This window comes from Microcaecilia unicolor, chromosome 11, assembly GCF_901765095.1.
Source record: "Microcaecilia unicolor chromosome 11, aMicUni1.1, whole genome shotgun sequence".
Lineage (NCBI taxonomy): Eukaryota > Metazoa > Chordata > Amphibia > Gymnophiona > Siphonopidae > Microcaecilia > Microcaecilia unicolor.
In genome coordinates, this window is record NC_044041.1 from 168,166,297 (window position 1) to 168,237,159 (window position 70,863).

General features: G+C 47.7%; 3 protein-coding genes across 4 annotated transcripts; 2 read left to right on the forward strand and 1 right to left on the reverse strand.

Moving 5' to 3' along the window:
• The first annotated feature begins 10,565 nt into the window (after positions 1 to 10,565).
• On the forward strand, positions 10,566 to 28,889 carry BLVRB (biliverdin reductase B). The gene is made up of 5 exons (XM_030219391.1): positions 10,566 to 10,752; positions 12,557 to 12,718; positions 15,824 to 15,913; positions 19,265 to 19,396; positions 28,502 to 28,889. The coding sequence occupies exons 1-5, from the start codon at positions 10,671 to 10,673 to the stop codon at positions 28,657 to 28,659; spliced, it is 624 nt and encodes a 207-aa protein (XP_030075251.1). The 5' UTR covers positions 10,566 to 10,670; the 3' UTR covers positions 28,660 to 28,889.
• Positions 28,890 to 38,100: 9,211 nt separating this feature from the next.
• On the forward strand, positions 38,101 to 46,617 carry LOC115481004 (SERTA domain-containing protein 2-like). The gene is made up of 3 exons (XM_030219989.1): positions 38,101 to 38,223; positions 40,032 to 40,163; positions 41,845 to 46,617. The coding sequence occupies exons 1-3, from the start codon at positions 38,101 to 38,103 to the stop codon at positions 42,928 to 42,930; spliced, it is 1,341 nt and encodes a 446-aa protein (XP_030075849.1). The 3' UTR covers positions 42,931 to 46,617.
• A 5,561-nt stretch (positions 46,618 to 52,178) lies between these two features.
• On the reverse strand, positions 52,179 to 58,175 carry MALT1 (MALT1 paracaspase). Of its 2 annotated transcripts, none has more exons than XM_030219009.1 (2): positions 58,123 to 58,175; positions 52,179 to 55,167 (listed from the first exon to the last, which is right to left on the reverse strand). In XM_030219009.1, the coding sequence occupies exon 2, from the start codon at positions 55,048 to 55,050 to the stop codon at positions 52,597 to 52,599; it is 2,454 nt and encodes an 817-aa protein (XP_030074869.1). In that variant the 5' UTR covers positions 55,051 to 55,167; positions 58,123 to 58,175; the 3' UTR covers positions 52,179 to 52,596. The 2 variants fall into 2 exon arrangements, with proteins under 2 accessions (XP_030074869.1, XP_030074870.1); XM_030219010.1 differs by lacking the exon at positions 58,123 to 58,175 and adding an exon at positions 57,944 to 58,005.
• Positions 58,176 to 70,863: the final 12,688 nt, after the last annotated feature.

The window sequence follows — 70,863 nt, forward strand, 5'->3', positions numbered from 1 at the left end:
CATCACAGTTCAGTCACTAAGCAGCATTTTCTACCTTCTATCCTCTTTACCTTCAGGAGAGTTCAATATTTTAGGGACTCCTTCTACCCAAGGGTTTTCCCCTGCATCAGCTTCCCAGTGAATTCAATACTTTTGGGACTTCCTCTCACCCAAGGAATCTCAGCCTGCTTCAGTACTTTAGGGACCTCCCTGCCCAAGGATTTTCAGTCTGTAACTACCAGTACTTTAGGGACCTCCTTGCCCAGGGGTTTTCAGCCTGCAACTGCTTCTCTCCTTCTGCTTCTCTCTCCTGAACTGAACTAATGAAACTCCTTCCCACCTGCCTAATCAATCCCTGGCTTCTGCCTTCACAACCAATCATTCTCCACTCATTAGCTTCTCTACACACCCATACCAGCTGAGTTGAGCATGAGCCTAATGAGGAGCTCCTGCACACAGGGTTTCCTAGCTCTCTTTCCCCCTAGGGGCAGCCAATCTGCACCCTGTCAGCTTATTCCCTTGTCTTCCCCTATTGCAGCTAGGAGTCCAGTCTGGGTTTTCCATCTCACCCCCTGGCTCCTTGCCTGCAATGCCTTCTGGGACTTGTAGTTCAGCCTGAAGCTGCCTTAACCCAACTATCCTGGATGTGACTTTATCACAATACCTACACTACCATGGGCCACTTTCTACCATGGCTTAGTAAGAGGGCCCCTTTTTGAGCTCATTTACATCCATAAATCCACATTTTGGGCTCCTTGTACAAAGCTGCGCTGGCGAGTCCCACTCGGCAAATTCAATTCCTACGGGCTTCATTGCATTTACTGCACAGGAATCTTTAGCGTGGCTTTGTAAAAGGAGCCCTTTATGTGCAAAAATAATTTATAAAATTATCCTCAAAAAGCATAAAACAAATATAAAAACAAATAGCTTTCTCAAAGAGCCAATGCTTGCATAATTTACAGTGTCTTTATATCCATGGGAAGAGCATTCCATGCCGATAAACCCACAGAAGAGAGGGTCCTCTTCTGAGCAGCTGCCAACCTACAGAACTTGATGTGATGAATGCAAGACTGAAAGTGCAACACGTTGCATCATTTAAGGACATACATAGGCAGGCGATTTTTTAAGTAAAGAAATGTTGCTATAAGGAGCATTTTACTATCTTTCTTGTACCAGGATTAATTATATTACACACATATTCAGTTTATTGTAGTGCTGTAATCAGGATCTCAGTAACATTATTGTCTTGTGTGTGTACAGGATGTTCTTTAGGAGGGAAAGGAAGAGAGGAGCTGATAGTTACATTCAGGAATACTGGGTATTTCTCTGTCCCTGGAGGGCTGACAATCTTTTTGTACCTGAGGAAATGGAGGATTAAGTGACTTTCCCAAGATCACAAGGAGCAGCACTGGGATTTGAACCAGCCACCTCTGGCTGTTAAGGCTCGTGCTCTAACCATTAGGATACTCCTCCACTCTAAGTCCATTGGATTTAGTTATCAAAATATCAGGGTGGAAACTGAGGGGTCCTTTTACGAAGCTGTGGCAAAAGGGGGCCTGCGCTGGTGTTGGTGCATGGTTTTGATGTGTTCCGAGGCCCCCTTTTACCACAGCAGGTAAAAAGGCAGGTTTCCCTTTTCTTAAAGAAATGGCCGTGCGGCGAGTGAACCACTTGCCACGTGGCCATTTTGGGGGGGGAGCATCTACCACCACCCATTGAGGTGGCAGTAAAGGCTCCCGCACTACCCTGGTTGTAACCGGGCAGCGCGTGGCACTGCCCAACTACTGCCGGGTACACACCGGCACTACAGCTCCCACGCTAACCCGGTGGTAACTGGGCAGCACGTGGCACTGCCTGATTACTGCCGGGTACACACTGGCGCTACAAAAATTGAAATATTTTTGCAGCACCACAAATGGCACGCCCTTGGGGAGGAAACTACCACCGTGCTGCTGCAGTAGCCCAGCAGTACTTCCTTTTTAGGGAGCGGTAAGCCTGCATTGGGCTTCCTGCCACTTCATAAAAGGGCCCCTTAATGAGCCCATGCCCAAGTCTTAAGTAGCTACCAATGTTTGTGCTATTGTGGTCCATATGGAAGGAGGAAGGAGAATGGTGGTAAATGGAGCACAAACTTATGAAGACAGAGTGGCTCCTTGGACACTTAAGGCTTGGTACTGGGACTGGTTCTTTTCAAGATCTTTGGGGCCTTTTTATTAAAGGGCATTAAGTCCTAATGCAGTCAGCATGCACAAAACAGCTTACAGCCAAATGTGTTAAAGTAGTGGTTGCCAAACCTGGAGGCCCTTTTACTAAGCTGTGGAAAAAGAGGGCCTGCGCTAGCGTCAGCACGTGGTTTTTTTTTTTAGGAAAAGCAATGGCCGCGCGATAAGTGAAACTTACCGTGTGGCCATTTTGGGAGTAGCCATTACTGCCACCCATTGAGATGCCCCGGCGCTACAAAAACAGAAGATATTTTTGTAGCGCCGGCAATGGCGTGCTCTAGGGGTGGGAACTACCACCGGGCTCCTGTGGTAGTCTGGCAGTAGTCCTGGATTGGCACGTGGCAACATCCTGGAGGCACCCTAGCCAGACAGGTTTTCAGTATATCCATAATTAATTTTCATGAGAGAGAGAGATTTGAATGCACTGGAGGCAGTATATTCAAATCTTTCTCCTGAATATTCATTGTGGGTATCCTGAAAACCTGACTGGCTGGGGTGCCTCCAGGACCAGGTTTGGGAACCACTGTGTCAAAGTGTTTTGCAGTAATTTGCCTGTTTGCATGTGCTAAGGGCCGGATTCTATATAAGGTGCTTGCTGCCAATTTACGCACGCTATTCAATTGAGTAATGAGCCAATTAGTGATGATAATTGGCTGATAACCAATTATCACTAATTGGCAATAATTGGAATTTACACATGCTTCTTTTTAGGCGTATTCTATAAAGAGGCGCACATAAATTCTAATGTGGTTAGCTGAAAAGGGGGAATGATAATGGGACGATCATAGTCATGTCAAGGGCATCAATCAAATTTACACGCGCTGTTATAGAATTCGGGGGAACGCGCTTAAAGTTAGGTACAGGTATTTACACCAAGTTTTCAGTGGAGTAAATGGCCACTTTCTAACAATAATAGAACCAGGGGACATAAGATGAAGCTAGAATGTGGTAGATTTAAAACAAATAGGAGAAAGTTTTTCTTTACTCAGCGCGTAGTTAGACTCTGGAACTCGTTTCCGGAGAACGTAGTGACAGCAGTTGGCCTTGCTGAGTTTAAAGGGGGTTTGGACAGATTCCTGAAGGAAAATTCCATTGAACATTATTAATTTAAATTTTTGTTTTGTTTTGGGGTTTTTGCCGGGTTCTTGAGGCCTGGATTGGCCACTGTCGGAGACAGGATGCTGGGCTTGATGGACCCTTGGTCTTTTCCCAGTATGGTGGTGCTTATGTTCTTATGCCTAAACGTATGCGCTATTCTATAAACTGCGTCTTACTGTAGATGCAGTTTATAGAATAGCACTATACCCAGTGGTGTGCTGGAGCCAGCTCACACCGGCTCGCAAGAGCCGCTTGTTCAATTTTGACAGCTCTTGCGTGCCGGTTGTTCGGGGCGAGCCGGCTCCATTGCACGAGGTAAGCATGGCAGGAGGGCGCCATGCTTACCTCCCCTCCCCCTCCCATCCATGTCTAGCGATGTCCTTCGCCCCCACCCTCCCCTGCTGCTCCCATCCGTCAGTTTCAATTACCTCCCTCGAAGTGCCGCCTTATTTAAAGCCCTGCTGCCCATCTCCAGCTGCCTTCCCTGCTTGCTTCTGAGGAGTTTGCGCCCTTAGTCTCGCCTTCTGATGTCATTCTGACCTCATTTCCTTTTTCCGTGACAGCGGGACTAAGGGCGCGAACTCCTCAGAAGCAAGCAGGGAAGGCGGCTGGAGACGGACAGCAGGGCCTTAAATAATGTGGTGCTTCGAGGGAGGTAATTGAAACTGATGGATGGGAGCGGGAGGGGAGGGTGGGGGCGAAGGACATCGCTAGACATGGATGGGAGCGGGAGGGCAGGGGAGGGAGGAGAATTGCTGGGCATGGATGGATAGAGGAGGGCAGGGGAGAGAAGATAGTTTTAGGACATGGATGGAGGGGAGGGCAAGAGAAATTCTGGACATGGATGGAGGGGAGGGAAGGGAAGGGAAGGGAGAGAGAAGAAATGCTAGACATGAAGGGAAGATAGAGGAAGGAGATTAGATGAGGGAAAAGGAAGTGAGGAGAGAAACTGCACATGGATGGAGAAAATAGGCAGAAGCTGGATCCACTGTACAGTCAAGTCTGTGGAGGACCAGAAATGAAGAAGAAAGGAGGAAAGAAAAGAAATAAATGGAAAGGAAGCCCTGGAAAGGAAGTCAAGGGAACAGATAGAGAGCAGCAGAATCAGATACTGGGCCAGCATGATCAGAGAAACAAAGTCACCAGACAACAAAGGTAGAAAAAAATAATTTTATTTTCATTATAGTGTTTGGAATATGTCCACTTTGAGAATCAGGTGCTGAACTTTAAAAGTTTATATTTATTTACTTATTTATGGCATTTTATCCCATATTAAACATGAATTAGATTGGAACCTGGGATCATTTAATTTTTTTTTCCTGGAGAGAGTAATGCATTGCCCCCCCCCCCCCCCCCCCGGCTATAACCAGCTCTGCTATTTTGGGGGGCGCAGAGGTGGGGGGGGCGCAGTGGTGGATGGGGGGGGGGCACCGAGGTTGACCGGGGAGAGAGCCTGTTGTTCAAAATTTACCAGCACACCACTGACTATACCCATTATTCCAATGTGCCTACATTTTATTTATTAGGATTTACTTACCGCCTTTTTTTTTATTTTTAACCAGGAGCTTTATTGAATGACTTTATCACATATACAATATAACACAAACAAAGCCAATCATTCCCAGTAGACAAAGCCAATTCTCCGAAGGTCCCTGCTGACACAGAACACCTTCTTAATACAAAGCCATTCCCAGTTACATTTTAACATTTTATAACAAAATTATCCACTTACCGCCTTTTTCAAATAATTCACCAAGGCGGTGTACAGTAAGAATACATCAAACATAAGCAGTAGAGAATTACAGCAGTAAAAATATTCAATAACAATACAAAGTATGGCAGATTATACTACTTACAATGTCAACACAATACATAATAGAACATTTGAATAGACAGTGTAGGGTATAAGCAAAGATGGAAAATAAGGTGACTAATTTAAAGAAAGTTGCACATTTTAGATGCCTTATATAGAATCCGGTCCTAATTGTGCATTTTTTTAAACAATTTCTGGAGGAAGAGTGTCATAGGAAGTGATAGGAGTGGAAGTGTTAACCGGCTAGCACATTCACATTAGCAAGCGCTAATGCTGAGTTAACAAGTGCTCCTGCAATAATTTTTTTCCCATGTGCTAATGGAAAAATTAGCTTGAGACCAGCAAAAAGAAAAAAGCCTTATTTTAGGGACGTGCTAGAAATGAGCTTAGCGCACAAAGTCCCCCGTCAGCACACGCTAAGCCCATTTCTTAGCTCATCTCAGTAAAAGGGTCCTTTATTAGTTTTAGTGCTAAGGAACTTGAGGAACAAAATATGCTTGTTTACAGATACAAAAATCAGGGGCATAGGGTGAGCCTGGAGGAGATCCCCAAGCCCCACCAGCTAAAGATACCTGAGCACCATGCTAACTATTCCATTCTTCAGCTCTTATAATGCCTGTATCTGCGTGTCAAAATCTCATGAGCTGTATGTTTTGTTGATCATCTCATGAGATAGTCAACAGAAGGTGCTGCCTGGGAGATTTTGACATGCGGATGAAGGCCTTACAAGAGTCAGGAGTGGGAAGTGAGAGACAGCTGTTCACTGATTAAAATGATGTTTTATGGTGCATTGTGCCGACATTTTAAATAGCATTCTCGGTGGTGGCCCTGCTATTAGGCCAACTGAGGCAGTGGCCTCAGGCGGCACATATTTCTCAATTCCCCTCCACAGCCTACCTTCTTTTTTTGTTTTTCAAAAGTCAGCGGCGGCAGTGATTCCCCCATATGCTGCCCTGCCACCGGCATCTCCGCTGTACTGCAGCCTGCCTCTCTGATATAACTTCCTGTTTCCTCGGAGGTGGGCCGCAGTACAGAGGAGATGCCGGCAGCAGGGCAGCATATGGGGATAGCTGCCACCTCCAACTTTTGAAAATAAGAAAAGAAGATAGGCTCGGGGGAGAGAGATGCTAGACTGCGGCTGGGGGCAGGAAGGAGTTGGCAGGGAGGGTACAATGCTGGGGGGCCGGGGTGCTATTTCATCCCTACCTCAGGTGGCAGATTGCCTTGGGCCACCGCCCCTGAGCATACTATGTCATTAACATGTACTGTTATTTGAATATTTTTTTCTGCTGAAATTGTCTACTGGAGTGGTTCCTAAACCTGGTTCTGGAAGCACCCCAGCCAGTCAGATTTGGGAACCACTGCAATAGACAATTTCAGCAGAAAAAAATATTTTAGTTTATTTTTTATTTATTCATACTTGTATCCCACAATTATCAAAAAACGAGTTTTGGTTCAATGTGGCTTACATTTAACAGTTGTTAGTGATTACATTTACAAGGTTGTATGATGCTGTGTTTTACAGTGGTTGGCAAGATAACCATTAGTGCGTATCAGGGGCGTAGCCAGACTTTGGTGGGAGGGGGGGTCCAGAGCCCGAGGTGAGGGGGCACATTTTAGGCCCCCTGGCACTGCCAACCCCCCTCCTCCCGCCGCCAGCACCACCACAAACAACTTTGACCCCCCCCCCCTGCCGACGACCCTCTTGACCCCTGTCCGCCCGTCCCAACCAAACGAAGGAAGAAGACTTCGGCTGACGGGGGTTGGGGTCCCCCGCCAGCAAAGGTAGCAGACGGCGATGGCGGGTTGGCGTCGGGAGGGGGGATTGAGAGGGTCATCGGCAGGGGGGTCCAGGACCAAATATACGGGGGCCCATGGCCCCATAGTAGCTATGCCACTGGTGCGTATAGAATAGTCATTGGGTTTCTTGAGAAGATATGTCTTAGTTCATTTCTTATATGAAAAGATGCATTACAGTTAGAGGTTGTGGGTTGTGTTGTGTATTTGTTGTTCCAGAATGATTAGTGCATATTTTGAAGATGATTGTGCTGGTTTTGAAAAATAGTCTGGTCTTGATCGGAGCCAGTGTAGCATTATGAGTAGTGGGGTTGCTCTGTCATATTTTGACTTTTTGAATATCAATCTCGCTGCTGTGTTTTGGATGGCCTGCAATGATTGTAGTAGGTTTTTTTTACAGCCTACATAGGGTGTATTACAGTAGTCTAGTTGGGACAATATTAGTGTCTGTACTATAAGACATAATGACTGTCTGGGGAAATAGTCTCTGATTCTTCTCAGTTTATTTATCTATTTATTGCATTTGTATCCCACATTTTCCCACCTCTTTGCAGGCTCAATGTGGCTTACATAGTTTTGTTATGACATTGTCATTCCAGGATATCAGATACAATTAGTAATGTGTAGAGATTAAGTAAGGGGAAGAAGAAGGAAGTGATTGGGCGGGTAAGTATAGAAGGTGGACTTTCATAACTGGATGGGTTGGTGGGGTGGATTGTTTGGGCAATAGGTTCTCTTTGTAGGCCTTGTTGAAGAAATGTGTTGAAGAAATGTGTTTCCATAGTGTTTTGAAGTTTTTTGACGTGATTGCAGCAACTTGGTCTTCAAGGGTCAGATGTTTGTCAAGGATGATTCCTAGTATTTTTATTTGTGTTTCAATTTTGTAACATTGTTGATCTATTATGAGGTTTTGGTAAGTAGTGGGATTGTGCTGGCTGGATAAAACCAGGAGTTTGGTTTTGTCTTAGTTCAGTTTGACAGTTGTGGCCCAGTTTTCCATGAGGTCAAGGTTTTGGGTGTCTTTTTGCAGAGTTTTGTATTTGAAAGCAGGCTCTGGAACGAAGGCAAGGGCTGCCAAAGGTGGCCCTTGTCACTCAAAACAAAAATGCTCAAGACTAAAGGTCTCCACATCCTATAGAGTCACCACACAAACTAAAACCCACCTGCATTAAAGTGTCTGGCAGTGGAAAGAGCTTGTGCTGTTCATGAGGCAATAATCACAGTTTGAATATTTTTTGTATGACATGTTCTAAGAAGGATAGCTCTCTTGTTGGGGAATATGAAATTTGTGATATGGAACTGGACTTTCAGGGTTTATGTAGAGGAGTGTGGTAGCCGTGTTAGTCCACTCTTAAGGTTATCAATAGAAATCAAACAAAATAAAACATGGAAAAGAAAATAAGATGATACCTTTTTTATTGGACATAACTTAATACATTTCTTGATTAGCTTTCGAAGGTTGCCCTTCTTCGTCAGATTGGAAATAAGCAAATGTGCTAGCTGACAGTGTATATAAGTGAAAACATTCAAGCCTTACTATGACAGTCTGACGGGGTGGGAGGATGGGGTGGGTAGGAGGTATGCATGGGGACATCAAAGCATATCATTGATATTCTAACAGGATGGGTGTGGATAGGTGAGGGGAGGGGTGATCAACAGAGACTTACAGCTTTATGGTTTATAATGGGTTTATGTAGAGATTCTGACCAATTCTGTAGACATCACAGACCACTCCCATACAGAAGAATTTGTTTAATAATGCTGTCAATTATCATGATAATTTAAAAGTCGGGGTGGGGGAAAGGGGTATGCTATGTGAAAATGTTACTTTGAGTTCTCCCCCTCTATACCTTGTTTGCCTCCTGGTGCCACCCCACTGGCTTGAAAATACCTTCCTACATGGGGCTGCAACACTGCATACTAGCATCCCTTCAAGCCCACCTTTACACTTTTCATTGGGGGTGTCTTCAGTGAGGTAGGCATTTCCATGCACTCTCTTCTTCTACTGAGAAATGCCTATTCCTTCAAGCATGCAGCTCTTTTCCCCATCAATCTCCTGCTTTTTGTCACAAGCTTGGGAACAGAGGCAGAGAGTAGTGAAGGAAAAAACAGAATGAAGATGGGGGCTGCCCCAGAGGTCTTTACAGGCTGCCACTGACCCCCCCCCCCCCCCCCGGCCTTGCATTAAAGAATATTGGGGTACAGGAATCAGGCCAGAGTAAGGGGGAGACTGTGCAGTGGGTAGAGGGATCAGGCAGGGGTGATAGGTAAGCTGCATGGTGAGGAGAGGGGTGGAGGGAAACTATCCAGGGCAGCAAGCCATCGAGTTGGTCATCTGTTTACCGCAGTCGTGATCTGATGCCCAAAACAGGGAAGGCAAAAGGGTAGCATGCCATTTGGGGGGGGGGGGTAGCACTTGCCACCCTGTAGAGATGCTTATGCCCCAAAATAATAGATCTGGGTTGAACTGTTAATTTAAGTATGAGAACTCTTATGCTTATTTACCTAAAGTGATAAGGAGCCAAACTAAAAGGAAGCCAGATGGGCAGGTTGGGTAGGTCAGTTCGCTCCTATCTGCTGGAATAAAACGGCAGCCGCATACATGATGCACCAAAACGTGGGGGAGGGGAGAAAGACAAGCTACTACTACTACTTAACATTTCTAGAGCGCTACTAGGGTTACGCAGCGCTGTACAAATTAACAATTAAGGACAGTCCCTGCTCGGAAGAGCTTACAATCTAAAGGACAAAATGTCAAGTTGGGGTAGTTAAGTTTTCCTGAGAAGAGGTGTAGTGATTAGGTGCCGAAGGCGACATTGAAGAGGTGGGCTTTGAGCATTGATTTGAAGATGGGTAGGGAGGGGGCACGGCGTATAGGTTCAGGGAGTTTGTTCCAGGCATGGGGTGAGGCGAGACAGAAGGGGCGGAGCCTGGAGTTGGAGGTGGTGGAGAAGGGTACTGAAAGGAGGGATTTGTCTTGAGAGCGGAGGTTACGGGTAGGGATGTAAGGGGAGATGAGGGTACAGAGGTACGGAGGGGCCGCAGATCGAGTGCATTTTGTAGGTGAGTAAGAGAAGCTTGAACTGTATGCGGTATCTGATTGGGAGCCAGTGGAGTGACTTGAGGAGAGGGGTGATATGAGTATATCGGTTAAGGCGGAAGATAAGACGTGCGGCAGAGTTCTGGATGGACTGAAGGGCGGATAGATGGCTACGTGGGAGGCCGGTCAGGAGTAGGTTGCAGTAGTCAAGGCGAGAGGTAATGAGAGAGTGGATGAGAGTTCGGGTGGTGTGCTCGGAGAGGAAGGGGCGAATTTTGCTAATGTTATAGAGGAAGAAGCGACAGGTCTTGGCTATCTGCTGGATATGCGCAGAAAAGGAGAGGGAGGAGTCGAAGATGACACCGAGGTTGCGGGCAGATGAGACGGGGACGATGAGGGTGTTATCAACTGAGATAGAGAGTGAAGGGAGAGGGGAAGTAGGCAACACAGCACACTCAAGAAAGAGGGAATCCAATAAAGTAATACGGAAAATAAACAGTTAAAAATGAATGCAGACGGTGAGCGAAGCTCTGCAGTAATCGTAGTCCATCTCCAGTCTTTTCCCACGTCCCGGCCCCCTTTTGCAGGAGGAGCTCTGCACGGAAGTGATCATCACACGTGTAAAAGTTAAAACTGGCAATAGGCAGGGAACAGTGAGAGCCTAAGGGAGCCAGACACCTAATTCTTCCCTAGACCGTCTTTCGATCTTCTATTCCAAAATATGTCTGCGCCCAAAAACATTGTTATCTTTGGGGCCACGGGAATGACAGGACTGGTGATTCTGCCGCAAGCCATCCAGGCAGGTAAGCAAACCGGAGAAGAGGAGAGTCGTGAAGGGTTAAGCAGACCGAGGGGAGTGAGGAGAGTTGTGCATGTAATGAACTTAGAGAGGCTTTTGGTACAGGCGTAAGTGTAGAGAGGGTGGTTTTACATCTCTGCAGCCCTGAAATGGAAGTGACATTTAAGTGTTGTATTTAGGAGTCATGAGGAGAGATGCATCAGTGCATGTGCAGGAGGGGGGAACAATTTGAAGGAATCGCACAGGGTCATAGGAATTAGGAACAGAAACTGCCAACATTCTAGAGAGATGCCTCCGTGTCTACAGTCTGCTCTGAATAGCAGTTGGCTCGCTTCTTCGTTCTGTTGCTCCCGTGCCCTTTCTGATCTCATGCTTTCTCTATTTTTATTTGTGTGCATTGTTATAAGAAAACGCAGTGCAGTACAAACTTTTTTCTAATCAAGAGAGAGAATTAATGAAGGCTTGTGACGTTTCTTCTACTCCAGACAGGAGAAGGCTGAGGTTCATGTGTGCCAAGTAATATTTCTGAAGCCAGAGAGGTTTAACTGACTCGTTCAAAGTGGTAGATCAAGGGAAGGGAGCTTGGATTAGAACCCGGGGCTGCGGATCACATGTCTGCAACCTGAACCTTGGTGATGGCACTGGCGCTGGGTGGGTGCTGCAGCAAGCCAAGTCAACCCAGCACTTAGACGGGGAACTGCGATTTCTGCTGAGTCACGCATGTGAAAGCAAATTTGCTGACTAATGGCGTATCGTATTCAGAACGATAAAAGGCTGAATACAACTGTCTGCTGATAACACCAGAGTCTATAGTGTAAACGAGCCTTTTGCCCAACCTCTGCTAGCTGAGATAAAGAGTTTGGGGTCTCGGTATAAAATTGGAGTTGTGAAACTGCTCAGTTAAGTGTTCCTTCACAGCTAAATTTCTATGCATTATACAAAAAAAAAAAGGTGGTGCTTGTTTTTTTGGAAACTATAAATTTAAGGAACACCGTCAGTTTGCAAAACAAGAACTTGAAAGCTCTGGATTTTAATTTTGTTAGCCTAATGCTAACTCTGCATTTTCATTTTTTTTTAAACCAACCTGGTGAAATTGAATTTGTCCCAGTTAAAATTAGTCCACAATACAGCTGCACGATTGGTTTTGAGGAAGGGGTTAAGGGAGTATGCTCCTGCCTGTTGTGTTTAGAATCAGATTTAAATTACTGTTGTTGGATTTTAAAACCTTAAAGGGAGGGATTGAGTCCAATCTATTTTGCAAGAGAGGGTGTGAGCATACTCCAATGAGAGCTTTGCCATTCTAAAAGTAGAGGAGTGTGGTGTTGCCCGGAGCCTGAGAAACCTTCATGGAAGAAGTAATTGTGGCTCAGATGTGGAATGAGTTACCTGAGGACCTTCATAACGGCTCTGATTTGTGGCGCTTTTGTCAAAGGTTGAAGATTGATAGGATGGTGATTGCAGAATTGATTAGTTTTATAGGGATTTTGTGTGGGAGGGGGGTACCGATTTTATGGAATTATTGCATTGTGTATTTGTGTGTTCACTTCTTTGGGTCTCTGGATAAAGGCAGTTTATAAATAAAATGTGTAAAGTGTCAGAGATATATAGGACGAAGCAGTTGTATTGCATCAGTCTACTGTATTTTTTTGCTGCTGCAACACAGCTTGCAGGTTTTCAAATCCCCGATTCCCAAGCACTGACAGTGGCTCTTTATGTCACCACCTAGATAATCACAAGCCCTGCATCTCCCCCACCCCCTTTGGCCATTGGCTTTCTCTCATCCCTTGAATTCCTATTGATTTTGACAGGTTATCAGGTGACTGTACTGGTGCGTAACTCTGCTGGACTCCCTCCTAACAGCAAACCAGCCAAAGTGATTGTGGGCGATGTCTTGAACAAGGCAGATGTCAATCAGGCTGTGCAGGGCCAGGACGCAGTCATTATCATCCTGGGAACCAGGAATGATTTGAGTAAGTTGTAGTAATCTTTACATAGGGGTCATTTTACTAAGCTGCCATAAGTACTAATATGCACTCATTCATCCCACGTAATTTTGTGTGATCGGCGCCAGGGGCATAGCTGCTATGGGGCCATGGACCCCCCTGCCAACGACCCTCTCAACCCCCCTCCCACCACCAGCCCGCCGTCGCCATCTAGTACCTTTGCTGGCAGGGGACCCCAACCCTGCCAGCCGGTCTTGCTTTGTTTGGTTTCTGAGTCTGTCTGACGTCCTGCACGTACACAACATGCCTTGCGGGGCTTCGTTCTGTTTCTGTGAGACAGACTCAGAAACCAAACAAAGCAAGATCGGCTGGCAGGGTTGGGGTCCCCTGCCAGCAAAGGTACTAGATGGCGATGGCGGGCTGGCGGTGGGAGGGGGATTGAGAGGGTCGTTGGCAGGGGGGTTGTACTTGCAGGACATCAGACAGACTCAGAAACCAAACAAAGCAAAAAGACTTTGGCTGGCGGGGGTTGGAGTCCCCCGCCAGCAAAGGTAGGTGACGGCAGGCGGGGGGGGTCGTTGGCGGGTGGGCCACAGTTGTTGGAGGTGGTTCTGGCGGTGGGGGGGGGGCTAAAATGTGCCCCCTCACCTCGGCTCTGGACCCCCCTAATGGCAAAGTCCAGATACGCCCCTGATGGGCGCACATTTCACAAGAGCTAAAAAAAATAGATTTTATGTTTTAGCACTGGGATTGGGTCTGGGGGCAGAGAGCAGGTGTGTTTTAATTGGTTAGCATAGTTTCATTGCCATATGCTGATTAGCATGTGAGTCCTTACTGCCTACAAAATTGGTGGCAGTAGGGCTTATGCGCTAATGGGAAAATTGGCACATAAAAATAAAAAATGGCCATTTTAGCCATGCAGTAAAAATAACCTTAGCTCACGGGAATGACCTGGCGTAAGGATGCACTAAGGCCACTTTTTACCACAGTTTGGGAAAAGGGTTTCAAAGTAATCCAAGGTCAAAAAGACAAATATTTTATATAATTCATTTATTATTACAATATAGGGGCGTATCCAGACCTCAACGGGGGGGGGGAGGGCACATTTTGGTCCACCTCCCTGTCGCTGCCGCCGCATGATGGTACCTTGGTGTGCTTAATCGCACCATGCACGCTCATTTTAATGAAACTTGAGCATGCACAAAAGTGTCATGCATGCTCAGTTTCAGTAAAACGAGCGTGCATGGCGCAACTGAGAACAGCAGGGTAGGCAATGCGGCAAGACTAGCACGGGACTTCAGCTGGTGGGGGTTCGGGACCTCGCCAGCCGGAACCCCCGCCAGCCAAACCAGGGGCCCCAGAGCCATGCCACTGTTACAATATAATTTTGTAAATATTTTATTTGTCAGATATAGCCCTCCTATTAACTAGGTAGGTTACAGTAAAACATACACAATAAAATACATAAAATAGAACAGTGCAGAAATCCATAACATCTCTTAATTCCCACTGCAGCTCCTTGTGACTCTGGGCAAGTCACTTAACCCTCTATTGCCCCTGGTACAAAATAAGTACCTGAATATATGTAAACTGCTTTGAATGTAGTTGCAAAAACCTCAGAAAGGCGGTATATCAAGTCCCATTTCCCTTTCCCTTATGACATCACAATATCAGAAGTGAGCCAAGTATCGGTCAATCAAGCCATTGTGACATCACTGATGAGGTTGGCTCTTATTGGTGGAATTCCCACTGGCTTCGCCCATTCTCCACCCCTGACATGACCCCTCCAGAAAATACATGAAAAAAAAACAGCGTCCTTAGCACGCACAAAAAAATTACTTAACGCAAAATAATTTAACATGCTTTGTGGTAAGCATTTTCATGAGCACTAAGCTTGTGTTAGGGCTTAAAGCCCTTTAGTAGACATACCCTCACTTTTCCCAAGATATAACACACATAAAGGGGCATAATCGAACGGAAACGTCTATCTCCATGGGCGTTTATCTCCGAGAACGGGTCCGTGAAGGGGCAGACCGAAGCGTATTTTAGAAAAACATGGACGTTTATCTTTTTTTGAGCTGGGTGTTTTTGTTTTTCAGCGATAATGGAAACCGAAAGCGCCCAGCTCAAAAACGAATAACTCCAAGACATTTATTCGTGGGAGGGGCCAGGATTCGTAGTGCACTGGTCCCCCTCACATGCCAGGACACCAACCGGGCACCCTAGGGGGCACTTTTACAAAAAAAAAAAAAACAAGGTAAAACAGCTCCCAGGTGCATAGCACCCTTCCCTTGGGTGTTGAGCCCCCCAAATCCCCCTCAAAACCCACTGCCCACAAGTCTACACCATTACTATAGCCCTAAGGGGTGAAGGGAGGCACCTACATGTGGGTACAATGGGTTTGGGGGGGGGGGTTGGACGACTAATAAGCATTAAGCAGCACAATTGTAACAGGTAGGGGAGGGATGGGCCTGGGTCCACCTGCCTGAAGTCCACTGCACCCCCTAATAACTGCTCCAGTGACCTGCATACTGCTGCCAGGGAGGTGGGTATGACATTTGAGGGTGAAAATAAAAAGTTGTGAAATGGCATATTTTGTGGTGGGAGGGGGTTTGTGACCACTGGGGGAGTCAGGGAAGGTCATCCCTGATTCCCTCCAGTGGTCATCTGGTCATTTAGGGCACTTTTTGGGGCCTTATTCGTGGAAAAACAGGGTCCAGGAAAAGTGCCCTAAATTCTCGCTAAAAACGCATATTTTTTTTCCATTATCGGCGAAAGGCGCCCATCTCTGATCACCCGATAACCACGCCCCAGTTCCGCCTTCGACACGCCCCCATCAACTTTGTCTGCATCCGCGACGGAGTGCAGTTGAAAACGTCCAAATTCGGCTTTCGATTATACCGCTTTATTCGTTTTTGTGAGATAAACGTCTATCTCCCGATTTGGGTCACAATATAGGCGTTTTTCTATTTCGATTATAAGCAGGATAGTGGATTGTGACTGAAACATGACCAACTCACAGATGTAGTAAGTTTATGGGTGATGCTTCAACGTGATTTAGCTGAGTAGCTCGGAACATTCTGGAAAACTCTGCTTCTCACGAAGTCTCTCCCGTTCTTGCCCCTTCTCCAGGTCCCACCACCATGATGTCAGAAGGCACAAAAAATATTATGGAAGCGATGAAGGCCCACGGCGTGAAGAAAGTGGTTGCCTGCATGTCATGTGAGTCCCTGAGGCAAACTGGAATAGTCACTGTTTCATAAGCCATGTTGGACGTTTAGAATAAAATGGCAAAGCCAATTTCAAGACCAGTGCTGAAAAAACTGCCAGTTGCTTGCAAGGAGATACAACACTTATGCCAGTAATTACCAGTGGATTTTCATCCTGGCTGATGAAAGTGCTTGTTTTTATAATAATTTAGGGCCTGATATTCAGCCATGGAGATCAGCGATTGTAAAGGCACTGACTGCAGGAGGCAGAATTTGACTGGATATTTGCCGGGCCTAATCCTGGCACTGAATATCCGGGTCCTGTCTGGCCACTGGAAGTTATCCAGGTGCTGGCCAATATTCAGCGCAAATACCCAGATAACAGCTGTTTCTGCAGCCCTACGGGCACTGATATTTGGGGTCCACCCAAATTCCGCTGGGCACTAACCAGATAGTACTACGGGAATCTCCCTAGATTTTCAGCAGCACTATCCGGTTATGTGCCGCTGAAAATTTGGGAATCAGCCGGTCAGAGGGAGATAACTGAGTAGATGGTGCTCCTACTTGGTTATCTCCCACTGAATTATCGGCCCTTAAAACTCGAGCCATGTCCTAAGCCAGCAGACTTGGAATAGGGCTCTGAACTGCTGTTGCAAGCAGTCATTAGGCAGCAGGAGTCAGTGATGTCAGCAAATCCCACAGTGTAGCAAGATAGGCTGACCTTGCTCCACTGCCAACACCAGATTGCTGCCCTCAAGAGCAGCCCAAGCAGAAAAGTAAGCCACCTTGATTCGTAAGCCCACAATTCCTCCTTTAACACTACCTTTTGGGGATTCTATACCTCTGACACATTCCCTTTGAAAAAAAAAATGTCTCCAAGTGCATCCATAATAAAATTAATTCCTTTCTGGGTCACTTTTATAGGAATAGAGAAGCCTATGGTTTTCCACAGGCCAGAATGAAGAAAAGTCTTTTTCTGGATAAAGCTCTGCATTTTCAGTCTGCCTGCTACTGCTCTTTAACTTGAATTTCTTGTTTAATTAGCAGTAGTGATGAAGAAAACCACTTTTAAAAATGTCAGTGCTGTCCTTGACCTGGTAACCACTGATGCCTCATGATATCATGAGCAGGTAGAGGCAGTCTGAACTTCAGAAGGTGGGTTCATGCTCTGCAGTGATCCTGGCTAAAGGGAAGTTATAACCAGTGGGTAAAAGTGGTGTGACAGTTTGGAGAATAGGAAGAAACAGGAAGGGCTCATTTCATCATCTGTAAAGAAAATGCACTTAGCCTGCAGTGGCACATCTATCTGCTACATGGTGGGGTGTGCACAGATTTATTTATTTATTGCATTTGTATCCTACATTATCCCACCTCTTTGCAGGCTCAATGTGGCTTACAATAAATCATGGATAATGGAAATGAGAGTTGACATTTAGTGTTACAGAAGTAATTTGGGTAGCATGGTAGTGGAAAACAAGATAGAAACATGACATAAGGCATTCTTAACATTGCTAGATATGTGTGGGGATTTCACTAGTTTTGGTCTTTGTGGTATATCTTGTTGAAGAGATGGGTCTTCAGTTGTTTGCAGAAGTTGGTCAGTTCATAGGTCACTTTTAGGTTCCGTGGCAGTGCGTTCCAGAATTGCGTGCTCATATAGGAAAAGGTTGATGCGTGCATTAGTTTATATTTTAGGCCTTTGCAGTTAGGGAAATGAAGATTAAAGAATGTGCGAGATGATCTTTTGGCATTCCTGGGTGGTAGGTCGATCAGGTCCGACATGTAGGCTGGGGCCTCGCCGTGGATGATTTTGTGTACTAGGGTGCATACTTTGAACGTGATACGTTCTTTGAGTGGTAACCAGTGTAGCTTCTCTCGTAGGGGCTTTGTGCTTTCGTATTTTGGTTTCCCAAATATGAGTCTGGCTGCTGTGTTCTGGGCTGGCTGGCGTTTTTTGAGTATTTGCTCTTTGCAGCCGGCATAGAGTGAGTTGCAGTAGTCTAAGTGACTGAGTACTAATGATTGTACCAAGTTTCGGAAAACGGTTCTAGGGAAGTATGGTTTTACTCTTTTTTTTTTTTTTTTTTTTTTTTTTTTTTTTTTTAATTTCCACATTGATTGGAACATCTTTTTGGTTATGATTTTCGCGTGATGCTCTAGTGTCAGGTGCCGGTCAATGGTGGTGACTCCTAGGATTTTCAGGGTTTCTGAAATTGGTAGATTTAGTTTTGGGGTGTTGATGGTGGTAAATTTGCTCGTATTAGGCATTGGGGTTTTTTTCTGCATTGAGTTTTAATTGAAAGGCGTCTGCCCATGAGTGCATGATCTGCAGACTTTGGTTGATTTCATTGGAAATTTCTTTTAGGTCTTGTTTGAATGGGATGTAGATCGTTACCTCACCAGCGTAAATATATGGGTTGAGGTTTTGTTTTGATAATAGTTTGGCCAAGGGTGTCATCATTAGGTTGAATATTGTCGGTGAGAGGGGGGGGATCCCTGTGGAACTCCACATTCAGGTGTCCATGTGGCTGATGTTGTTGAATTTGATGTCACTTGATATGAGCGTGTAGTTAGGAATTCTTTAAACCAGCTGAGAACATTGCCGCCGATGCCGAAGTATTCAAGGATGTGTAGTAGGATTCCATGATCGACCATGTTGAAGGCACTTGACATGTCGAATTGCAGAAGTAATACATTCTTACCGGTTGCAATCGTTTGTTTGAATTTATTCATGAGAGTAACTGGTACTGTTTTAGTGCTGTGATTAGAGCGAAATACTGACTGGGACTCTTGTAGTATTGAGAACTTGTTTAGATAGTCTGTGAGTTGTTTGGTAACCATCCCTTCTGTTATTTTGGTTATTAGGGGAATGGATGCTACTGGTCTATAGTTGGTTAACTCACTTCTCTTACCAAAATGTTCCCTTTAGATAAGATGCTGGTGTTGAGCTTAGGGGAGCTCAACTTCTGAGTCCCTAGGGCAGGGGTTCTCTGCCTGGTCCTCAGGATGCACCTATCCAGTCTGTTTTTTCCAAGATAGCCACAATGAATATGCATGAGGTAGATTTGTATACACTGCCTCCATTGTATGCAGATATCTCTCATGCATATTCATTGTGGATATCCTGAAAACCTGACTGGCTGGGTGTTTTCTGAGGACTGGTTTGAGAGCCCTTGCACTAGGGGAAACTGCATCAGTGTCTGAGTTTTCAGTAATTTTATTTGATCTCTCCTGACCTCCTTTCTTAAGCACAGCTGCGAACTTCTGACTCTTGACTCTAAAGATTTTATAATTTTTCCTAATTCTGAAAACTGATCCAGATGACCGTTGGCGTGATCCCTTTAACTTCCTGGTTCTCTTTCAGCCTTCCTGCTCTGGGACATTGCCAAAATTCCTCCCCGGCTGCTCCCTGTGACTGAGGATCATATCCGCATGCACCAGATCCTGAAAGAATCCGGGCTCGATTACATTGCTGTATTGCCACCGCACATTGCAGGTCTGTTAGATCTGGGCAGGATAGGTGGAGGAAGGGGAAAGACAGGAGGGGTGGGCCACTTGTTAAAATCTGTGATCTGAAAGAACTATTATTGACCAAATGAACAATGGGAAGAATGATTTTAGCCCTTGGTCTTCACTCTTAGTCCTCGAGGACCATCAATGGGTCAGTTTTTGGGATCTCTCTAATGAATATGGAAATAGCAGACATGCATATTCATTAGGGATGTCCTGAAAGCTTGACCTGTTGGCAGCCCTCGAGGACTGGGAGTCAAGGCCAAAGCTCTCCATTCCTCTCCTCTCCCCCACCCCATAGTGAAATGGACTGAAGCAGTGGTTCCATGACCCAGTCCTCAAGACATCTAGCCAGTCAGGTTTTCAGGATACCTAAAATGAATATGCGTGACAGATTTGCATATAGTGGAGGTGGTGCATGCAAATTTATCTCATGCATATTTGCTATGAATATCCTGGAAACCCAGCTGGCTGGTTGTGGTCCAGGGACTGGGTTGAAAACCCCTGGACCAAACTCTTTAGTACACATGGCCCTGAGTATGTGGCAAATTGGGGCCAGGAAAGGTGTCCATATACCTAAAGTACTGTGAATCTGGGTTCAGAATGTGTCATCCACTGTTGGGTGGGCCCGGGCCCAGGCCCACCTGTGGCTACGCCACTGCCCTGCAAGCCTTAAGCACGTGCAGAAGCTCAAGAACCCATGCTAGCAGTGCTGAGGGGGTTTGTTTTTTTTAACAGTTGTGAGTAGTCACCGCGGGAGGTGGTGGAAATGAAAACGGTAACGGAATTCAAACATGCGTGGGACAAACATAAAGGAATCCTGTTCAGAAGGAATGGATCCTAAGGAGCTTATCCGAGATTGGGTGGCAGAGCGGGAGGCGGGGATAGTGCTGGGCAGACTTATACGGTCTGTGCCAGAGCTGGTGGTTGGGAGGCGGGGATAGTGCTGGGCAGAGTTACACGGTCTGTGCCCTGAAAAGGACAGGCACAAATCAAGGTAAGGTATACACAAAAAGTAGCACATATGAATTTATCTTGTTGGGCAGACTGGATGGACCATGCAGGTCTTTTTCTGCCGTAATCTACTATGTTACTATGTATCCTTTACAAGTGAACACTCAGGGGGACAGAAATCGGATACTGTTACTCTGTTTCCACAGTATTTACTCCAAGTCCTTGAGGGCCACCAACAGGATAGGGTTTCAGGATACCCCTAATGAATATACATGAAGCGAATGCTACATACCTGTAGAAGGTATTCTCCTAGGACAGCAGGCTGATTGTTCTCACTGATGGGGTGACGTCCACGGCAGCCCCTCCAATCGGAAACTTCACTAGCAAAGGCCTTTGCTAGTCCTCGCGCGACCATGCGCACCACGCATGCGCGGCCGTCTTCCCGCCCGAACCGGCTCGTGTTCGTCAGTCCCATATGTAGCAAGACAAGATAAGGGAAGACACAACTCCAAAGGGGAGGCAGGCGGGTTTGTGAGAACAATCAGCCTGCTGTCCTTGGAGAATACCTTCTACAGGTATGTAGCATTCGCTTTCTCCGAGGACAAGCAGGCTGCTTGTTCTCACTGATGGGGTATCCCTAGCCCCCAGGCTCACTCAAAACAACAAACATGGTCAATTGGGCCTCGCAACGGCGAGGACATAACTGAGATTGACCTAACAATTTATCCAACTAACTGAGAGTGTAGCCTGGAACAGAATAAACCATGGGCCTAGGGGGGTGGAGTTGGATCCTAAACCCCGAACAGATTCTGAAGCACTGACTGCCCGAACCGACTGTCGGGTCGGGTATCCTGCTGCAGGCAGTAATGAGATGTCAATGTGTGGACAGATGACCACGTCGCAGCTTTGCAAATTTCTTCAATAGTGGCTGACTTCAAGTGGGCTACCGACGCTGCCATGGCTCTAACATTATGAGCCGTGACATGACCCTCAAGAGCCAGCCCAGCCTGGGCGTAAGTAAAGGAAATGCAATCTGCTAGCCAATTGGATATGGTGCGTTTCCCCACAGCCACTCCCCTCCTGTTGGGATCAAAAGAAACAAACAATTGGGCGGACTGTCTGTTGGGCTGTGTCCGCTCCAGATAGAAGGCCAATGCTCTCTTGCAGTCCAATGTGTGCAGCTGATGTTCAGCAGGGCAGGAATGAGGACGGGGAAAGAATGTTGGCAAGACAATTGACTGGTTCAGATGGAACTCCGACACAACCTTTACAAGAACTTAGGGTGAGTGCGGAGGACTACTCTGTTATGATGAAATTTGGTGTAAGGGGCCTGGGCTACCAGGGCCTGCAGCTCACTGACTCTACGAGCTGAAGTAACTGCCACCAAGAAAATGACCTTCCAGGTCAAGTACTTCAGATGGCAGGAGTTCAGTGGCTCAAAAGGAGGTTTCATCAGCTGGGTGAGAACAACATTGAGATCCCATGACACTGTAGGAGGTTTGACAGGGGGCTTTGACAAAAGCAAACCTCTCATGAAGCGAACAACTAAAGGCTGTCCTGAGATCGGTTTACCTTCCACACGGTAATGGTATGCACTGATTGCACTAAGGTGAACCCTTACAGAGTTGGTCTTGAGACCAGACTCAGACAAGTGCAGAAGGTAATCAAGCAGGGTCTGTGTAGGACAAGAGCGAGGATCTAGAGCCTTGCTGTCACACCAGACGGCAAACCTCCTCCATAGAAAGAAGTAACTCCTCTAAGTGGAATCTTTCCTGGAAGCAAGCAAGATGCGGGAGACACCCTCTGACAGACCCAAAGAGGCAAAGTCTACGCTCTCAACATCCAGGCCGTGAGAGCCAGAGACCGGAGGTTGGGATGCAGAAGCGCCCCTTCGTCCTGTGTGATGAGGGTCGGAAAACACTCCAATCTCCACGGTTCTTTGGAGGATAACTCCAGAAGAAGAGGGAACCAGATCTGACGCGGCCAAAAGGGAGCAATCAGAATCATGGTGCCTCGGTCTTGCTTGAGTTTCAACAAAGTCTTCCCGACCAGAGGTATGGGAGGATAAGCATACAGGAGACCCTCCCCCCAGTCCAGGAGGAAGGCATCCGGTGCCAGTCTGCCGTTGGCCTGAAGCCTGGAACAGAACTGAGGGACCTTGTGGTTGGCTCGAGATGCAAAGAGATCTACCAAGGGGGTGCCCCACACCTGGAAGATCTGTCGCACTACTCGGGAGTTGAGCGACCACTCGTGAGGTTGCATAATCCTGCTCAGTCTGTCGGCCAGAATGTTGTTTATGCCTGCCAGGTATGTGGCTTGGAGCACCATGCCCTGACGGCGAGCCCAAAGCCACATGCTGACGGCTTCCTGACACAGGGGGCGGGATCCGGTGCCCCCCTGCTTGTTGATGTAATACATGGCAACCTGGTTGTCTGTCTGAATTTGGATAATTTGGTGGGACAACCAATCTCTGAAAGCCTTCAGAGCGTTCCAGACCGCTCGTAACTCCAGGAGCTTGATCTGCAGATCGCGTTCCTGGAGGGACCAGCTTCCTTGGGTGTGAAGCCCATCGACATGAGCTCCCCACCCCAGGAGAGACGCATCCGTAGTCAGCACTTTTTGCGGCTGAGGAATTTGGAAAGGACGTCCCAGGGTCAAATTGGACCAAATTGTCCACCAATACAGGGATTTGAGAAAACTCGTGGACAGGTGGCTCACGTCTTCTAGATCCCCAGCAGCCTGAAACCACTGGGAAGCTAGGGTCCATTGAGCAGATTGCATGTGAAGGCAGGCCATGGGAGTCACATGAACTGTGGAGGCCATGTGGCCCAGCAATCTCAACATCTGCCGAGCTGTGATCTGCTGGGACGCTCGCACCCGCAAGACGAGGGACAACAAGTTGTTGGCTCTCGCCTCTGGGAGATAGGCACGAGCCGTCCGAGAATCCAGCAGAGCTCCTATGAATTCGAGTCTCTGCACTGGGAGAAGATGGGACTTTGGATAATTTATCACAAACCCCAGTAGCTCCAGGAGGCGAATAGTCATCTGCATGGACTGTAGAGCTCCTGCCTCGGATGTGTTCTTCACCAGCCAATCGTCGAGATAGGGGAACACGTGCACTCCCAGCCTGCGAAGTGCCGCTGCTACTACAGCCAAGCACTTCGTGAATACTCTGGGCGCAGAGGCGAGCCCAAAGGGTAGCACACAGTACTGGAAGTGACGTGTGCCCAGCTGAAATTGCAGATACTGTCTGTGAGCTGGCAGTATCGGGATGTGCGTGTAGGCGTCCTTCAAGTCCAGAGAGCATAGCCAGTCGTTTTCCTGAATCATGGGAAGAAGGGTGCCCAGGGAAAGCATCCTGAACTTTTCCTTGACCAGATATTTGTTCAGGGCCCTTAGGTCTAGGATGGGATGCATCCCCCCTGTTTTTCTTTTCCACAAGGAAGTACCTGGAATAGAATCCCAGCCCTTCTTGCCCGGATGGCACGGGCTCGACCGCATTGGCGCTGAGAAGGGCGGAGAGTTCCTCTGCAAGTACCTGCTTGTGCTGGAAGCTGTAGGATTGAGCTCCCGGTGGGCAATTTGGAGGTTTGGAAACCAACTTGAGGGTGTATCCTTGCTGGACTATTTGGAGAACCCACTGGTCGGAGGTTATGAGAGGCCACCTTTGGTGAAAAACTTTCAACCTCCCCCCCGACCGGCAGATCGCCCGGCACTGACACGTTGATGTCGGCTATGCTCTGCTGGAGCCAGTCAAAAGCTCGTCCCTTGCTTTTGCTGGGGAGCCGAGGGGCCTTGCTGAGGCGCACGCTGCTGACGAGAGCGAGCGCGCTGGGGCTTAGCCTGGGCCGCAGGCTGTCGAGAAGGAGGATTGTACCTACGCTTACCAGAAGAGTAGGGAACAGTCTTCCTTCCCCCATAAAAACATCTACCTGTGGAGGTAGAAACTGAAGGCTGCCGGCGGGAGAACTTGTTGAAAGCGGTATCCCGCTGGTGGAGCTGCTCTACCACCTGTTCGACCTTCTCTCCAAAAATATTATCCGCACGGCAAGGCGAGTCCGCAATCCGCTGCTGGATCCTATTCTCCAGGTCGGAGGCACGCAGCCATGAGAGTCTGCGCATCACCACACCTTGAGCAGCGGCCCTGGACGCAACATCAAAGGTGTCATACACCCCTCTGGCCAGGAATTTTCTGCACGCCTTCAGCTGCCTGACCACCTCCTGAAATGGCTTGGCTTGCTCAGGAGGGAGCTTGTCCACCAAGCCCGCCAACTGCCGCACATTATTCCGCATGTGTATGCTCGTGTAGAGCTGGTAAGAGTGGATTTTGGCCACGAGCATAGAAGAATGGTAGGCCTTCCTCCCAAAGGAGTCTAAGGTTCTAGAGTCCTTGCCCGGGGGCGCCGAAGCATGCTCCCTAGAACTCTTAGCCTTCTTTAGGGCCAAATCTACAACTCCAGAGTCGTGAGGCAACTGAGTGCGCATCAGCTCTGGGTCCCCATGGATCCGGTACTGGGACTCGATCTTCTTGGGAATGTGGGGATTACTTAAAGGCTTGGTCCAGTTCGCCAGCAATGTCTTTTTTAGGACATGATGCATGGGTACTGTGGACGCTTCCTTAGGTGGAGAAGGATAGTCCAGGAGCTCAAACATTTCAGCCCTGGGCTCGTCCTCCACAACCACCGGGAAGGGGATGGCCATAGACATCTCCCGGACAAAGGCCGCAAAAGACAGACTCTCGGGAGGAGAAAGCTGCCTTTCAGGGGAGGGAGTGGGATCGGAAGGAAGGCCATCAGACTCCTCGTCGGAGAAATACCTGATGTCCTCCTCCTCCTCCCACGAGGCCTCACCATCGGTATCAGACACAAGTTCATGAACCTGTGTCTGAAGCCGTGCCCGGCTCGACTCCGTGGAACCACGGCCACGGTGTGAGCGTCGAGAGGTAGACTCCCTCGCCCGCACCGGCGAAGCTCCCTCCGCCGACGTTGTCGAGGAGCCTTCCTGGGAGGCGACCGCAGTCGGTACCACAAGCGGCACTGATGTCGGAGACCTCACCCCAGGCAAGGGGCCAGCCGGCGCCTCACTCGACGGTACCGGAGGCGCAAGCACCCCCGGTACCGGAGGGGAAGGGCTCAACAGGTCTCCCAGGATCTCTGGGAGAATGGCCCGGAGACTCTCGTGCAGAGCGGCTGTGGAGAAAGACATTGAAGCCGATGCAGGTGTCGAAGTCAGAGTCTGTTCCGGGCGTGGAGGCTGTTCTAGGCTGTCCAAGGTGGAGCGCATCGACACCTCCTGAACAGAGGGTGAGCGGTCCTCCCGGTTCCGATGCCTACTGGGTGCCGACTCCCTCGGCGACCCAGAGCTCTTGGTACCGACGCGGGAAGGAGACCGGTGTCGATGCTTCTTTGACTTTTTCAAACGAAGCATGTCACCGGAGCTTCCCGGTACCGAAGAGGAGGACGTAGAATCCAGCCGTCGCTTCCTCGGGGCCAAGGCCGAAGAAGGTCGGTCTCGGGGGGGCTGTACCGCAGGAGCCCTCAGGGTAGGGGGAGACCCACCCGAAGGCTCACCGCCACCAGCAGGGGAATGGACAGCCCTCACCTGCACTCCAGTCGAAGCACCACCGTCCGACGACATCAGCACTAGTGGAGGTCCCGGTACCACTGACGCCGACGCAGCCTTCCGATGTCTCGGCCCCGACGCTGCAGAGGGTCGATGCCTCGATGCAACCGATACAGTCGCGGCCGAGGACGGAGGTTTTGACGCTGTCGACGCACTCGATACTCCCGATGCCGATGAAGAGCCCAAGAACAAAACGTTCCACTGGGCCAATCTTGCTATCTGAGTCCTTTTCTGTAAAAGGGCGCAAAGACTACAGGCCTGCGGGCGATGCCCAGCCCCCAGACACTGAAGACACGACGCGTGCCTATCAGTGAGCGAGATTACCCGGGTGCACTGGGTGCACTTCTTGAAGCCACTGGGAGACTTCGATGACATGGGCGGAAAAATCACGCTGGCGAAATCAAAACTCGTAATTGCGGTAAGGCACCAAAAAGAGGGGGAGAAAAAACTCGACCCGAGGCCTCAAAAGGGCCTACCTCGAAAACGAAAGAAAACTTAACGGGGCCAAAAACTGGAAATACGGGAAGGGGAAAAAGACCGAAAGGCCCTTCTCCAAAATCCCTTTCTTTTTTTTTTTTAAGCGAAAAGTCAAAAGACGCGCAAGGGTCAACTTAAGGGGCGCGAACGGCGCAAACACAACCGTACCGAGCGCGGACAAAAGAAGACTGACTAACACAAGCCGGTTCGGGCGGGAAGACGGCCGCGCATGCGCGGTGCACATGGGCGCGCGAGGACTAGCAAAGGCCTTTGCTAGTGAAGTTTCCGATTGGAGGGGCTGCCGTGGACGTCATCCCATCAGTGAGAACAAGCAGCCTGCTTGTCCTCAGAGAAAAGAGATTTCCATAGCTACTGCCTCCACTGTATGCAAATTTCTCTCATGCATATCCATTAGGACAGGAGTTCTTTGGTGTACATGGGGAGAGAATTTAGTCCCCACCCCATCCCCACAGTTTTGTTTCCCATCCCCGTACCCAACCTGCATTTTAAAAGATTTGTAAATTCAAACAAAATGTAAAATGTATTCTATAACTTACTGAGATTTAACACAAAACAATAGGCATTGCTTTGATAAATATGCCAGAAAAACATATTCTTCTTATTAACATGTACTCCTCTTTTAATATATATTTTTTGTGTGTTTGAGCTCAGGTGTTTAGCGTTTCAAGTTTCCAAATTGAAGTGTGCATGGAGACATAATTTGGTCCCCATCCGCATGGTATTAATGACTGTTTTGTTACCAACACCACAGATTTCTGTGGGTTCCGTGTTGTCCCCATCCCCATGCACTCCTCAATCTATCCCAATCCTCAATCTGTTTTGTGTTATGACCTTGAAGGTTCAGTTGACCTTGGAGCTGGCAGTGAAAACAACTGGTTTTATTTCCATTCACACTAGAATAGATAGTTATACCTTTGCCATCCCGGCTCTTTTTGGTAAATTAGCACTCCACTTCTCGCTGCCACCCTTCTTCATTTATTTCCCATTCAAATAGTAGAACTAGTTATAGTTTGTCAGTCTGACAGACAGACAGACAGACATAAACCTTTTTTCTTCTTATTCTTTCTCTCTAACTAAATTGTAACTTATGACTCTGTATTCAACCTGAGGCCGCAGTTCATGACCTGTCACCCGTATGACCCTCAATCTCATCTCCTTACTTGCATTTACTAAAGCTGCCAGTAATTTCATTCCAAGTGTTTTGACTCTGTCCCTTAAATTATTTTCTACCTATGTAATAATGCAAAGACCTGTCCACTCCTTCCGGCTTTTAGCGTTATGTTTCTTTATATTTATAACGCTTAAAGCATCGAACATATGACAGTGACAGTGTCCCTCTTAGGATTTCCTGGCTTCTGTGTTGCTTAGTGTGTTTGTGGATTTACCCCTTCCTGAAAGATCTAAATATCTTTCAATAACACCTAACTGTTTTTCCATCAAATCCCAGTCAGACAGGTTTTCAGGATATCCACAATGCATATGCCTGACATACATTTGCATGTACTGCTGGGGGTAAAGACAACTGCTCTTGTTTCCCTACTGCTGAGCTCAGTAGTTACTGGTGAAAGTGAAGACAGCAAGAAAGTTCAGGGGCTCCCTAGTACAGTTTCTCTCAACCCAGGCCTTGGGGCACACCCAGCTAGTCCAGGTTTTCAGGATATCCACACAATGCATTCTGAAAACCTGACTGGCTGGTAGGTCCTTGTTATTCACTCCCATTTCTCAAGGGCTGCCAATAGGTCAGGTTTTCAGATTGTTCCTAGTGAATATGCATGAAAGGTATTTACATACTTTGTACCTCCATTGTGTGCAAGCTGGCAAGGTGCTCATACAGATCCGATTTCAGGAAACATTATGACACTTTATACATGTTGCAAAAGTAAAGTAACAAAATATAATGTGATTTTAAAGAACAGGAAAGCCAAACATGAAATAGTAAGTATAACAAATGTAATAAATTGACACCAGTTGACCACCCACCCCTGACCCCTCTCTTCCTCTGCCTCCCTCACTTTAGCTGATCAGCCGCTGACCAGAGACTACAAGGTGTCCGAATCCCGTTCTGGCAATGTGATCTCCATCCATGACCTGGCACATTTTTTCCTCCACTGCCTGACCACGTCAGAATATGACCGCAGGAGTGTCACCCTCTCCCGAGACTACTCCAAAGTTTAACGCAGGAACAAGCAGCCTCTGATGTGAAAATGTTCATACACAACCTTTGACGCCTCAATTAATATATTTCCTTTTTTTTTTTTGTCTTTGCTACTTTATTGCAGAGTGTAATTGAATTTAAGAGAAGCATCTTCAAACTTTTTTAGTATAATATAACATTGTTAGGCCTTTAACAATTAGAACCACAGTTTTTAACTTTGCGAATAAAATAGTTAACAAAAAACCCCAAAGTGAACTGCATCAAGGCTGATACTTACTCTACCTGCTGGTCTTTGGCTATTTACAATAATACAAACTTCAGACTTGGGCTTTCATTCCAAATGCAAACTTATGGTTGAATGAGGTGTGAAGGCAACCTAAGGGGCCTTTTACAAAGGTGAGGTAGGGCTAACACGAGGCAAAACAGCACTACTGCCAAGCATGCCCAGGCACCCAGCGGTAGTTCTGCTTTTTCCACATACCGTTTCCCACACTAGAAAATTTTTATTTTCTAGGGCAGGGAGTAGGCATGCTCGGCGGTAATCGGGCAGCGCGGGCTCATTGCCACATGCTGCCTGAGTACTGCACAAGTAGCACATTAGCCTTTACTGTCTAAATAGGGGATGGTAAGGGCTGCATGTGCTCTTTTTGAAATTAGTGCAAGGTCACTACTGAGAAATAGAAATTTGGCTATTGTAGAGCCATGCTTAAAAGTGTCTGGAGCGTGCGGGGTTTGGCACCCTGGGCCAGAGTCTCACCTGGTCTATAGGTTTATCTGGCCTTGGATTGAAAAGCCCCCTGAGTGGGATGAAGAGGAAGAATCAGATTGGAGGTCCACACTTGGGATGGAAATTTGGACTGGAGGTCTGTCTAGATGGAGTAGGCTGGGAATCAGATTGAAAATCCACACGGGAGAAGAAATGAGAGTGGATGTCCCTGAAGAGGGGAGTTGTAGCTCCAACAGTGGCTAGGGCTGGCAAAAGCCAAAATCTATCACTGATAGGCCTCCTCCCCCCACCAGATTACTATCAGTAACAGAAGTACTAGGGGTGGGGGTGTAGCAACTGGTATAGTTGCACCAGAGCAATGAAGAGGTCCTTCCCTGCTGTTTTCAAAAGTGCCACCTCTGATATAGATTTACTGGTGATATAGATGTCATCCCATCACCCAAGGATTTTAACTTGTCCTGACACACCCCATCCTAGCCCCACCACACTTTAGCCACCCCAAACATCTGAGTCACTGACCACCTAAGTGAATTGGGATGTGAGTTCAAAAATAGGCCTGGGTAACTTGGTAGCTGTGGAGCAGTGGCTGAGAACCAAGGAAGTTGTGCGTGTCATTTTATGGAAAAGCTGGAACTCGCTGCCAGAACATTTGAGCGTATCTGAGTTTAAAACAGGTTTGGACAAGTTCCTGAAGGAAGAGATCAGACAGAGTCTGCTATTGAGATAGATATGAGGGAAGCCACTGCTTGCCCTGGAATTGGTAGCAATGTTGCTACTCCTTGGGATGCTGGAATCTTGCTACTCGTTGGGGTTCTAGAATGTTGCTAGTATTTGGTTTTCTGCCAGGTACTTGTGACATGGATTAGCCACTATTGGAAGCAGGATACTAGTCTAGATGGACCCAGTATGGCTGTTCTTATGAATTGATGAGCATATTCGCTCGGACGGAGAATGACATGAGGATAACATTTGTCCCCCACCCCATCCCCATAGGCTCTGTTCTCACCACTTATGATTTTATATTTACATCTTTTTATTAAAGTATAAAAAGGAATATTATGCTGTGCAACTGTTGTGTATAAATTACAAACAGAAAACAATAAAAATGAGCAACTATAATGAACCACCCCCACCCTCTACCCTTTGAACCCCAACAATAGCTGACTTCTACTACCCCAAGGAATCCTAATCCACCCTGTTAAAATGTCCAGGGGTACAAAATACAACCTGTTCTGTATTCCCTAGAGGGGATAAATATGCCCTATAAAGTACTGTTATGATTTTTTAATCTGTAGATGAGTAAGAAGTCATCAACAATCTCAGGATTCAGTCTAGCTCTCCTGTCTTCCACAGTCCCTCCTGCAATAGAACGAAGATGTCAAATTAGAAGATCTACTGGTAGCAGGATCCCCCATGCAAATTTTGCTAGAATGTTTGCTTGTTTTTCCGAAAAATAAAAATATTGTTGTCTGCATCAAACATAAATAACAGTCCAGTTGATTAACAGGCTTCAAAGTAGAAAGTGACACGGGGACAAAGTTTGTCCACATCCCCATGGGCTCTGTCCCCATCCCCAGGGTTACCGCGGGTCCCCATGTCATTCTCTACTCTGATTCTATATATGGTGCCCAGAATTGTGTACCCAAGATTCGCGCGTAAATTAACATGCCAATTAACCTCTAATTGTGGCATTCATTAAAATTTGTGTTCACATCTGGCTGCACATCCTATATAATCTGTACTTCAACGTTCTATGGCTGGCTGGGTTCGTAACATCCTGACGTCAGCAAGCCTCCAGCGTTCCCTTCCCTCTCACTGTCCTGCCCTCGCGTAAAGACAAAATTACGTCAGAGGAGGACGGAACAGTGAGAGGGAAGGGAACGCTAGAGGCGAGCTGACGTCAGGATGTTACGAATGCAAGTGAAGGCAACGGAACGCTGGAGGGGACGCGAGCCCAACCTGCCTGCAGGGAACACTGGATGCGACATGAGCCCAACCTGCCTGCATGGAATGCTGGAGGCTGGATTTCGATGGGATGGGAGGCGAGAGGACAATCGCGGGACACAGAAGGGAGGGCAGGGCAGAGGAGAATCGCTGGACATGGAGGCCAAAATCGTGGGACACAGAGCGGAGGGGAGAATTGCGGGACATGGATGGGAGGGCAGGGCACGGCACAGGACAATCGCTGGACCTATCCGCTGCTTTTGACACTGTCAATCACAACTTACTTCTCGCCACACTGTCCTCACTTGGGTTCCAGGGCTCTGTCCTCTCCTGGTTCTCCTCTTATCTCTCCCACCGTACCTTCAGAGTACATTCTCAGGGTTCTTCCTCCACCCCCATCCCGCTCTCTGTTGGAGTTCCTCAGGGATCTGTCCTTGGACCCCTTCTTTTCTCAATCTACATCTCCTCCCTGGGTTCCCTAATCTCCTCCCATGGGTTCCAATATCATCTTTATGCTGATGACACCCAGATTTCTCTCTCCACACCAGACATCACTGCAGAAAACCAGGCTAAAGTATCGGCCTGCTTAGCCGACATTGCGACCTAGATGTCCAACCGCCACTTGAAACTGAACATGGCCAAGACCGAGCTTATTGTCTTCCCTCCCAAACCCACTTCTCCTTTCCCTCCACACTGTATCTCTGTTGATAACACCCTCATCGTCCCCGTCTCATCTGCCTGCAACCTCGGGGTCATCTTTGACTCCTCCCTCTCCTCTGCACATATCCAGCAGATAGCCAAGACCTGTCGCTTCTTCCTCTATAACATCAGCAAAATTCGCCCCTTCCTGTCTGAGCACACCACCCGAACTCTCATCCGCTCTCTCATTACCTCTCGCCTTGACTACTGCAACCTACTCCTCACTGGCCTCCCACTTTGCCATCTATCCCCCCTTCAGTCCGTTCAAAACTCTGCTGCACGTCTTATCTTCCGCCTGAACTGGTACACTCATATCACCCCTCTCCTCAAGTCACTTCACTGGCTTCCGATCAGGTACCGCATACAGTTTAAGCTTCTCCCCCCCCCCCCCCCAAGCGGCGTGCACCCGGGAGGGGGTCTTTCGCCAGGGGGGGCGTCGCACTGTTCCGGGGGGGGGGGCGCTGCACCTGGGGGGCGGGGCGCATCGGCAATCCGCCCCGGGTGTCAGCCCCCCTAGGAACGCCACTGGTCTAGTAGCACTATAGAAATGATAAGTAGTAGTAGTTTTCCATCAGTACTTCCTCTTCAACTGAATGCATTTTTTTCACTGGCCTTCTGAGAGGACTGATAACAAGTCTAGGGAATCTAGAACAGAAAGAACCAAGTTACAGTTGGTAGGTTCCTGTGCCAGATGACTTACGTTTTTAACTAGTGCAATGGCGTGTGAACAGTAGGAGCAGCAGACACACATCCAGACACTCAGGTAAATTGCTGCCTCCTCTCGCACTGTCCCTAGTAATCACACTCCTTCTCTCCCCATCATCACCAGCACTCACACCCTCTTTTTCTCTCTCCTATCCCCCAGCTGCCACAGAGAGACATCTGACATCAGTGGTATTGCCATGGGGGTGGGGGGAGACTGGTGACCATCCACTTTGCGTTCAGGTTCACCTAGCAGCAGCACACATTGATGTTAGCATTGCTGGCTGGGGATTCCCAAGCCCTGCCAGCTGAAGAGTTCCTCTTCATAGCCCCCTGGGCAGACAGAGGCAAGGAAGTTGGCACATTCTCAGCTGCCAACACTGGTGTGTGTGTCCCCCCCCCCATATGCGTGCTCAGCTCATCAGGAATGCAAGCGCACCGCCAACCTTCCTGCCTCTCAGTCAGCCCGGTGGGGGGGGGGGGGGGCTGCAGAAGACACCTTCCGTTGTCAGGGATGGGAGATCCCCCACCAGCTAAGGTATTTGTATCACCGGGGGGGGGGGGGGGGGCGGCGGATATGAAGAAGAAATTCATGTAGGCCCCCCAAGCCTGTCTCATGCAGTGCTAATGTGAAAGCTGTTGTATTGCCTATATCCTGTCTGAGACACTGATCTCTCTGTGGCAGTAGCAGTCACATATCCTAGGCAGTTTGTCTTGTTCTCAACAGGCCTCTCCTAAACCTAGAAAAGGAACCCTAGTTTCCATTTAGCATGGAGTTTGCTGACCCAAAACAAGACCTTCTGCTCCAACGAGAAGCTCAGAAACCCCAAAATAACACATAGAAGCCAGATTCTAGCATATATCACAACACCAATAAAATAGAAATATTTGCTCATCCTTCCCCCTAAACCTACATAAGTAATGCCACACTGGGAAAAGACCAAGGGTCCAACGAGCCCAGCATCCTGTCCACGACAGCGGCCAATCCAGGCCAAGGGCACCTGGCAAGCTTCCCAAAACGTACAAGTCCATTTAGTAGTGGTTTATGGACTTCTTTAGGAAACCGTCTAACCACTTTTTAAACTCTGCTATGCTGACCGCCTTCACCACATTCTCTGGCAATGAATTCCAGAGTTTAATTATGCATTGGGTGGAGAAACATTTTCTCCGATTTGATTTAAATTTACTACACTGTAGTTTCATCGCATGCCCCCTAGTCCTAGTATTTTTGGAAAGCATGAACAGACGCTTCACATCCACCTGTTCCACTCCACTCATCTCTATATATAAAAGGCACCACCAACGTTCTAAATGAAGCCTCCGGAGAGATATCCGGTTTCCCCATGTGTCTGCCCCGCCCTCGCTCTCTCTGTAACACAAACAGTGAAGGAAAACACAGCAAAGCATGAACTCAAATCGCTCTCTCTGTAACAGTGAAGGACTCAGAGGGGGGACGGGAGAGAGGGCAGAAGCCCAGTGGCGTTCCTGGGGGGGGGGGGCGGTGGGTGTGGTCCGCCCTGGGTACACGCCGCTGGGGGGGGGTGCCACGCGCGCCTGTCCTCCGTTCGTTCCATGCTTCTTCTCTGCCCCGGAACAGGTTACTTCCTGTTCCGGGGCAGAGAAGAAGCATGGAACGAACAGAGGGCAGATGCGCGCGGCACCCCCCCAGCGGCATGCACCCGGGGGTTCCTTCATGGGGGGGTCCTTTCGCCGGGGGGGGGCGCTGCATCCGGGGGGGGGCGCGCATCGGCGATCCGCCCCGGGTGTCAGCCCCCCTAGGAACACCACTGCAGAAGCCCTCACTATCTCTGTAACACAAACACAGCAGGAAACTTAACACTGAAGGACTGGACTCCGAGGGCAGAGGGGACAGAGAGCACAGAGGAAGGGAGAGAGGGCAGAGGGCAGGGACACATACACTCCCACATGCACAAAGAAGAAAACCTTGCTAGCCCCCGTTTCATTTGCATCAGAATCAGGGCTTTTTTACTAGTTATTTTATATACCTCTATCATGTCTCCCCTCAGCTGTCTCTTCTCCAAGCTGAAAAGCCCTAGCCTCCTTAGTCTTTCTTCATAGGGAAGTCGTCCCATCCCTGCTATCATTTTAGTCGCCCTTCGCTGCACCTTTTCCAATTCTACTATATCTTTCTTCAGATGTGGCGACCAGAATTGAACACAATACTCAAGGTGCGGTCGCACCATGGAGCGATACAACAGCATTATAACATCCTCACACCTGTTTTCCATACCTTTCCTAATAATACCCAACATTCTATTCGCTTTCCTAGCCGCAGCAGCACACTGAGCAGAAGGTTTCAGTGTATTATCAACAACGACACCCAGATCCCTTTCTTGGTCTGTAACACCTAACGTGGAACCTTGCATGACGTAGCTATAATTCGGGTTCTTTTTTCCCACATGCATCACCTTGCACTTGCTCACATTAAACGTCAGCTGCCATTTAGCCGCCCAGTCTCGTAAGGTCCTTCTGTAATTTTTCACAATCCTCTCGCGAGTTAACGACTTTGAATAACTTTGTGTCATCAGCAAATTTAATTACCTCGCTAGTTACTCCCATCTCTAAATCATTTATAAATATATTAAAAAGCAGCGGTCCTAGCACAGACCCCTGAGGAACCCCAGTAACTACCCTTCTCCATTGTGAATACTGTCCATTTAATCCCACTCTCTGTTTCCTATTCTTCAACCAGTTTTTAATCCACAATAGGACATTTCCTCCTACCCCATGACCCAACAATTTCCTCTGTAGCCTTTCATGAGGTACCTTGTCAAACGCCTTTTGAAAATCCAGATACACAATATCAACCGGCTCCTCTTTGTCCACATGTTTGTACCTCTCCTCTCCCCCTTTCTCTATTTCTGTGGATGGCACTCTCATTCTCCATGTCTCATCAGCTCGTAACCTTGGGGTCATCTTTGACTCCTCTCTCTCCTTCTCTGCTCACATTCAGCAGATTGCCAAAACCTGTGGTTTCTTTCTCTATAACATCAGCAAAATCCGTCCCTTCATCTCTGAGCACTCTACCAGAACCCTTATCCACACTCTTACCACCTCCCGTCTTGATTATTGCAACCTGCTGCTCACCGGCCTCCCTCTTAGCCATCTCTCTCCTCTTCAATCAGTCCAAAACACTGCTGCGCGACTCATTTCCCGCCAAAGTCGCTATGCTCACATTAGCCCTCTCCTTAAGTCACTCCACTGGCTCCCTATCCGTTTCCGTATTCAATTCAAACTTCTCTTATTGACCTACTAGTAAAAAAGGCCCGTTTCTGACACAAATGAAACGGGCGCTAGCAAGGTTTTCCTCGGAGTGTGTATGTTTGGGAGAGTGTATGTGAGAGTGTCTGTTTGAGAGTCAGAGTGAAAGTGTGATTGTGTGAGAGAGAGCGTGAGTCTGGGTGTGAGTGTGTTTGTGAGAGAGTGTGTGTGTGAGAATGAGAGTGTGTGCAAGTGTGTATGTGAGACACAGTGTGAGTGAGAGTGTGTGTGTGTGGGCGAGAGAGAGAGTGTGTGTGAGACACAGATTCTCTGTTTGAGTGAGTGTATGAGACCAAGCGAGTGTGTGAGTGACTGTGTGGCACATAGAGAGTGAATGTGATACAGTGTGAGACAGAGTGTGTGAGAGTGAGAGTCAGAAAGACATTGTATATGAGAGAGAGAGTGTGAGCCGTGCCCTCCCAATCCATGGCCATCTGTCCCCTGCCCCCTCCATTCATCCTTTTCCAGCAATTCCCCTCTGTCCCTGAGCCCTGCCCTCCCAATCCATGGCCATCCATGTTTGTCTGTCACCTGCCCCCTCCATTCATCGCTATCCTGCATTTCCCCTCTCTGCCTGAGGCCTGCTCTGCAATCCATATCCATCCATGCCCATCTGTCCCCTCCATTCATCCCTATCCAGCAATTCCCCTCTCCCTGAGTCCTGCCCTTCCAATCCATGCCCATCCATGCTCCTCTGTCACCTGGCCCCTCCATTTTTCCCTATCCAGCATTTTCCCTCTCTGCCTGAGGCCTGCTCTGCAATCTATATCCATCCATGCCCATCTGTCCCCTCCATTCATCCCTATCCAGCAATTCCCCTCTCCCTGAGTCCTGCCCTTCCAATCCATGCCCATCCATGCTCATCTGTCACCTGGCCCCTCCATTTTTCCCTATCCAGCAATTTCCCTCTCTCCCTGAGTCCTGCCCTCCCAATCCATGCCCATCCATGCTCCTCTGTCCCCTGCCGCCTCCATTCATCCTTTTCCAGCAAGTCCCCTCTCGCCCTTCCATGTTCCCCCCCCCCCCTCGCATCCATGCTACGCTCTCTCCCATGTCCCAGCCTGGCCCGCCCTCTTCTCCCCCCCCCCCCCCCCCTTCGCATCCATGCATCTTTTTTTTTTTTATTATTCTTTTTAACTTTACCTCCGTGGCGGTTCGTGCAGCGAAGCATCAGGGAAGGAGGCGGCGCTCCCGACGTCTAGCTTTCCCTTCGCTGTGTTCCGCCTTGTTTTGAAGGCGGAACACAGCGAAGGGAAGGCTAGACGTCGGGAGCGCCGCCTCCTTCCCTGACGTTTCGCTTCCGGATTTGTTTGTTTTGTCGCGAGGGCGGGGCAGAGACGGCAGGCTGAACCCTTCAGCCTCAGCCTGGGAGTGACGTCAGATGGCTTCAAGGCTTCAGGGTTTGAAGCTTCCGGCTTCAAGTTTCCGGCTTCACAGAACGTTGGCTTCAGAACGTTCACGGTGCGTTTTATTATATTAGATAAGTGCATTCACTCTGCCGCTCCCCAGTACGTCTCCACTCTTGTCTCTCCCTACACCCCCCCTCGGGTACTCCGTTCTGTAGATAAATCTCTCTTATCTGTCCCCTTCTCCTCTACTGCTAATTCCAGACTCCATTCCTTTTATCTTGCTGCACCTCACGCCTGGAATAGACTTCCAGAGCCTATACGTCTAGCCCCGTCTTTGGCCATTTTCAAGTCCAAACTTAAAGCCCACCTCTTTACCACTGCTTTTGACTCCTAACCACTACTCACTTGCCCTGTCCTTTTATTCCCTTTCCCTTAATTGTTCTGTCTGTCTACCTGTCTCATCTAGATTGTAAGCTCTTTGAGCAGGGACTGTCTTGCTTGTGTATGGTGTACAGCGCTGAGTATGCCTTGTAGCGCTATAGAAATGATAAGTAGTAGTAGTAATGTGCAAAATATAACCACAGCAGAGCTACCAAGTTACCCATTCTAAGAGGGAGAAATTTTGGACAGTCCTGGTTTTAAACTTACATCCCAAACAGTGTAGTATTTGTAGTCCATGTTTCTATCAATTTAAATCAGTGCTGCAGGCCTATAACACACCAGAAATCCAGGACTGGCCAAAAGGTCTCCCTGTTGGAATGGGTAACTTGGCAGTTCTGTTCAATCTGTTCTTGCCTAGCTGGATGCGACCTCATATCTTCTGCCAGCAGCAATCTGAGCCAAATCCTCTGGCAGCTGCAATGCCTCCAGATCCTCTACTGGTCAGCATAGGAGCCAACTTTTCAAAATGATTGGGGGTGCTGAATTTTTTTTTTTTTTACAGGTGGTGCATTCTCCCCTCCCCTCCATCCATATCCAGCAATTCTCCTCTCTCCCCTGCCCTCTCCTCCATTCATATCCAGCAATTCTCCTCTCTCCCCTACCCTCCCCTCTCATCCATGTCCAGCGAATTCTCCTCTCTCCCCTCCCCTCCATGTCCAGAGATTTCTCCTCTCTCCCTTCCATGTCCAGTAACTCCCCCCAAACACCATCTGCCCCCTTTCAGCCCCCCTCCAAGTTCCAGGCCCCCCTCCTCCGAATGCCAGTCCCAACCCCAGCCCGACCTCTTCTCCCACAACAGTCCTCCATCCTCGCCTTCCTGCCACCCAGAATTTAAAACTCATCTTACCTCGCTCGGTCCCGCCCTCATTTCCTGTTTCCACAAAGGAGGGACCAGAGCTGAGAGAGAAGGGAAGGCTGAAGCTGAGCCCGCTCGCCTTTCACTGCTGCCGGGACCGAGCGAGGTAAGATGAGTTTTAAATTCTGGGCAGCAGGAAGGTGAGGACGGAGGACTGTTGAGGGAGAGGAGGGCAGGCAGGTTGGGCGGGTTAAAATATTGGGGGTGCTTGAGCACCCAAGGAGTCGGCGCCTAAGCCAGTGGTCAGTCCGATCTGAGCTGGATCCTGTTGCTGTGTCCTTGAATCCTCTGCTGCCTTGGCCAGGCCCAGAAATGTCGGGAAGTTTTTTGGAGAGGGGGCAGGAGGGACAGCAAAGAATATGGGGATGTGGCCAGCAATAGGATCAGGCTCAAGATCACAGCCAACAGGATCTGGAGACTCAGGTGGCTGGATAAAAGCTGGGTCCTTCAGACTATCCAGACATCACTTCTATCACCCACAGTTTTTCTCTTTCCCTCCACTTTGCCTTCCCATTCCCTATAGTCTCTCCTTCCTCAGCCTTCTCCCTTTATACCCAACCCTCTTTTTCACACCCCCCCCCCATCTATGCCCAGCATTCCTCCGTCTCCCTGTTCCCTCCTCTACATCCTCTCATACTGCATAATTCCTCCCCACCCCTGGCCCCCTCATTCCCATTCATCCCCACATCCATTCCCATTCCCCCCAGGCCCCCTCACTCCCATTCATCCTCATCCATTCCCATTCCCCCTCACTCCCATTCATCCTCTCATCCATTCCCATCCCCCCCCCCCCCATGCCCACTCAACTCCCAGTAACAACAAAGTGCCCCAGTTAAATTTTTCTTACCTTGCAAATGCAGTCACGAGCTGTCAAGGGCTGGGTCTGTGGCTTGTGCTGGTGTCAGGTGTCACAGGGGGAGGGGGAGGGGGGGGGCCTCATTCTCTCAGCAGGCTCCAGCTAGCTTGCCTCCATCCTAGCCCTCCTGTTCTGTGAGTTGCTGTGTTGGGGTGGGGGTGTGAAAGGGGAAGGGTCAGGTGCAGCACTAAGCAGCAGTCTCTGACAAAACAAGGGTCCAGGCTCTGTTACAGCACAACAGGGCAGGCTCTGAGCCCTCCCTCTCTGGGCTGGAGAGTTCAGCTCCTGGTTTCAGAGCCAGTCACAGTAGTGCCTGTGCTGGAGCCTCCTTGGGCTTTCCTTTTTTCCCTGAAGCCTCTTGTCAGGGGGGAGGGGGGCAGAGGCAACTGAGCTAGTTCAGCTCCCACAAATTAGTTCAGAGCCAGAGTTCAGTTGGAGCAGCACAGTGAGGTGTGACAAACAAACGTTAGTGTAACTGGGGTTAAAAGGGAAAATAAAAAGATTTTATTTTTATTATTTTTTTTACATTACATTAGCACTGCGCTTGCTGGAAGGAAGACTGTGCTTGGAAGGGGAGGGGAGCTGAGAGCTCCCGCCTTGGAGCCAGAGGGAGAGAAGCAGCAGAGATTCCGAAAAACAAAATCCTCAGCAGAGCTTCCTCGCTTAAAGTAAGTAATTTTTGTGAGTTTCCTGGTTGGGGTTTAGAAATGATTTTAAATGTTCAAGATGGTGTGAAAGGTAGGAGCCAGATAAAGGAACTTTACTTTGAGTTTCTTACGGGTGGGTAGGTGGGGGGGATGTGCAGCAGTGAGGTCAGTGGGTGGAGCCTGTGTGGGGTTGGGCCTACAACGCCCAGCATTCCAAGCGCTCGGCCAGGACGTGTAGACGGTCGCGGCAGAACTTGAATCGGCTGGCGGTAACAGAAGCTTCCAAGGATACAAAGTAATTTTGTGCTTTTAAGTTGAAATTGATTATTATTAGATCATCGGAATCTCCTTTAATTTATGTAGAATTTTAGATTAATTTTAGTTTTTTTCTGGGTTGTAGTCAGACTGATTCTTGATTACTGATTTATTGATTGCTGGATTTTTTTTTTTTTTTTTTTTTTTGGGGGGGGGGGTCTTGCACAGGGAGTATTTTATGATCTTAATATTCACTTTCCACCGAAATCACTTTACTGTATCATCACTGCTGTAAACGCTGTTTGAGATGTCTGAGAAAAGGATCTTCGCTTCCTCGGTAACGTCTGTATTTAAAATAATAATTTTTAAAAATGTTTAAAATGTGTTAACTTTTTAAGTATCTTTATTTCTGGAAGCAACATCAAATATCTATTCAGTTTTTTTTAAAACGGACGTACCCAGTTGCTAAGACTTCTGGTCTTGGCTAGTATTTTTCTTGAAAAACAGTGGGATAATTTTTTTAATGGCGGTCTTATTTGATTTCTTCGGAAAGTACGTAACAGATTTTTAACCTGCCTTCAGATTAATTTGAATGATGTATGCCAGTCCTTCATTTTCTCGCTGATTCTAGATTTCTGCTTGTTATATATCTGTTGTTATATTTAGATATGTAGAGGGTTGTTGGTAGTTTGTATCTCTAGTTTTACGGCAGGAAATTTCCATCTTTTTTCCCCTTCCCCCACCTTATCTGTTGTTGGCTTGACAAAGGGTCCGAGTTGCTTGATGACTACAAGAATAATCTTTTATTCCCTGCCTTTCCCTGTCCACCACATCTCAGCTCAGAAATTATATGCTAGTTCCCATTGCAGAGCTTTATAAATATCAGCATTTATGGTAATAACCTTATGTTGTTTGCAGTAATGTGTTCCTTTCTTACCCTGATGATTTTGATTGGCCAATTAGGAGGGCACTACTACAAAACTGGACTTTGCCAGTCTCCCCCCCCCCCCCCCCCCCAATCAGAATGTTCTCCTATTTAATCCCCTCCCTTATAGTGTGTATTTGATACTCAGGTAGCTTGCCAGTTATGGTTTCTCTGTAACATAAGAGCCCATTCTGTGGCTGCTGAGGCACCCCCCCCCCCCCCAATATTATACAAGCGCCTTCATTTTGTCCAGGGTATATTTGTATTGTTTGGCACCTATGCTCTGTAATCAGAAAACAGATCTTTCAGGGGTAACCACAGGGGGCAGTGGCCTAGAGGGAAAAAAGGTTTTAAAGAGAAAATAACGCACATCATCATTGATTGTTCTTTCCTTGTTGCTTGAACGCTCTTATTTTTGGGGAGGATCCTCTGTGAAACATGATTTCTAATAGATACTGATGCTGATTATGTGACCTAAGTAATGACATTCACATTTTAATGGTCTGATATGTTCAGTTTCAGGTACTGATGCAGCCGCGTGGAGTGAAACGCAAACTTTATGTTGGAGAGGATGACCCGGCATCCTCTGAGGCAGATGGCTACTCCCACCTGCGCCAGTCTCTGCTGGACCTCTCGCTGAATAAATTTCACCAGGGTCGTCGTCTAGCAGAGCCTAACCTGCGGCGGTGCGTGCTTGTCACAAACACTCTGCGTATGATTCAGGAAGACATCCAGCAAACCAGCAACCCTTCTCCCCCTTCAGATTTGCTGCTAGTGGGTGCCAGCCTTCCTGCGGCTGCCTCACCAACCCAAGCTGCTAGACTGGCATTAGAAAACCAATCTACCACTTCCCATGATGATCTGGACAATATGCTGTTCTCTCCAGAAGATGATTTTTCCTTGTCTGCCTCGATATCTAGTATCCTTAGAGAGCTGGATGTGGTCCTAGATGAAGGATCTTCTCCCAGCGCTCCTGCAGATTCATTACACCAGGATGAAAATCAAGAAACAGAAGCCAAACAGGAGTTGGCCTTTGATACTTGTGACTTGCAGAAATCTTTGCCAGACTCATCTGATAGCCAGGGATGCCTGCCAGTGAAAGAGCTCTCTCTTCAGGCAGACTTTTCCCAGAATGCTGTGCTCTCTCTTCAGGCAGACTTTTCCCATAATACTGTAGAAGACCCCACCGGCATTGTAGAATCCAAGGATATAGATCTGATAAACCAATTTCTCATTGATGTAAATGATTTGCATGGTCTTGGAGGTGACACGGAGAAAAAGGAGCTCCAGCAGGAATCTGTTTCAGCACAGCAAGCATCTGAGAGAGAGATGCCAACAACTCCTTTCCTGGGCAGCTTTGAAGTCCTGAGCTCTAGTTACCTCAGTGACTTTTCAATAGATGACCTGTTTCCAGACATCGATACATCAGTTTTTGAAAGAGATTCCTCCATGCTGGGAACAGCAACCAGCAGCTGGCCATCATCCTGTACAGCCGATGGCCCCCAGGCTTACTCATCTTCATGCAACTGGATGCCATTTGCATCCAACCAAAGTGGAAGGGATCTGAATGAACTGGACAATATCGTGGAGATTCTGGTTGGGACATGATTACCTTTGAGCTGGCAGACTCTAGAACCTCTGCTTTACAGAAGCAAAAGGGGACCAATTTCAGCAATACTGAGTGACTAATGTTTACCGAGAACTGGATCATGCGACCACTTGTTTGAGCGGTGGACTCCTAGATGACCTGTGCATCTCAGTTGGTGGCTCAACAGGATAGTGGCAATGAAGCTTTTTGAGCTCCCGTTCCACTGCAGTTCATCAGTCTGGCCATTACTCCGAGTTTGGTTTCATTCCTGCTCGGGCACTGAGCTGCCTTAAGCTCATACTAAAAGCCAGACTAGATCAAATTACTTCACTATGTGAGTCGGCATTAATGACAGAAGAAGGGGGCTGTTCTGCATTCATTCAATCTTCTGTGAAGACATATTTTAATATGTTATCTTGAATGCCTTAAATCTTTGCAACACTGGGGAAAATCTCCCTACGGTTGTCCCAAACAGTATTAATGATTTAGAAAGGTTGTGAGCTTTTCATGTGCAATTTTTGAGGTTTCCAATACTACTTGTCCTTTTTTGGACAGAATGTGGCAGTATGGATGCCTCTTTCCTGACTGAAATAAGCTACTTTTCCAGAAGCATGTTGACTTCTGGTGAGGTACTCTTACCATTATAAGAATGGTTTTTTACATAAGTTCTTGAGGTGAAGGTGAAGCTCGTACTAAAAGCCAGACTAGATCAAATTACTTCACAATGTGAGTCTTGGCATTATTGACAGAAGAAGGGGGCTGTTCTGCATTCATTCAATCTTCTGTGAAGACATATATATTTTAATATGTTATCTTGAATGCCTTAAATCTTTGCTACACAGAAAGGGAAAATCTCCCTACGGTTGTCCCAAACAGTATTAATGATTTAGAAAGGTTGTGAGCTTTTCATGTGCAATTTTTGGGGTTTCCAATACTACTTGTCCTTTTTTGGACAGAATGTGGCAGTATGGATGCCTCTTTCCTGACTGAAATAAGCTACTTTTCCAGAAGCAAGTTGACTTCTGGTGAGGTACTCTTACCATTATAAGAATGGCTTTGTACATAAGTTCTTGAGGTGAAGGGGAACATCTTAATCTATCCAAAACCTTCCTTGTACACTGACATAGCAGCTCCCCTTCACAAATTGTCTGTTCCTTCCAAAAGTTTGTTCCATTTCCTTTTTATCAAATGAGGGCATCACTGCGTAGAACAAAGTACTCTTACAATCAGATAAGAAATCACCTCATCTATTGGGTTGGGAGTTCAAATTGTATTGAAAATAATTCCCCCTTTTCTTTAGTATTAACCCCCCCCCCACACACACTCACAAACACCCTCTCTTTTAGGTGTGAATTTTTTTATTATGCCACACTGCTGGTGGTCTTCAGCTTCTAGGAAGCAAAATGAGTAGAGAAGGTGTTCATCATTCTCACATTTGTCACCATCACGTTGAAACATGTGATGTCCTTAAAGTGGGATCATGGCTGCTTCTGCCTAGCAGTGTGTATCTACAGCTTGCTGTTGTAGTAGGCAAGGATGGACATCCCCTGGTTAACAGCATGGTGCAATGGAAGTCGCTGTTTAAGGAGCAAAATCAGGCCAACACTGGGCTCAAAGTGTACAGCTGTTTTAAGTTGCAAATTCTACCTCTCTTTCTTAGAGATTGCCCTAAACTTAAATTGTTTTAAAGTGAGAAGGCATGTTTCTAAAGAACCGTAGAAGCCTATGTTAAGGGCAGCCTGCATACAGTGGAAGTTGTTTTTGCAATCTCATCCTAAAGTTATTCCCTTCTCCGGAGGACTAGCTGGTTGTGAGCTATTAAGAAGACAACATACCAGTCTGCTCTGAACTGTGTGACCAACTAGCTGACTTTGGATCACTGTGACGGTGGTGGGTGGGTGGGTGGTGGGGGCAAGAGTGCTTACTGAGCCAGTTCTGGTTTTACTCCCAGTGCATGCAAATACAGCCCTCATTTCTTTAACCAATGAGGGCAAAAGGACTCCAAGTCCCAGCATGCAGTGTATCTAAAGATTTGTCCCATCAGGAAAAGCAGGAACTACAAGTTCATACATGCAGCAGGTGAACCTAGAGTGGTTGTTACATATATCAAATGAAAAAGCTGGAGTTGGCTTGTTAGCTGTTACTCATAAAGCTCTGAAAAAAATAATTTCAGTTCTTTAATTATCATTGTTGTTTACTGTCGCTGAAAGTCAGCAGGGATAGGACAAACTGGGTGAAACCCGATCTAAGTATTTAACATTTTGAGAAATAATTTATTTCTGTAAACATTTATTATTATTATTATAATTTAAGGATTTTATGGTGCATTTTAATGGGTGATGGTATTAACCTGTGTTCCTATTATCATTAACTGTCTCACTAATGTATGGCTGTTGGTGGGATTTTTTTTCCCCTCCAGGAATAAGCCCTGGGGTCAGTTAAATAAACTGTGAAAGACTTTATAAATGACATTTCTAATATTATCCTACTTGATAATGAGTTATGTATTAAACCTTACAGTAGAAGCCCTGTGTGAACATACCAAGGGTATGGGTGGGCTCCTTTTATTATTTAAGAAATCAGTACTGAACACAACTTGAAACCTCTACTAGCCAAATAGGAAAGGAAAGTGCTCTTCACATTGCCTCGTGGCTCAGGCTTAATGCTTTGGGTTCTCATGTCCTTACCTCCTCTTACACGTGCTCACTGTTCTGCCTTTTAAAAGACTGAGGGTCAGTTGTCAGGGTCTGCAGAGATGCCACACACAACAATTTCTGTAACTTACCTGAACTGCTGACTTGAGGTTGTGAGCCTCATAGTTTCCATATTTTAAAGCTCTTGTTGGTTGGTTTCTGATAGCTATACCTTAGCATTTATCTAGGCTTCTAGCTAGGTTGTTTGCTGACAGATTTAAACAGTCTGTTTTGGGGTGCTTTCTTCAAGTTTATGCCCTTCCTCTTTCAGCCCACATTCCCCATACTTTTCTCCTCATCTGTTTCCCTCCCTCCCAGCCTACCTCTAATGGCATAAGTTGGGGGGTTTTTGGCCTGGCCTGCTACCCTAGTAGGGACTCCTTCACCCTGAGCTAGGCCTAACCAGCCCTGCCTTCATGGTGTGGAGGGCAAGTCTACCTGGAGAGAGGGCAGTTTGCCAACTCATTCTGCCTCACTGGGTTGAAGCAGTTGGCTTTCAAATGTTTCTCCCTACCCTTTTGCATGTGGACAGTCACTGGGGCTGGGCCTGTTTAGCAGTTGGTGCAACTATGGCTTCGCTTTACTTACCTCCCCACCGCTCCTGTGATGATTAGTCTACGCCAGTGGTTCTCAAACCTGTCCTGGGGGACCACCAGCCAGTCGGGTTTTCAGGATATCCCTAATGGATATGCATGAGAGAGACTTGCATGCCTGTCGCTTCCATTACTTGCAAATCTCTCCTGACAATGTGACTGGCTGGTGCTCCCCAGGAATAGAGAGTTGCACAGGAACATAAATCTAACTCATCCCCGCCACAAGTAATCTCCTCCATCCCCAGCCCTGCCGCATTGCACCCCACCACTCGGTCACCTTGACACCCATCCCCCCTGAAATCCAGATTCTATTAGCAATGAAAATACTGGTAAAAGTAACATAAATGCATTTCCTTTCATACTCTGCTAATTGTAAAAAGATGTACGTTTTTCAAAAAAGCAAACATCAATGAGCAGCACGACCCCCTTTCCTTTTCTCTCCCGTCCCCCCTTACCGCTTTTTTTTTTCATCCTCCCTCCATGCACCCACACACCATCCATCTTTTTTTAAAAAAATTTTTTACAGCCCTCTCCCACCCATTTGCGACTCCATTAATTCATTCATCCATCCAAGCCACCCACCACCCTTATGCTTGTCTCCATCTCTCCCTCTTCATTTCTGCAGGCAACTACCACGACAAACCAAAAATTCACTGTGTGTTGCCCTCCCTGCACATACCTCTATATGCCCTGGTGGTCTTTTTGGGGCAGGAAAGTTCCACATTCTGTCCTGCCCCACTGCCGCTACTTCTTTAGAATGGCTGCTGAAACTTCAAGCGGCGGCCTCAGGAAACTTCCGCGGAAGTCTTGCGAGGCTGCTGCTTGAAGTCTCAGCAGCCATTTTAACGAAGCAGCATCAGCAAATGGATCAGTGGCGGACAGGAAAGAATGGGGATCTTTGCTAGACCACAGGGTGTATAGAGGTATATGCAAGGAGGGTGTCTTGAGGCTTGGGGGGGAGGGAACCCTGATCTACACTTCCGCAGGATCCCTGCAGGACTTGGGTCCATCCCCGCAGACCTAGAGAGGATTCCCACTGTCCCCGTTCCTGTGTAGTTTGCTACCCAGGACAGGTTTGAAAACCATTGGCTACAAAAAAAGTTCTTTATTTCACTGACACTGTTTAGGACAGATGCCCCAATGTACTTTAATATGGGCCTACATTCCTATATAGCAGGGGCCTAGCCATGGGTGGGCCACAGTCCCCCACTTTGGAGTGGGGTTCCCCAGTCAGAGGCCTCAGCACAGACAAACTGGAGAAAAACTAGAAGCGATGTCAACAGCTGCACTGCTTAGCACCAACCCTTGTTAACCTCGGGCCCCACCAAAATGTCACTGCTACAGTGGAAGCTTCCAAAGCACAACAGCTTCATCAATGTCAACATCATCTTTCTATAGAATTTTATTTTGCTATCGGTTACTGTAGGATCATTGGGGGCCCTGCAGGTATTCTTAAGTCCCAGTACAGTCTGTTCAGATCCACAGAGCAGTGAGCACAGTCTAATTTTAGTTTTAATATTGATACCCACAATAGAGAACTAGGCCGTTCATCACTTTTACCACATTTTCTCAGTCCTCTAGTCCAATTTAACCCTGTGGCAATGAAATGGACTTGAGTCATTAAAATAGGATGATTACATGGACAATTTTCATGTTTCAACTCTCGAGGTCGAGAAAAAAATGGTGGTTTCTAGTATGAGCGGGATTAAGTACAAGTGTGATTACAAAACTGAATGCATGGGTAAATTAGCTTCTTTTTAAATTGCTCTAATTTTGTAATTTGGAGGGACATGTGTATGGGTTCTGGTTCTGCTTCCTCTTTCTACCTCTCCCTTTGCTTGAGTGTCAGACTTCATTGTTAAAATGTGCCTAGTTATTTTGTTCTGGGATGGGGTAGAAATCTTATTTAACTCTTTGTGTGCAATCTTTTTTTTTTTTTTAATCACTATTATAAAATTGTAACAAATTTAAAGTTGTTTAATTTCAGCAAACTATCAATTAAATATCTTTCTAATAAAGTGAACTGGGTGTGTGATAAATACAATATAACCATCAATTACCACTATCCCTAGGTGCACAAGAACACATATGTTCATCTGATTCTTTACAAGATGAAGTACTTATAACATAAATATCCATAGATGACCACAATATAAAACCAAGGACTTACAGTGGGGGAAATAAGTATTTGATCCCTTGCTGATTTTGTAAGTTTGCCCACTGACAAAGACATGAGCAGCCCATAATTGAAGGGTAGGTTATTGGTAACAGTGAGAGATAGCACATCACAAATTAAATCCAGAAAATCACATTGTGGAAAGTATATGAATTTATTTGCATTCTGCAGAGGGAAATAAGTATTTGATCCCCCACCAACCAGTAAGAGATCTGGCCCCTACAGACCAGGTAGATGCTCCAAATCAACTCGTTACCTGCATGACAGACAGCTGTCGGCAATGGTCACCTGTATGAAAGACACCTGTCCACAGACTCAGTGAATCAGTCAGACTCTAACCTCTACAAAATGGCCAAGAGCAAGGAGCTGTCTAAGGATGTCAGGGACAAGATCATACACCTGCACAAGGCTGGAATGGGCTACAAAACCATCAGTAAGACGCTGGGCGAGAAGGAGACAACTGTTGGTGCCATAGTAAGAAAATGGAAGAAGTACAAAATGACTGTCAATCGACAAAGATCTGGGGCTCCACGCAAAATCTCACCTCGTGGGGTATCCTTGATCATGAGGAAGGTTAGAAATCAGCCTACAACTACAAGGGGGGAACTTGTCAATGATCTCAAGGCAGCTGGGACCACTGTCACCACGAAAACCATTGGTAACACATTACGACATAACGGATTGCAATCCTGCAGTGCCCGCAAGGTCCCCCTGCTCCGGAAGGCACATGTGACGGCCCGTCTGAAGTTTGCCAGTGAACACCTGGATGATGCCGAGAGTGATTGGGAGAAGGTGCTGTGGTCAGATGAGACAAAAATTGAGCTCTTTGGCATGAACTCAACTCGCTGTGTTTGGAGGAAGAGAAATGCTGCCTATGACCCAAAGAACACCGTCCCCACTGTCAAACATGGAGGTGGAAATGTTATGTTTTGGGGGTGTTTCTCTGCTAAGGGCACAGGACTACTTCACCGCATCAATGGGAGAATGGATGGGGCCATGTACCGTACAATTCTGAGTGACAACCTCCTTCCCTCCGCCAGGGCCTTAAAAATGGGTCGTGGCTGGGTCTTCCAGCACGACAATGACCCAAAACATACAGCCAAGGCAACAAAGGAGTGGCTCAGGAAGAAGCACATTAGGGTCATGGAGTGGCCTAGCCAGTCACCAGACCTTAATCCCATTGAAAACTTATGGAGGGAGCTGAAGCTGCGAGTTGCCAAGCGACAGCCCAGAACTCTTAATGATTTAGAGATGATCTGCAAAGAGGAGTGGACCAAAATTCCTCCTGACATGTGTGCAAACCTCATCATCAACTACAGAAGACGTCTGACCGCTGTGCTTGCCAACAAGGGTTTTGCCACCAAGTATTAGGTCTTGTTTGCCAGAGGGATTAAATACTTATTTCCCTCTGCAGAATGCAAATAAATTCATATACTTTCCACAATGTGATTTTCCGGATTTAATTTGTGATGTGCTATCTCTCACTGTTACCAATAACCTACCCTTCAATTATGGGCTGCTCATGTCTTTGTCAGTGGGCAAACTTACAAAATCAGCAAGGGATCAAATACTTATTTCCCCCACTGTATATATGCATAAGTGTTGATATACTGGGATAAACCGAAGATCTATCAAGCCCAGTATCCTGTTTCCAACAGTGGCCAATCCAGGTCACAAGTACCTGGCAAGATCCCCAAAAAAGTACAAAATGTTTTATGCTGCTTATCCCAGAAATAAGCAATGGATTTGCCCAAGTTCATTTTAATAATGGCTTATGAACTTGTCTTTTAGGAAGCAATCCAAACCTTTTTTTAAGCCCCACTAAGCTAACTGCTTTTACCACATTCTCTGGCAACGAATTCCAGAGTTTAATTACACATTGAGTGAAGAAATATTTTCTCTGATTCGTTTTAAATGTACTACTTTGTAGCTTCATTGCGTGCCCCTTAGTCCTAGTATTTTTGGAAAGAGTAAACAAGACTTTAAACTCCAATACCGTGTTATACGTTGAGCCTCAGAGGTGGTGCTTGGCACTTTGAATTGTTTGCAGCGTCAAGCTTCATCCACCAATGCCCTCAACGGCTCTTTCAAATATTTATTTTTGCTTATAACAAAATATGTTTTAATTTTAAATAAAAAGGTACAAATTTAAACTTGAAGAATGTCAGCTCATTGTTATTCCTTTAAAGTCTTTGGTTTATATTGGGGGTCATCTATGGATATCATTGTCATGTTTGACTGCAATTCATAGATAAACTTTGCCTATAAACAAACTATTGTACTTACAACATAGGCCATTTACATTTAGAGAAGCAGAGGAGTGAGCTGATGAAAACCTTTGTAGTCTATATATACAAAGAGTTCTGCAGGTAGATGCAAAGAGATTTAAGTAGTGACCACACTTCAGGTTTTAGCCCCCAGTTGTCAGTAGAAATCAAACAAAATAAAACATGGAAAAGAAAATAAGATACCTTTTTTATTGGACATAACTTAATACATTTCTTGATTAGCTTTCGAAGGTTGCCCTTCTTCGTCAGATCGGAAATAAGCAAATGTGCTAGCTGACAGTGTATATAAGTGAAAACATCTGACAGGGTGGGAGGATGAGGGTGGGTAGGAGGTATGCATGGGGACATCAAAGCATATCATTGATATTCTAACAGGATGGGTGTGGATAGGTGAGGGGAGGGTGATCAACAGAGACATACAGCTTTATGGTTTATAATGGGCTAAGAACCCCAGATCCTTGTCCTTTCTGTTGGGTGTTAAAATATTCAATCATTCTGACTTCAAAGGTCTTACGTTCTTGTATGGTTTTAAAGTTACCTTTCAGGATTCTCACTGTGAAGTCACTGGTACAGTGTCCACAGACAGAATCCCCCTTGTAGTGACATACAATCCAGAGCTGGAAAAACTGAGGAAAATCATAAGAGATCTACAACCAATACTCCAGGAGGATGAATTACTGAAAGAGATATTCCCATCCCCACCAGTACTGGCCTTCCGACAGCCACCCAATTTAAAACACAAGCTAATCAGAAGTAAACTTCCATCACAGACTGAAAAGGAACAGAAGGGCACACATCCCTGTAATTTATCCAGTTGCAAACTATGCCAAAATATTTCACAGGACCCCAAAGTCATCCACAAAGGAAAGATATTCAACATAAAGGGATCTTTCACTTGCTCATCTTCCAATGTGATATATATCATTCAGTGTAAAAAATGTAACGAAGGATGCTATATTGGAGAAACAGGCCAGATGCTTAAGACAAGATTCAATTTACATAGACATCACATGAACAATACTGGTGCCAGCAGGGTTCCCACGCCTGTTGGTCAACATTTTACAGGACCAGGACACTGTACCAGTGACTTCACAGTGAGAATCCTGAAAGGTAACTTTAAAACCATACAAGAACGTAAGACCTTTGAAGTCAGAATGATTGAATATTTTAACACCCAACAGAAAGGACTTAACAAGGATCTGGGGTTCCTAGCCCATTATAAACCATAAAGCTGTATGTCTCTGTTGATCACCCCACCCCTCACCTTTCCACACCCATCCTGTTAGAATATCAATGATATGCTTTGATGTCCCCATGCATACTTCCTACCCACCCCCCTCCTCCCCACCCTGTCAGACTGTCATAGTAATGCTTGAATGTTTTCACTTATATACACTGTCAGCTAGCACATTTGCTTATTTCCGATCTGAGGAAGAAGGGCAACCTTCGAAAGCTAATCAAGAAATGTATTAAGTTATGTCCAATAAAAAAGGTATCATCTTATTTTCTTTTCCATGTTTTATTTTGTTTGGTTTCTATTGATAACCTTAAGAGTGGACTAACACGGCTACCACACTCCTCTACTTAAGCCCCCAGTTGGAAATGTCTCTATAACTGAAGCTCATGCAGAGAGATGGTGACTGGGAACCAATTAGCTGTAGCAGATTCTGCAAGTACAATGGTGGTTTCAGACAAAACAGTGTCCTTGTCACTTCAGCTGCAGGCTTCTGGGAGTTTGTCTTAGCAGCAAGTGTGTGGTGTCCCTTGCCACACTTGTAATAAGGAAGCTGTTTAACTGGGGCTTCAGACTTAGCTTGGAAACTTTGTGGGGTCAGTTTATCTATATGATCTGTATCTGGTACAGATTAGGAGGTCTTTAACCCTGCAACTGTTATTGGGTGCGTAAGCAGTGCTGCATCCGCTGCAGAGGAAGGGATTATTTGTTAGACACGCTGAGACTGTCTGTCATTGTGGACAGCTCCTCGCGGGGGTCATCTGTAGTTTCTACAGGGATATTAAGTGTACTTGCAAATGCCAAATTAGATTGCGTTCTCTGGTTTGAACCTAAAACATTAGAATACAAACTATACTCGCAAGAAGTTAGCTGCATGCCACCGCTGGAAGAAAGCTGATCTGGATGACGGAGGCCAATGTGAGAATTTGAATAATGGTGGCTGTGAGGGGAAAGATATTGTTCATCTACTATTCTGCTGGGGACCGGGCTACTACAGAGACTGTGAGAGGGGCTGTGGGGCATGGAACAAGTCTGTAGGCAGCTGTTTCTTCTAAATCCATGATAGATGTCCAGTTTAGCAATGAGAGGCTTCCCAACATCCACGATTTTCCTTTCCTCCACGGTGTCTTCCATTCCTTGATACTGGTAGTGCAGGCACACGGTGAAGGTTAAGCGTTCCTTTAGTTTCTGTAGTGCACTCAGGCGGGTGTATAGACAGTGCTTAGGAAGATCCTTGGACACTAAATAGCTGCCAGTCTCTTCAGGAGTACCTTTGTTTGTCTCTTTGGGATCTACATCTAGGTCCAGAGGAAAATCTGTAACAAAAGCCTCACACACAATGATGTCTGGTGGTTTCTGCACTATTCGTGTGTAGATTATCAGGACGTTGGAGAATTCGGCCGCAAAGCCTAACTTAATCTGGACCCCACAGTCAAACTCAAGACACGTGCTTTCTGGGAGCTCATGAGCTTTGGCCCATTGCAGGTTCCGTGCCAGGGACTCAGCAGAGCAGGCCGCTTGCTGGATGGGGTCAGTCAGTGCCCTTTTCTCAGACAAACTGCTGCGGATTTCTAGTGCCTGCTTGCCTTTTGTGAGATGACATTTGCCCATGTCTTCTGCCACCCCGTCGAGGAGCACTGTAATTTTTTTATCTTCTAGCAAGCGTTCCTTCAAGAACTTCATGAAAATACCATTGGATAACCCTGAGTGCTGAATTTCAAAAGCTTCTGCACCTTGGCATGTTGCATAGCCAAAAACAATGTTCGCAGTGACCCTCAGGGCATCTGGGATAAGGATGGTATCATCATATTCATTTCGTTTCCTGCACATATCCAGCAGAAATATATTGAGTCCGGTTTCTTTCTCTTGCATTAGTTTTAGAATGCTCTGTACACAGAGGCAATTTGCAGACCGGTATGGGTTTGGGGCATTGATAGGGACCATAAAACTGTTCCCATAGTTTTCATAGCCATGGCCAGCGTAGTACAGCAGGCCATACACTCCTTTGTCTAGCAGGAGTAAAAATTCATCCACTGCATTCCGCATCTCTGGTTCTGTAAGGTCCAGCAGGGAGACGACCTTGAAGTCCAGTTGTCTTAGCAAGTTTGTCAGTTCATATACATCCACCATGGGGGCCTTAAGCTGAGAATGATTCTGGTAGGTCATGTTTCCTATTAAGAGAGCCACCTTATCGGTGGCAAAAAGGCGTTCCATGGCTGGTTCAGCAGCGGTGAAGCCACTGAGCTCTTCTTCCGTGATCTCCACTGCCACTCCTAGATTTGTTCTGCACCCTATAACAACATTCGCCTCCTTGCTAATTTGATAGTCTTGGTCGTTAAATACCCGGCAGCAGTACATCCCCTGATGTTCCATGGTCACACAGGAAATTTCATATAGCTTCTTAGTCCCATCCTTTAATGGAGAACCATTTTTTAACCACTGGTAACGAGGAAGAGGCTTCCCAACAGCCCCACACTTGAGAACTAAAGTGTCCCCTACGTTCAGCTTTTGGGGCTGAGGGTGTTTGCAGATGTGCAGTTTGTTTTCAGGCACAGCAGCCAGACTACCACAATTTGCATCAACTTCACAGACATCCAGTTGTGCCCACTGACTGAACTCAAAGGAAGAGAAGTTGTTCACCCGACAGATGTAAAATCCAACATCACTGACACGCAATGGGTTGAAAACCAGCTCGGGCGAATTCCCATGCAGAACCTCTTTGTTCACTTTGAACCACTGATACTGGACAGCAGGATGGCCAGATGCCAGGCAGCACAGCTTGACCAGCTGCCCAGCACAGGCTGCCAGGGATTCAGGCTGCACAACGATCTTGAGCCCTGGCGGCTTGAGGCAGTGAATGGCTTCAGTGTGGCCCATAGCCTGTAGGAAGTCCACCAGTTCCTTGGCAGTGAGGCCCCTGTCGCCCAGGAACCTCAGTAATGTGCGGCTCGGGCTCCCTTCTGCTTCCATCACCTTCAGTGAGCACTGCTGTAGCTCCAGGGAGCTGAGCTTGAAGCGTCCGCCGATCCCCACGATCTCTGCCAGTTTCCTCCATCCCTTCTGGGTGGGCTGGTCCAGCAGCTCACCCACCCTTTTGAGAAGAGGCTCCTGCAGGTTATTCACGTTCAACAGGTGCAGCTGCAGCGGGTCCGACATCTCCGGCAGCCACTCGTCTCCTGTTCTAAAAAGGTTTTTATTTCCACCACTTCAAAGTCAAATGATGCCCAACGTGGCCACGTTTCACTTTCCTAGAGGCTGCATCAAGGGGTACACCTACAAGGCAAAACATATAACAACATCAGAATATTAAAAACTGCATTATGGGGCCCTTTTACTAAGCTGTGGTAGGCTCAAAATGAGACTACTGCCAGGCCAGTGCGCCCTCCTGGTGGTATTTTCGGATTTGGCGTGCGCCCATAACGGCTGGATGCAATATTTATTTTATTTTCTCCTGTGCGCACTGGTTCCAGTGGTAATCGGCACTTGACGCGTGCCAACTGCTCACCATGCACATAGCGCGTGAGCCTTTACCGCTATATCAATGGGTGGCGTTAGGGACTCAGGACGATTTTGGGCGTGCATTGGTTTCACTTTGACCGCAGGCCCTTTTCCCATCTCATTTAAAAAAAAAACATTTTTTTGTAGATGCAGTAAAAATTGGCCCAGTATGCGGGCACAATACATGTGCCTACATTACCGCAGGCCACTTTTTACTGCGCCTTAGTAAAAGGACCCCTACATTACATGACACTTATATCCCACACCTACCATCAAGGTTCAGTGTGGCTCACAATCAGAAAAAACTGGAACATCTCCAGGAATTATACAAAGTAATTAAAAACCACGTACATTATACAAACCAATCACTATTATGTCTTTAAAAGCTTTCTAAATAAGAATGCGTTCAATAACTTTAAAAAAAAAACCTTATCAGATTGCCTTCTAATAGTGATTGGAAAATCATTCCAATGGCTAGCTGCTGAATATGCAAATATACTAGCAAAAAATTTTTTTACAAACCAGCCTTTTTGGATCTGGATATTGTAAAGTTAGAAAACACCTGGAACCTGGAAAGACATTCCTAGAGGCTAATCTAACTAAACCTAAAATAGATGCAGGCACTTCACCATGAATTATCAAAAATGCAAGGCAGCAAAGCTTAAAAACAATTTGTGCCTGTACTGACAACCAATGTTACTGCACAAACAAAGGGGTAACAATCTTGCAGTGGTGTTTAACAAAGTTTGAAGTTTTTTTTAATCAATGTATCCTTGCATCTTCTATAGATTAGTCCATATGTGAAAGCACCAAAGCCTGCACAATGAATCTAAAACACTTCTTGACTAAAACTTGACCTTACATGATGTAATTTCCATAATACTTTAAACATCTTATTAGCTACAGCCAGGACTTGCTCTTCAAATGAAGGATATTTATCAAAAAACACTCCTGGACTTCTGTGGGAGGACTCCAATGTAAACTTAACATTATCAATATATAAAGTATTCTCATTTACCATAATAAGGGTCCTGTTTACTAAGCCGTTCGGTAGGTGCGCTAATGTTTTTAGTGCATGCTAATGCTAGAGACGCCCATATATCCCTATGGGTATCTCTAGTGTACCCATAGGTACACTCATTTTTAACGCACGCTAAAAATGCTAGCGCACCTTAGTAAACAGGGCCCTAAATGTATTCCCAAATATTATAAATTTAATTTTATCTTTATTCATTTTTAACCTAAAGGTTGTTGCCCATACTTTTATTATCTCAATCATCTTAGATGCAATAGAAAGCACATTCATTAAAAATAATAAATGAAGATATATTAAAAATACTTAGCCCACACAGGAAACTCTGGTTAAAATCATTAATAGCAGAAGTATTATTGCACAACCCCCCCCCCAGGGCCGTGCCAAGGGTCTGTGGCGCCCCCTACAGATGATCAGTTGGCGCCCCCCCCCCCCCGCAGATGAACAGTTGCGCCACCCCCCCCCCCCCCCCGTGAAGGTGATCGCTGCCCTCCCGCTCCCTGGGCCATGTCCCAACTGCCTGCCCTCTTCTCCCCCCTCCCCCAAGATCCCTTTTAAATTTACCTCCGTCAGTGAAGGAGGCGGCGCTCCCGACGTCTCTAGTCTTCCCTTCGCTCAGTGTCCCGCCTTCTTCTGACATCATTTCCTTGACATCAGAAGAAGGCGGAACACTGAGCGAAGGGAAGACTAGTAGAGATGTCGGGAGCGCCGCCTCCTTCACTGACGCTGCGCCTTCATTCGCTGCCCGAGGTAAATTTAAAAGGAATCTTGTTGGGGGGTGGGGAGAAGAGGGCGGGCAGTTGGGACATGGGAGAGAGCGAGGTAAGCATGGCGCGGTGGGGCGCCCCCCAGAGGATGGCACCCTCCTGCCGTGCTTACCTTGCTTACCGTGTTGGCACGGCCCTGCCCCCCCTCCCATAAAACTCATAATACATATAAATACACAATCTGTTTAACAAAGGAAGAAAAATCGTGACACAAGACAGAACTAGAATGAAAACTTGCATCATTTTTTAACCTTGAATGCATTCTTTACTCTCAGCATTACTATTCAGCATTTGTTCCTGAGGAAGCCTTTTGTCGGGGTGAAACGGGAACGTATAAGCGACAGTGCTGGATCAAGAAAACGAGAATCAAGCAAAGTGTAGTTTTTTCATGTTGTGTTCATGTTAGCAATGTATACTGCTGAGAGAAGTAGCGTACAACTTCGCCCTTTGAAGTGAATTTTGGTTAATCTTTAAAAGCATACTAAAAAAAAAAAACAAATTTAAAATCTCTTTGGAGTTTTTAGAGCCCAGTGATAGAAATCAAGTGCTATTTAGGTGCATGTCTATACCATGTAATTGCGTTCAAAACCATTGGTAATTTGCCTTTGGTTTCTGAGGGCTTTTCTCCAAATGATGATTTAAAGCACAGCTTTTTTGAATAATACCAGCCAGAGTTTATGTTTTTCAGTATTAGATTACCTTTTGTTAACTCTGGTAGATACTGCAGTTTATTTGTTCTTTAGACACATACCTATTCACCTAATAGTTATTTAGTCCAAATTGAAAAAGCAGGAACTAAACAAAACAAAAAGCACAGAGACTAGCAGCTCAGCCTAAAGGCAACAAAGCAATAACAAACAGAAATTTAGTAAAAAGATTAAAGATAAAACCAATTAAAAATATAAGTAGAGAGGAAAAACTATAACTTACAGAGTATCTCTTCCTCTTTCAGACTCAATCAAACAGAAACCAGGAAGCTATTTTATACTTCCTGTCTGAGGTCAGAGTTCACTCACATCAAAAATAACTTTAAAAGCAAGCAAAAAAGAGCCAGAAGACAAAACTTAACTCATTAACAATGCTATAAGGACACCTAAAGGCCAAAATTGTAAAAAAAAAAAAAAAAAACAGTGGTTTTGTAAGGGAGCAGTAAACTTAGAAAACCACTAGTTTAAAAACCAAATATGTAGAGGTAATAGGATGTAATAGGCACAGGCAACCTGTCCAGGTGTGCTTGGAAATTGCTTTTAATCAGGGCTGTGGCATCCAGTATGTTGGAAAATATTTCTGTATTGTTCTGCCACTTTTTCTTGGTCTCTGACTGCATTTCTCAGTTCTTGAGGATCTTCTCTCTATACACTGCACAGAATAATAATTTGTCATTGGAACTCGTATAATTTATTTATTTTAATTATTTATTTGTTACATTTGTATCCCACATTTTCCCACCTATTTGCAGGCTCAATGTGGCTTACATTGTACTGTAGAGGCGTTCGCCTTCTCCGGTAGAGAAACAAATACAAAGAGTTGTTGCGGTCGAATAAGGTTCATATGTTATAGACACATTGGGGAATCGTAGAGAGGAAGAGTTGTGCAGAGACTATTACGAGCTTTGGTTTTGTTCTGGTGTTTCTCTCCTTGAAAACTAATCACAGGATTCAAGAATTTTGACCATGTTGCACCCTCTTAAAAGCAGCTTATTGGTTATGAAACAGGCTAGTAAATCAGAAGACAAAAGGCCAAATTTGGTTCCAAACAAGGCAACTTTATTGCTAGCAAGTGAACAGTACCGAGTAGTCTCAGGACACTGTGTGTCGCAAATCACCTGACACTTACATTTATACTTCCCTACTGGGCCTGCGCACTAGGCCCCTTACACGTCACATTTAGCATGCGCAGTAAACAGTTGTAGTTCTTACAGTGCATAATTGTAGTTCTCAGTACGTACACACGTCATAATACTGAAAAGATACTGGCAAGAGAAACGAAACTTAGCAGCTTATTCTACATACACACAATGCTCCTTTCTAGCACAGGAGATAAGGCTCGTCGGCTCAGAGATGCAGGGCGGGGTGTTAGCACCCTCCAAGGCCACCTATTCATGGGGCATCTACGTGCAAGCTGATCTCGTATACGCCTTGCTACTACAGTTACAGTTACAAGCTATATGTCTAATAGCCCTGCATTCTGTCTTACATTAGTAAACAATAAAACTGAGTAAGGCACAATGGTCCAGTGCAGTGATAAAGTATGGCTAAAAGCCAAAAGCAGAGGTAGAGTCCATAAGTATAAGTCCATCAGTAGGCACAAAACATGAGGTTGTTCTGGTGGTCAGTAGTATTTATAGTATCCAGCGTTCCACCCCTTCATTCCCCCCTTTTGATACTTGAACATCCATCTGGTGGAGAGTATCACCTCCAGAAGCCCTGAAAGGGAAGAGAGAGACAAGAAGCATTAGCAGGGAGGCAAAAAGGGAGCCCTAGTCCCTTGCGCAGCCGCTGGTTACTTCGCCGGGGTTGAGACGGAGGGCCCCTAGTGGAATCCCCCCCCCTTTGTAGCCGGTCTTATGCTGGCACAAGGGTATTGGCTCATAAACTGATTCGGGAGGACAGAAGTCCGCGTCAGCCACAAGGTTCTTCTTCGTCAGCCTGGGGAATGGGGGAATACACCTGGAGAGCCATAAGTTGGGCAGCAGCCCGGCGGTCAGCGATACTTTCCATGGTGGAGCGGAGACACCTGAAAACTAAGGGAAGAGACAAAGGAATTAGTAAACAGGACAGCAGAAATAGGCCACCCATGACCAGGAGGCCTTGCAAGCTCCCGGAAGTTGGCAACCAGCTGGTAAGGGAGGAAGTCCAATCCCAAGCGCTGTTCCAGGTTTGGACGGGGACGTGGGCTAATTTGACCATGCGGTCAGTTATCTCGCTGATGACTTGGCTTTGGTCATCAATCTGTAAGCAGCAATTACTGAGGTTAAACTTGCCACACACCCCGCCTTCCTGGGCTAAGAGGTAGTCGAGAGCCAAGCGATTTTGGTAAACTGCGGTAATGAGCTTAGTGTTCTGTCGGGCTAAAATGTTGAGGGCAAGTGCCGAATCGTTGGTAAGGATCTCGAGCACTGCCTGCAAGCGGATAATGCGATTCAGCATGTAGATAGGAGTACGGTACCCGTATGTGCCATCTTCAGCCCAGGTGGCCGGTCCATAGTAATGAATGATACGCTCTGGCGGCCACTCGTTGTCTTTCCAGTCTCCAATTTGGACTTTAGGTTTGGTGCTTAGAAGAGACCGTTTGCGTCTGGCAATGTTATCAGGTCCCTTTTCCACGTACAGGGGGATGCCTAACGTCTCGCCGACTCGCAGGGGCAGAAGGAAGAAACTAGGTCGGACGGTGCCTAAGAGACAGGTACCGTACCAGCGGGCCGGGAGCTGTTCATAGGCCCTGCGCCCGCAAATATAGTAGTAGCCCTCCGGGGCTACCCATTTAAGGGAGGCATTCCCTCCGTGCGTCCACGTTGCGTTCAAGGTGGGTTCAGTCCAGATGGGCTCCGGGGCGGGCAGGCGGTCCGTCTGCCACCAGGTATGTCGACTGCCGTTAAACTGAAGGACCCCCGTGCAAGCGGAATCTCCCACTGGTACAGAATAACGCTTCGATGGCGCTCGACTAGCGCAGAGGGTACCTATGATATTGGTTCTCAGGGCCCATTCGTACGGCTTTGGGCGCTGAGGAAAGGTAATGTTAGTTGTGTTGAGCGCATCCCACGTTTGTTGTCGGATCTCCTTCGCTTCCCAAGGCCATTGCTCACCCATGTCGGTGCCTCCACAGACGAAACAGTTGGTAATTCCCAAGGAGAAGGCGATGTTTTCGGCCAGGTTGAGGAACATATTCCGAGCTTCTGTGGAGATGGGGAACTTAGTCGCTGCCTCTTCAGCGCGAGCAATTTCGTCGAATACATCTTGGTACCCGACAACCGTGGTCTGGTAGTGTGTGGGTGCCTTCTCCTCAAGGCTCTGATATATGGTAATATACGTCAGCGGATCCATTCCTCCGCCGTCAATGCCAAGGCCCCACGTCCCTCGCCAGGGCATGTCGTGGCCTCGGATGGGCCAATCTAGGGACACATAGTTACCAGCACCTCGACGGAATTCGCCCAGGCCGGTGCATCCGGCATATCCTCCTCCCGTATAAGCGCATACTCGTTCCCAGCCCGAGGCTCGAGTGTCGCCGGCACAGGGGAGCCAAACCCAAGGGGAGCAGCATCTCATATCTGGACTGAAGGGGCAGACATACTTATGGTCGTTCACATATGCCTGACGCCAACTTTGGCTTCCACACTTACGGGACCAAGGGTGTTTGTCCATGGCGGCGCAAACGTCGAAGGTGAGTGTAGCCACAGTTGGGATACCGCCAGCAAGGATGCGAGTGGAATTTACGTAGTACAGAATGCCATCACCTTCAACTCCCGGGGGCCCGGCCACATACGCAGGGAGTCCTACACTGAGGGTGACATTGTAGTATCTTGGCTTGGTGGGACTATGGCAGACAGTGAGGTTGCCTTGGAGACATCTGTGGAACTGTTGGAGGCCATCCGGGGTGATGATGGCGCACGCCGGAAGGAGCTTGCAATTACTTTCCGGGGGCTGCGTCTGGTGGATGAGGGTGGTAACTAGGTGATATCCTCCCTCTATACGATGGCGCACCAGGCGCAAGCATTCAGTGCAATTCTGGCTCAGGGTGGTAGGATAGCTCGGGACTGAGCAAAGGAGGAGGAGTAGGCTCAGCATTATATATATGGTGGGAGGTATCCGAGCCTTTGCAGCAAGAAGATAATGAGGCCCACGATGAAGGCTGCAATGAACACAGAGCCAAAGACGCAGTGGGTCCAAAAGCTGAGCTCCTGTTGCGAGGCAGGCATGAATCTGTCGGTTCACGTCTTTCTGAGGGTCAGCCGTAGTGGGGCGTCAGGATGTTGATGCGCAGTCCAACGCTTCGGGGCGCTGCTAGTAGGAGCAGCAGGCTTCAATCGGGTCCAATGTATCCACACTGGGTTTCCTGCAATTTTAACAGCGGTTGGGGTCGTTAGGAGAACAAGGGAGGGCCCTTTCCATTTGGGTTTCAGACAGTCAGAGTCATCCCACTCTTTCACCCACACCTCCTCTCCTACCCTGAACCGGTGTATAGGACTGGTAAAAACCAGGGGAGCTACTCTCTCAGTGTATTGCTGGATGTTCTGCACTACCTCGTGTAAGGCTTTCATCTGTCTCACTAAGGAATTCTCGCCCTGTATCTGCAGGGAGTCGGGGAAAGAAGGTAGTGGCGGTGGCCTAGCGTACATCATCTCGTAAGGGGTAAGGCCGGTAGCCTTGGGGGTACACCTGAGATGTAGCAAGGCCAATGGAAGGAGGTCGGGCCATTTGGCTTTGGCTTCTTGGCATAGCTTGGCTAGCTGGTTCTTCAGGGATCGGTTAGCTCTCTCCACTATTCCACTGCTCTGGGGTCTCCAGGCACAATGCAACTTCCAATCGAGGCCCAGTCTTGTACTGAGCTGTTGAGTTACTTCACTGGCAAAGGCTGGCCCATTGTCGGAGTTTATCTGCTTGGGGAGACCGTATCTGGGTAGGATATGATGAATCAGTAGGGAGGTGACTTCTTTAGCCATTTCCGTTCTAGTGGGCTGGGCTTCAATCCATCCGGTGTACGTACACACTGCGACTAGGATGGCTTTGTAGCCCCGGGCCGGGGGCATATGCGTGAAATCAATCTGGCAAACGTGAAAAGGGGTAGTGCCCCGGAGTACGTGTCCTGGCGCAGGACTGGGTCCTGTTCGGGGGTTATTCCGGGCACAAGTTACACATTGACTGGAAGCGTTTTTGGTCCACAAAGACAGTTTGTTGATGTAGTAGGTCTTCTCAAGTAGGCGCCCCAGAGCGTCCCTGCCCAGGTGGGTGCGATCATGAGCCTCTTTGGTCACTGCCCAGGCCAGGGCTTCGGGTATCCATATGCGCCCGTCCTGTAGTATCCACCATCCATTGCGTGACTCCAGGCCCTCTTGTCGGGCCCACTCCGTTTCTTGGGGGGTGTAAATAGGGGTCTCTGCGGGGAGCTGGACGACGAGTACGGGGTCAGAAGGATGAGATGAGTAAGGGAGCTGACTTGCCCTTTTTGCGGCATCATCCGCCCGTTGATTACCACGGGCGATAGGGTCCGTCCGGCCGGTGTGGGCCCTACAATGCATCACAGCTACTTTCTTTGGCTTCCAGACTGACTCGAGTAGTTGGCAAATCTCGGTGGCATTTGCGAGTCCTTTTCCCTCAGCTGTCAGAAATCCCCTCTCCTTGTACAGGGCTCCATGCACCTGGAGGGTGAGGAAGGCGTATTTGGAGTCGGTGTAGATATTAACAACTTTTCCTTCAGCCCACAGGAGGGCTTTGGTGAGGGCGATCAGTTCCGCCTTCTGGGCTGACGTTCCGGGCGGCAGGGCCATAGCCTCGATCACGTGATCCTCAGATACAACAGCATAGCCAGCTCTTCGACTTCCCTCTATTACTTGGCTGCTTCCATCGGTGAACAGGGTAATGCCCCCTTGCCAGGGTTGGTCCTTGAGGTCAGGTCTACTAGAATGCACAGTGGCCATTACCTCCTCACAGTCGTGGAATGGTGGTTCAGGGGCCGGAAGGAGAGTGGCGGGATTGAGGTTAGTTGTGTCCAGGATCCGCACCTCCGGATTTTCGCACAGGAGGGCTTGGTATTTAACCAATCGGGAGTTGGTCATCCATCTGGGTCCGTGACTCTCGAGTAGGCCGCGGATGGCGTGGGGTGTGGTCACAAAGAGTGTCTGGCCAAACGTGAGTTTATTGGCCTCGTGTATCAACAGACAGGCCGCCGCAATGCTTCGGAGGCAGCCCGGCCATCCTCGTGCCACGTTGTCCATGCCCTTGGAGAGGTATGCTACAGGGCGTTGCCAGGTGCCGACCAGTTGGGTGAGGACTCCAAGTGCCAATCCCTTCTTTTCGTCGATGAACAAGTGGAACGGCTTAGTCACATCTGGCAGTCCGAGCGCTGGTGGGGCCACAAGGGCCTCCTTGAGGTCCTGAAGGGCTTTCAGTTCGTGTTTCTCCCACTGGAGATTTTAGCCCTCGAGTTCAGGTCCTTTCAGTTTGGCGTACAAGTCTTGGGTCAGGACAGCGGTTGATGACCCAGATCCGGCAGTATCCAGCGGCTCCGAGGAGTGCCCGCAATTCCTTCTTATTCGCAGGAGTGGGTTGGTTGCGAATAGCTTGGGTTCGGGGGGTACCGAGCCTTCGGGTTCCTTCTCGGAGGCGAAACCCCAGATACTCGACTTCGATCTTGCATATCTGGGCCTTTTTGCGACTGGCTCGGTACCCCTGGGCTTCCAAGGTTTTCAAGAGGTAAAGGGTAGCTTCTGCACAGTCCGTGTACGTTTCACGGGCCACTAGTAAGTCATCCACGTATTGGACGACCGGCCCGTATTCGTCCTGGTACGTTTTCAGGTCCTGGGCAAGTTGGTCACCAAAGAGGGTGGGTGAATTCTTGAACCCCTGGGGGAGCCGGGTCCATGTGAGTTGCTGTTTATTTCCAGTCTGTAAGTCTTCCCACGTGAAGGCAAACAACTTCTGGCTGTCGGCAGCAAGGGGGATGGAGAAGAAGGCGTCCTTCAGATCAATGACACTATACCACTTGCTGTGGGCTGGCACTTGGGCTAGAATGGAGTAAGGGTTCGGTACAAGGGCAACTATGTTGGCTACCTGGTTGTTGACTTTCCTCAGGTCCTGGACGGGTCTGTATTCTGATGTGCCTGGCTTCTTAACGGGCAGTAATGGGGTGTTCCACGCGGATCTGATCGGTTTAAGGACCCCCTGTTGAAGAAGTTTGTGTAAGTGACTTTGCATACTATGCCGGGCCGCATAAGGGATATGGTATTGTCCTTGGTTAACGACTTGGGCATTTGGTTTGAGTTCAATCCATATGGGGATAGCATTCACGGCCAGTCCGCCTGAGTTCACTTCTGCCCATACGTTAGGCACTTCATCCATTAGGGCCCGCCTCTGCTGGGCAAAAGGGGTGTTCTGGTCATACCGACAGTCGCCGGCCCCTACAGTTGGGAGGGCGTGTAGCCTCCATTCTTCTCTCACTGGGCAGACAAGTGTTACTGGCCGATCTTCAAAGCTAGCTTCCACCTCCCCCGTGGTCTTGAACTTCAAGGTGGCCTGGAGCTTACAGAGTAGGTCTCGACCAATCAAGGGGACTGGGCATCCGGGGATGTGTATGAACTGATGAGACACCATCGTCCCTCCGATCTGAACTTGGCGTTCCTTGAGAAGGGGCGCCGCAAGGGACTTCCCGGAGGCCCCCACAATTGGTATGGTTTCTTTTGTGGCCGGGGCTATGGCAGTGGTGATTACAGATCGTTGGGCCCCCGTGTCTAGCAAAGCTCTCATTAACTGCGTCCCCACCCGAATTTCCACCAGAGGGTCAGTGGGGACTCTGCCCTCCCGGTCTCTTCATGCGGTACTGTCCCGGGTAGCGTCAACAGCCATCTGCCATTCCCTTTGGTCATCCCATCCTCGACCTGCTCGGCCTCGGCCCCGGCCTCTTCTGGGGCCCCCTGTGCGGTCGTTAGTCCCCTCCTCTCTCGGGCGGTCCCATGGTTCCTCCTCTCTCGGGCGGTCCCGTATCTCCTCTGGGCAGTCAGCCCACCAGTGCCCTTCTTGCCGACAATTTGCACACTGGTTACGTCCTATGGGGGACCGTGTTCCTCTTGTCCTTTTGCCCCTCCCCTTCGGTCTAGACCTCAGGCGCTCTTCCAGTACCGTGGCCAACACATCTGCCTTCTCCCGCATCCGTCTGGTCGATTCCTTCCGGGCCTCCGTCTTCTCTTCTTGGTCGCGATATCCGAATACGCGATCAGCTATAGCTTTCAGTTGGCTGATGCTCATCCCTTCAAACCCCTCCGTTCTCTGCAGCTTTCTTCGTATATCCGGTGCTGACTGACTAACAAAACTCATTACCACGGTTGGGAGGTTCTTGGGGTCTTCAGGGTTTATTGGACTGTGCCTTCTGAATGCCTCCATAAGTCGTTCAAGGAAGTCCCCCGGGCTTTCGTCCTTCAGTTGGACTACACTATGGATTTTCCCCATATTTGTAACCTTCTGCTTCCCCTTCTTCAAGGCTGCCAGGTACGCCTGCTGATACCGGCGGATAAAGGCCTGGCCTTCAACGGTCCGGTAATCCCACGCAGGGGCAGCGAGGGGCGCCTCCGTTTCTATTAGATTCTGTAAGTTAGCATGAGTCGGGTTCGCATCCCGGACAGCTTGCTCCATATTCTGTTGTAAGAGACGGCGTTCTTCCGTGGTCAGAATATGGGCGCTTAATTGTCTAAGGTCTCCCCACGTAGGATTATAGCTGTATATAATGCCTTCCACTAATTCTACCAACTGCTCGGGCTTCTGGTCATAAGATGGCCCATGCAATTTCCAATTGTACAAGTCGGCACTGGAGAAGGGAACGTGGCTATAAACTGTTGATTCAATAGGCTGACCCCCTTCTTCTGTCGGGTTTGGGGTAAAAGTGGTAGATAGTCGGACTGGGTATATATTGATGGGCCCCCCTTTACGGCCGGGAGGGATGGCCTTCTGTGGACTTAATTGGGGAAACCGGGTAATGTTCTTCACCCCCCGTGTACTCTTCCGGGTAGTCGCGTGGCCCGTTGGTTCAGGTGAGGCTGGTCGGGGAATCTCTTCGGCCTCCGACTCTGACCCGGAGGCTCCGGCGTTATCCGGGCCCTCTGCTAGGCCCGCGAAGCCGGGGTACATAGGGGCATATGGCGGTGGCGCAATATCGTCTTCGTATGCTTCCGTCGTAGCCAGTATCGGGGCCTTTGGGGGCTTCTTTTCGGGCAAACCCTGAACTTTCCCTTGGGTTTCCTTCGGGGTTTTCATTCTAGAAAGTGTGTTGGTAGCACTGGGCGTGGTTTCTGCCTTAACAATGGTAGCAGGGGGCGTGGTCTCAGTGGCCTCTACTGGCTAGGGGCGGTCGGCCGTATAGGGGCGGTCCCTGCGGCCTTCTGAACGGCAACGGTTGCCGGGCTTTGGAGAGCGAAGGCATAGGTCGGCAGGGCTTTAAGTTTAGTTTTCCGGCCCTTCCTCTGCTTCACCACCATAAGGACGGCTTTCTCTACCTTCCGTTGGGCCCAAGCTGGCGGATCCCGGACCACATCCAACCAGGCTTGGATGTATGGAATGTCCTCGGGGCAGCCTGGGTTCCCTTCAACTATGACAATATTCATGACCGCCGCCACCTTTTCATACTCAAATGACCCTCCCGGGGGCCATTCAGCAATCCCTAGCCCTGGCCACATAAATTGACATCGCTGTATCATCCCGGCCCTGCTACATTTATCTTGATCGAACACTTCGCTAAAGTGTTTCGTCATTAAATCTAACGGTGTGGACCCACCCCCGCCCATCCTAACCTGAGTGCCAAAGGACAGGTGACGGACAAAGGGGGAAAGGGGTGGTGGAGGAGTAAGGGGTCTCGTTCCACCAGACACAAAAGGTTCAACACTCGGCCTGACCAGATCGCGGTCGCCCGGCCTGGAACTGCAAGCCCATTCACACACTCTCATACGCCACAAGAAACCCTCCCCTTCGCCGCTCGGTTTCGTCGTCGGAGCCTAGTGAGTTTCGGGACCTAGTCTTATACCAATAGTCCGTATTAGTCACTGGCTAAAAGAGGGTGATCACGCCTCTTCTTCGGTCCTTACTGGGCCGGTCACTACGTAGAGTATACTCGCCTGTCCGCCGGGGTCGCAGGCCGCGCCGTCGTACGCTTCTCTCTGAAACAGAAAAAGGTGCCTTACCGGAACCACACAGCCCCCTCTACAGTCGGGCGGAGTTGATCGGCCCTCCTCCGGGAGATGGACGCTGAAATCAGCGGTGGCCACTCACCACCTTCTCGGAAGGGGATCGATGACCCGATCCGACCGCAGTGGGGGAGGGGAAGAATATAATCCGATTTCCCTTTTGATAACACTCCTGGCTGGCTCGCCAATGAAACAGGCTAGTAAATCAGAAGACAAAAGGCCAAATTTGGTTCCAAACAAGGCAACTTTATTGCTAGCAAGTGAACAGTACCGAGTAGTCTCAGGACACTGTGTGTCGCAAATCACCTGACACTTACATTTATACTTCCCTACTGGGCCTGCGCACTAGGCCCCTTACACGTCACATTTAGCATGCGCAGTAAACAGTTGTAGTTCTTACAGTGCATAATTGTAGTTCTCAGTACGTACACACGTCATAATACTGAAAAGATACTGGCAAGAGAAACGAAACTTAGCAGCTTATTCTACATACACACAATGCTCCTTTCTAGCACAGGAGATAAGGCTCGTCGGCTCAGAGATGCAGGGCGGGGTGTTAGCACCCTCCAAGGCCACCTATTCATGGGGCATCTACGTGCAAGCTGATCTCGTATACGCCTTGCTACTACAGTTACAGTTACAAGCTATATGTCTAATAGCCCTGCATTCTGTCTTACATTAGTAAACAATAAAACTGAGTAAGGCACAATGGTCCAGTGCAGTGATAAAGTATGGCTAAAAGCCAAAAGCAGAGGTAGAGTCCATAAGTATAAGTCCATCAGTAGGCACAAAACATGAGGTTGTTCTGGTGGTCAGTAGTATTTATAGTATCCAGCGTTCCACCCCTTCAGTTACAATTACCCCCACATGTCCAGTGTGCCAGAGCCAGTGGTGGGAGGCGGGACTGGAGGTTGGGAGGCAGGGATAGTGCTGGGCAGACTTATACGGTCTGTGCCAGAGCCGGTGGTGGGAGGCGGGGATAGTGCTGGGCAGACTTATACGGTCTGTGCCAGAGCCGGTGGTTGGGAGGCGGAGCTGGTGGTTGGGAGGCGGGGATAGTGCTGGGCAGACTTGTATGGTCTGTGCCAGAGCCGGTGGTTGGGAGGCGGGGCTGGTGGTTGGGAGGCGGGGCTAGTGCTGGGCAGACTTATACGGTCTGTGCCCTGAAGAGCATAGGTACAAATCAAAGTAGGGTATACACAAAAAGTAGCACACATGAGTTGTCTTGTTGGGCAGACTGGATGGACCGTGCAGGTCTTTTTCTGCCGTCATCTACTATGTTACTATGAACCCCAGTATCTCTCTCATCTATTGACTCCCTACCTCCCCTAAAGAACTTTAAGATGAACCCACATTTTGTAGTTCCCTCATTGCAATAAATTTTTCATGAGCGTACTTGGAAGGCAATCTTCTCAGTACAGGGTCCTGAGATCTGGAACAAATTACCACAACCCCTCCAAGAACAAAAATCATCCAAGTCTGTTTCTGAAAGACTGCCCCCCCATCTCTTGTACTTCCCTCCTCTGTCCTGTTATGATTGTAGTTCTACCCTCCCCCCTGTCCCTTTAGTCATGCCTTGTTTCCCCCTCTTTAACTTTCTCTGTTTTTCTAGTCTGTAAGCTGCCTAGATGTAACACACGATGGGTAGGATAGCAAGCCCTTCTTAATAAACTCAAAACTTGGTGCTAAAAAGTGGCTGATGGTAGTTTAGCACATGGATTTCCTACTCGCTCCAGCCACTAAAATGGCCAAATTGTTATTTCTGCCATTAATGGCCACGTGCAAATTAGCACATGGCCGTTACCGTCCAAACCTTTATCACCTCCTATTTAAGAGGCAGTAAGGGCTCACACACTACTCGTGCATTAGTCAGGCAGTGTGCAGCAATGTGCCTGCGCTGCCTGATTACCACCGGCAATGCCTATTCCTCGCCCCTGTGCGAGCACTGATTTCAGAAATACTGCAGGATGCCTCAGGACACTCTGCAATATTGCTGATAACCTCAGAGATGGGATTCCTCCTTCTCTCCCCCCACCTTGCCTTTCTCCATAAATAATGAGCAAGTACAACTGTGTGGATTAACAAAGGCCGTAGCATCATTACTGACAACTTTACTTACAACTCATATGTCAAGCTTCTCCCGGAAGCACTGGGTTGTGAGCCCTTGGACCACTGCTGTGGAGCAGCAGTGGCTGGCGAAATCACTTCCAAACCAGAGACAAGGCAAAACAGGACTGGAACCCTGGACTGGAGTACTGAACTGGAACACACTGGACAGGAACACACTGGACTGGACTAGGCTTCACCTACACATAGCCGCCGTTCCCTGGGGGTTGAGCCCCCAGGTGCAGGCAGCCGGCAGGACTTGAAGGAAAACTGGTACTGGAACTAGCAGGCAGGAACACCAGGAATCAGGATACAGAAGTGCCCACAGGCACCTAGACAAAAGCAAGGCAGACAGGGGTGCAGGGCTATGGCTGGAGCTCCAGTAGCTGATAAATACAGGCAGGGAGTAGGGCTAGGGCTGGAGCCCCAGTAGCTGAGAAATACAAGCAGAGGACAGGACTATGGCTGAAGCTCCAGCAGCTAGAAATACAGGCAGAGAACAGGACTAGGGCTGAAGCTCCAGTAGCTAGAAATACAGGCAGGGAGCAGGGCAATACTGAAAGCTGCCACTAAGAAAGAAACCCAAGCCAGGAATACAGACCAGAGACTAGGAAATAAGCAACAGAACCAAAACTAGCTACACACAGACTAACTAGAATTAAGCTACACACAAGCTAACTAGA

Bases quoted from the DNA above. Each gene is read 5' to 3' on its own strand.
- BLVRB (XM_030219391.1), top strand. From the start codon at position 10,671: ATGTCTGCGCCCAAAAACATTGTTATCTTTGGGGCCACGGGAATGACA. The intron at 10,753-12,556 runs GTAAGCAAACCG...TGATTTTGACAG, and splicing joins GCCGCAAGCCATCCAGGCAG to GTTATCAGGTGACTGTACTG. The intron at 19,397-28,501 runs GTCTGTTAGATC...CCCTCACTTTAG, and splicing joins ATTGCCACCGCACATTGCAG to CTGATCAGCCGCTGACCAGA.
- LOC115481004 (XM_030219989.1), top strand. From the start codon at position 38,101: ATGGGTAACTTGGCAGTTCTGTTCAATCTGTTCTTGCCTAGCTGGATG. The intron at 38,224-40,031 runs GTCAGCATAGGA...ACATTACATTAG, and splicing joins TGCCTCCAGATCCTCTACTG to CACTGCGCTTGCTGGAAGGA. The intron at 40,164-41,844 runs GTAAGTAATTTT...GTTCAGTTTCAG, and splicing joins GCAGAGCTTCCTCGCTTAAA to GTACTGATGCAGCCGCGTGG.
- MALT1 (XM_030219009.1), bottom strand. From the start codon at position 55,050: ATGTCGGACCCGCTGCAGCTGCACCTGTTGAACGTGAATAACCTGCAG.